Source organism: Phasianus colchicus, chromosome Z (assembly GCF_987193195.1).
Source record: "Phasianus colchicus chromosome Z, bPhaCol1.hap1.1, whole genome shotgun sequence".
In the NCBI taxonomy this organism is placed as follows: domain Eukaryota; kingdom Metazoa; phylum Chordata; class Aves; order Galliformes; family Phasianidae; genus Phasianus; species Phasianus colchicus.
Window position 1 is genome coordinate 11278502 of NC_143476.1, and position 69863 is coordinate 11348364.

General features: G+C 49.1%; 3 protein-coding genes across 3 annotated transcripts in view; all 3 read left to right on the forward strand.

Moving 5' to 3' along the window:
- Nucleotides 1-13691: 13691 nt before the first annotated feature.
- Nucleotides 13692-21923, forward strand: LOC149912505 (rho GTPase-activating protein 32-like). The gene is made up of 9 exons (XM_090131124.1): nucleotides 13692-13742; nucleotides 14061-14142; nucleotides 14622-14765; nucleotides 15043-15145; nucleotides 15241-15373; nucleotides 15539-15621; nucleotides 15982-16089; nucleotides 16440-16585; nucleotides 21910-21923. Exons 1-9 carry the CDS (start codon nucleotides 13692-13694, stop codon nucleotides 21921-21923), a joined length of 864 nt encoding a protein of 287 aa, XP_089987250.1.
- Nucleotides 21924-41189: 19266 nt separating this feature from the next.
- Nucleotides 41190-49405, forward strand: LOC149912506 (rho GTPase-activating protein 32-like). Its single transcript, XM_090131127.1, has 9 exons — nucleotides 41190-41240; nucleotides 41554-41635; nucleotides 42114-42257; nucleotides 42535-42637; nucleotides 42733-42865; nucleotides 43031-43113; nucleotides 43474-43581; nucleotides 43932-44077; nucleotides 49392-49405. Exons 1-9 carry the CDS (start codon nucleotides 41190-41192, stop codon nucleotides 49403-49405), a joined length of 864 nt encoding a protein of 287 aa, XP_089987253.1.
- Nucleotides 49406-68632: 19227 nt separating this feature from the next.
- The window catches only part of LOC149912507 (rho GTPase-activating protein 32-like), a 7233-nt gene continuing 6002 nt past the window's right edge, over nucleotides 68633-69863 (forward strand). Inside the window, exons 1-3 of the mRNA XM_090131129.1 lie at nucleotides 68633-68711; nucleotides 69025-69106; nucleotides 69586-69729. Coding sequence (XP_089987255.1) covers nucleotides 68661-68711; nucleotides 69025-69106; nucleotides 69586-69729 — 277 coding nt within the window. The 5' untranslated portion in view covers nucleotides 68633-68660. The remainder of the gene's footprint in view (nucleotides 68712-69024; nucleotides 69107-69585; nucleotides 69730-69863) is intronic.

Below are 69863 nucleotides of genomic sequence, written 5' to 3' on the forward strand. Positions count from 1 at the left end.
AAGATTGCGTTTCCTTGTGTGACACAGGAGCTCTTGACTTGAAAGCTAGAGGGATGCAATAGAAAGAGCTGCAACCTCTGGCAGACATGGCAAAGGTGAGTGGGATGTTGTTTCAATTATTGCTGAAGTCAGGAAGACTGTAAGGATGGAAAGGCTGGTGTTTGCCATGGGCTGGGAAACACATCTTTTTTTCATCTTCTCTTTCTCTTTGAGTGCCATATTAACAGGGGAGAGTGTGCCCACACCTTGGAACTCTCCTGCCCTCTTCTGCTGAGATGGAGAAATGTTCCAGCTTGTAGAAGGACATCAGGACAATGATATGTAATGAAAATAAGTCCAGGCTGGCTGTGCTTGTGGGCATCAGCTGCTGGCATCTGCATTGCTGCTGCCATGAGCATGGCAAAGCAGGTAAAAGATGGCTTTTCCTTGTGTGACACAGGAGCTCTTGACTTGAAAGCTAGTGGGATGCAATAGAAAGAGCTGCAACCTCTGACAGACATGGCAAAGGTGAGTGGGATGTTGTTTCAGTTGCTGATGATTTCAGGAAGGACTGTAAGGATGGAAAGTCTGGTGTTTGCCATGGGCAGGGAAACACATCTGGTTTTCATCTTCTCTTTGTCTTTGTGTGCCAGATACAGAGGAGAGTGTGCCTGCTACTTGGACCCCTCCTGCCCTCTTCTGCTGAGATGGAGAAATGTTCCAGCTTGTAGAAGGACATCAGGACAAAGATATGTAATGAAAATAAGTCCAGGCTGGCTGTCCTTGTGGGAATCAGCTGCTGGCATCTGCATTGCTGCTGCCATGAGCATGGCAAAGCAGGTAAAAGATTGCTTTTTCTTGTGCGACACAGGAGCTCTTGACTTTAAAGCTGAGGTATGCAATAGAAAGAGCTGCAACCTCTGCCAGACATGGCATACTTCAGTGGGACGTTGTTTCAGTTGCTGCTGATGTCAGGAAGGACTGTAAGGATGGAAAGGCTGGTGTTTGCCATGGGCAGGGAAACACATCTGGTTTTCATCTTCTCTTTGTGTGCCAGAAAAAGAGGAGAGTGTGCCCTAACCTTGGACCCCTCCTGCCCTCTGCTGCTGAGATGGAGAAATGTCCCAGCTTATAGAAGGACATCAGGACAAAGATATGTAATGAAAATAAGTCCAGGCTGGCTGTCCTTGTGGGCATCAGCTGCTGGCATCTGCATTGCTGCTGCCATGAGCATGGCACAGCAGGTAAGAGATTGCTTTTCCTTGTGTGACACAAGAGCTCTTGACTTTAAAGCTAGAGGGATGCAATAGAAAGATGTGCAACCTCTGCCAGACATGGCAAACTTCAGTGGGATGTTGTATCAGTTGCTGCTGATGTCAGGAAGGACTGTAAGGATGGAAAGGCTGGTGTTTGCCATGGGCAGGGAAACACATCTGGTTTTCATCTTCTCTTTGTGTGCCAGAAAAAGAGGAGAGTGTGCCCTAACCTTGGACTTCTCCTGCCCTCTGCTGCTGAGATGGAGAAATGTTCCAGCTTATAGAAGGACATCAGGACAAGGATATGTAATGAAAATAAGTCCAGGCTGGCTGTCCTTGTGGGCATCAGCTGCTGGCATCTGCATTGCTGCTGCCATGAGCATGGCACAGCAGGTAAAAGGTTGCTTTTCCTTGTGTGACACAGGAGATCTTGACTTGACAGCTAGAGGGATGCAATAGAAAGAGCTGCAACCTCTGCCAGACATGGCAAAGGTGAGTGGGATGTTGTTTCAATTAGTGCAGATGTCAGGAAGGACTGTAAGGATGGAAAGGCTGGTGTTTGCCATGGGCAGGGAAACACATCTGGTTTTCATTTTCTCTTTCTCTTTGAGTGCCAGATAAACAGGGGAGAGTGTGCCCTAACCTTGGACCCCTCCTGCCCTCTGCTGCTGAGATGGAGAAATGTTCCAGCTTGTAGAAGGACATCAAGACAAAGATATGTAATGAAAATAAGTCCAGGCTGGCTGTCCTTGTGGGCATCAGCTGCTGGCATCTGCATTGCTGCTGCCATGAGCATGGCACAGCAGGTAAAAGATTGCTTTTCCTTGTGTGATACAGGAGCTCTTGAGTTGAAAGCTAGAGGGATGCAATAGAAAGAGCTGCAACCTCTGCCAGAAATGGCAAAGGTGAGTGGGATGTTGTTTCAGTTGCTGCTGATGTCAAGATGGACTGTGAGGATGGAAAGGCTGGTGTTTGCCATGGGCAGGGAAACACATCTGGTTTTCATCTTCTCTTTGTGTGCCAGAAAAAGAGGAGAGTGTGCCTGCTACTTGGACCCCTCCTGCCCTCTTCTGCTCAGAGGGAGAAATGTTCCAGCTTGTAGAAGGACATCAGGACAAAGATATGTAATGAAAATAAGTCCAGGCTGGCTGTCCTTGTGGGCATCAGCTGCTGGCATCTGCATTGCTGCTGCCATGAGCATGGCACAGCAGGTAAGAGATTGCTTTTTCTTGTGTGACACAGGAGCTCTTGACTTTGAAGCTGAGTTATGCAATAGAAAGAGCTGCAACCTCTGCCAGACATGGCAAAGGTGAGTGGGATGTTGTTTCAATTAGTGCTGATGTCAGGAAGGACTGTGAGGATGGAAAGGCTGGTGTTTGCCATGGGCAGGGAAACACATCTGGTTTTCATCTTCTCTTTGTGTGCCAGAAAAAGAGGAGAGTGTGCCCTAACCTTGGACTTCTCGTGCCCTCTGCTGCTGAGATGGAGAAATGTCCCAGCTTATAGAAGGACATCAGGACAAAGATATGTAATGAAAATAAGTCCAGGCTGGCTGTCCTTGTGGGCATCAGCTGCTGGCAGCTGGACTGCTGCTGCCATGAGCATGGCAAAGCAGGTAAAAGATTGCTTTTCCTTGTGTGACACAGGAGCTCTTGACTTGAAAGCTAGAGCGATGCAATAGAAAGAGCTGCAACCTCTGCCAGACATGGCAAAGGTGAGTGGGATGTTGTTTCACTTGCTGATGATGTCAAGATGGACTGTGAGGATGGAAAGGCTGGTGTTTGCCATGGGCAGGGAAACACATCTGGTTTTCATCTTCTCTTTGTGTGCCAGAAAAAGAGGAGAGTGTACCTGCTACTTGGACCCCTCCTGCCCTCTTCTGCTCAGAGGGAGAAATGTTCCAGCTTGTAGAAGGACATCAGGACAAAGATATGTAATGAAAATAAGTCCAGGCTGGCTGTCCTTGTGGGCATCAGCTGCTGGCATCTGCATTGCTGCTGCCATGAGCATGGCACAGCAGGTAAAAGATTGCTTTTCCCTGTGTGACACAGGAGCTCTTGACTTGAAAGCTAGAGGGATGCAATAGAAAGAGCTGCAACCTCTGCCAGACATGGCAAAGGTGAGTGGGATGTTGTTTCAGTTGCTGCTGATGTCAAGATGGACTGTGAGGATGGAAAGGCTGGTGTTTGCCATGGGCAGGGAAACACATCTGGTTTTCATCTTCTCTTTGTGTGCCAGAAAAAGAGGAGAGTGTGCCTGCTACTTGGACCCCTCCTGCCCTCTTCTGCTCAGAGGGAGAAATGTTCCAGCTTCTAGAAGGACATCAGGACAAAGATATGTAATGAAAATAAGTCCAGGCTGGCTGTCCTTGTGGGCATCAGCTGCTGGCATCTGCATGGCTGCTGCCATGAGCATGGCACAGCAGGTAAGAGATTGCTTTTTCTTGTGTGACACAGGAGCTCTTGACTTTAAAGCTGAGGTATGCAATAGAAAGAGCTGCAACCTCTGCCAGACATGGCAAAGGTGAGTGGGATGTTGTTTCAGTTGCTGCTGATGTCAGGAAGGACTGTAAGGATGGAAAGGCTGGTGTTTGCCATGGGCAGGGAAACACATCTGGTTTTCATCTTCTCTTTGTGTGCCAGAAAAAGAGGAGAGTGTGCCCTAACCTTGGACCCCTCCTGCCCTCTGCTGCTGAGATGGAGAAATGTTCCAGCTTGTAGAAGGACATCAGGACAAAGATATGTAATGAAAATAAGTCCAGGCTGGCTGTCCTTGTGGGCATCAGCTGCTGGCATCTGCATTGCTGCTGCCATGAGCATGGCACAGCAGGTAAAAGATTGCTTTTCCCTGTGTGACACAGGAGCTCTTGACTTGAAAGCTAGAGGGATGCAATAGAAAGAGCTGCAACCTCTGCCAGACATGGCAAAGGTGAGTGGGATGTTGTTTCAGTTGCTGCTGATGTCAGGAAGGACTGTGAGGATGGAAAGGCTGGTGTTTGCCATGGGCAGGGAAACACATCTGGTTTTCATCTTCTCTTTGTGTGCCAGAAAAAGAGGAGAGTGTGCCTGCTACTTGGACCCCTCCTGCCCTCTTCTGCTGAGATGGAGAAATGTTCCAGCTTGTAGAAGGACATCAGGACAAAGATATGTAATGAAAATAAGTCCAGGCTGGCTGTCCTTGTGGGCATCAGCTGCTGGCATCTGCATGGCTGCTGCCATGAGCATGGCACAGCAGGTAAGGGATTGCTTTTCCTTGTGTGACACAGGAGCTCTTGACTTGAAAGCTAGAGCGATGCAATAGAAAGAGCTGCAACCTCTGCCAGACATGGCAAAGGTGAGTGGGATGTTGTTTCAGTTGGTGCTGATGTCAGGAAGGACTGTAAGGATGGAAAGGCTGGTGTTTGCCATGGGCAGGGAAACACATCTGGTTTTCATTTTCTCTTTCTCTTTGAGTGCCAGATAAACAGGGGAGAGTGTGCCCTCACCTTGGAACTCTCCTGCCCTCTTCTGCTGAGAGGGAGAAATGTTCCAGCTTGTAGAAGGACATCAGGACAAAGATATGTAATGAAAATAAGTCCAGGCTGGCTGTCCTTGTGGGCATCAGCTGCTGGCATCTGCATTGCTGCTGCCATGAGCATGGCACAGCAGGTAAGAGATTGCTTTTTCTTGTGTGACACAGGAGCTCTTGACTTTAAAGCTGAGGTATGCAATAGAAAGATGTGCAACCTCTGCCAGACATGGCATACTTCAGTGGGATGTTGTTTCAGTTGCTGCTGATGTCAGGAAGGACTGTAAGGATGGAAAGGCTGGTGTTTGCCATGGGCAGGGAAACACATCTGGTTTTCATCTTCTCTTTGTGTGCCAGAAAAAGAGGAGAGTGTGCCCTAACCTTGGACCCCTCCTGCCCTCTGCTGCTGAGATGGAGAAATGTCCCAGCTTATAGAAGGACATCAGGACAAAGATATGTAATGAAAATAAGTCCAGGCTGGCTGTCCTTGTGGGCATCAGCTGCTGGCATCTGCATGGCTGCTGCCATGAGCATGGCACAGCAGGTAAGAGATTGCTTTTCCTTGTGTGACACAGGAGCTCTTGACTTGAAAGCTAGAGCGATGCAATAGAAAGAGCTGCAACCTCTGCCAGACATGGCAAAGGTGAGTGGGATGTTGTTTCAGTTGCTGCTGATGTCAGGAAGGACTGTGAGGATGGAAAGTCTGGTGTTTGCCATGGGCAGGGAAACACATCTGGTTTTCATCTTCTCTTTGTGTGCCAGAAAAAGAGGAGAGTGTGCCTGCTACTTGGACCCCTCCTGCCCTCTTCTGCTGAGATGGAGAAATGTTCCAGCTTGTAGAAGGACATCAGGACAAAGATATGTAATGAAAATAAGTCCAGGCTGGCTGTCCTTGTGGGCATCAGCTGCTGGCATCTGCATGGCTGCTGCCATGAGCATGGCACAGCAGGTAAAAGATTGCTTTTCCTTGTGTGACACAGGAGCTCTTGACTTGAAAGCTAGAGGGATGCAATAGAAAGAGCTGCAACCTCTGCCAGACATGGCAAAGGTGAGTGGGATGTTGTTTCAATTAGTGCTGATGTCAGGAAGGACTGTAAGGATGGAAAGGCTGGTGTTTGCCATGGGCAGGGAAACACATCTGGTTTTAATTTTCTCTTTCTCTTTGAGTAACAGGTAAACAGGGGAGAGTGTGCCCTCACCTTGGAAATCTCCTGCCCTCTGCTGCTCAGAGGGAGAAATGTCCAAGCTTCTAGAAGGACATCAGGACAAATATATGTAATGAAAATAAGTCCAGGCTGGCTGTCCTTGTGGGCATCAGCTGCTGGCATCTGCACTGCTGCTGCCATGAGCATGGCAAAGCAGGTAAAAGATTGCTTTTCCTTGTGTGACACAGGAGCTCTTGACTTGAAAGCTAGAGGGATGCAATAGAAAGAGCTGCAACCTCTGCCAGACATGGCAAAGGTGAGTGGGATGTTGTTTCAGTTGCTGCTGATGTCAGGAAGGACTGTGAGGATGGAAAGTCTGGTGTTTGCCATGGGCAGGGAAACACATCTGGTTTTCATCTTCTCTTTGTGTGCCAGAAAAAGAGGAGAGTGTGCCTGCTACTTGGACCCCTCCTGCCCTCTTCTGCTGAGATGGAGAAATGTTCCAGCTTGTAGAAGGACATCAGGACAAAGATATGTAATGAAAATAAGTCCAGGCTGGCTGTCCTTGTGGGCATCAGCTGCTGGCATCTGCATTGCTGCTGCCATGAGCATGGCACAGCAGGTAAAAGATTGCTTTTCCTTGTGTGATACAGGAGCTCTTGAGTTGAAAGCTAGAGGGATGCAATAGAAAGAGCTGCAACCTCTGGCAGAAATGGCAAAGGTGAGTGGGATGTTGTTTCACTTGCTGATGATGTCAGGAAGGACTGTAAGGATGGAAAGGCTGGTGTTTGCCATGGGCAGGGAAACACATCTGGTTTTCATCTTCTCTTTCTCTTTGAGTGCCACATAAACAGGGGAGAGTGTGCCCACACCTTGGAACTCTCCTGCCCTCTTTTGCTGAGAGGGAGAAATGTTCCAGCTTGTAGAAGGACATCAGGACAAAGATATGTAATGAAAATAAGTCCAGGCTGGCTGTCCTTGTGGGCATCAGCTGCTGGCATCTGCATTGCTGCTGCCATGAGCATGGCACAGCAGGTAAAAGATGGTTTTCCTTGTGTGACACAGGAGCTCTTGACTTGAAAGCTAGAGCGATGCAATAGAAAGAGCTGCAACCTCTGCCAGACATGGCAAAGGTGAGTGGGATGTTGTTTCAGTTGCTGCTGATGTCAGGAAGGACTGTAAGGATGGAAAGGCTGGTGTTTGCCATGGGCAGGGAAACACATCTGGTTTTCATCTTCTCTTTGTGTGCCAGAAAAAGAGGAGAGTGTGCCTGCTACTTGCACCCCTCCTGCCCTCTTCTGCTGAGATGGAGAAATGTTCCAGCTTCTAGAAGGACATCAGGACAAAGATATGTAATGAAAATAAGTCCAGGCTGGCTGTCCTTGTGGGCATCAGCTGCTGGCATCTGCATTGCTGCTGCCATGAGCATGGCACAGCAGGTAAGAGATTGCTTTTTCTTGTGTGACACAGGAGCTCTTGACTTTAAAGCTGAGGGATGCAATAGAAAGAGCTGCAACGTCTGCCAGACATGGCATACTTCAGTGAGATGTTGTTTCAGTTGCTGCTGATGTCAGGAAGGACTGTAAGGATGGAAAGGCTGGTGTTTGCCATGGGCAGGGAAACACATCTGGTTTTCATCTTCTCTTTGTGTGCCAGAAAAAGAGGAGAGTGTGCCCTAACCTTGGACTTCTCCTGCCCTCTGCTGCTGAGATGGAGAAATGTCCCAGCTTATAGAAGGACATCAGGACAAAGATATGTAATGAAAATAAGTCCAGGCTGGCTGTCCTTGTGGGCATCAGCTGCTGGCATCTCCACTGCTGCTGCCATGAGCATGGCACAGCAGGTAAGAGATTACTTTTCCTTGTGTGACACAGGAGCTCTTGACTTGAAAGCTAGAGCGATGCAATAGAAAGAGCTGCAACCTCTGCCAGACATGGCAAAGGTGAGTGGGATGTTGTTTCACTTGCTGATGATGTCAGGAAGGACTGTAAGGATGGAAAGGCTGGTGTTTGCCATGGGCAGGGAAACACATCTGGTTTTCATCTTCTCTTTCTCTTTGAGTGCCAGAGAAACAGGGGAGAGTGTGCCCTAACATTGGACTTCTCCTGCCCTCTGCTGCTGAGATGGAGAAATGTTCCAGCTTGTAGAAGGACATCAGGACAAAGATATGTAATGAAAATAAGTCCAGGCTGGCTGTCCTTGTGGGCATCAGCTGCTGGCATCTGCATTGCTGCTGCCATGAGCATGGCACAGCAGGTAAAAGATTGCTTTTCCTTGTGTGACACAGGAGCTCTTGACTTGAAAGCTAGAGGGATGCAATAGAAAGAGCTGCAACCTCTGGCAGAAATGGCAAAGGTGAGTGGGATGTTGTTTCACTTGCTGATGATGTCAGGAAGGACTGTAAGGATGGAAAGGCTGGTGTTTGCCATGGGCAGGGAAACACATCTGGTTTTCATCTTCTCTTTGTGTGCCAGAAAAAGAGGAGAGTGTGCCTGCTACTTGGACCCCTCCTGCCCTCTTCTGCTGAGATGGAGAAATGTTCCAGCTTGTAGAAGGACATCAGGACAAAGATATGTAATGAAAATAAGTCCAGGCTGGCTGTCCTTGTGGGCATCAGCTGCTGGCATCTGCATTGCTGCTGCCATGAGCATGGCACAGCAGGTAAAAGATTGCTTTTCCTTGTGTGACACAGGAGCTCTTGACTTGAAAGCTAGAGGGATGCAATAGAAAGAGCTGCAACCTCTGCCAGACATGGCAAAGGTGAGTGGGATGTTGTTTCAGTTGCTGCTGATGTCAGGAAGGACTGTAAGGATGGAAAGGCTGGTGTTTGCCATGGGAAGGGAAACACATCTGGTTTTCATCTTCTCTTTGTCTTTGTGTGCCAGATACAGAGGACAGTGTGCCTGCTACTTGGACCCCTCCTGCCCTCTTCTGCTGAGATGGAAAAATGTTCCAGCTTGTAAAAGGACATCAGGACAAAGATATATAATGACAATAAGTCCAGGCTGGCTGTCTTTGTGGGCATCAGCTGCTGGCATCTGCACTGCTGCTGCCATGAGCATGGCAAAGCAGGTAAAAGATTGCTTTTCCTTGTGTGACACACGAGCTCTTGACTTGACAGCTAGAGGTATGTAATAGAAAGAGCTGCAACCTCTGCCAGACATGGCAAAGGTGAGTGGGATGCTGTTTCAATTAGTGCTGATGTCAGGAAGGACTGTAAGGATGGTAAGGCTGGTGAGAAAGGGGTGTTTATGTTAGGTTGGATGTGAGGAGGAAGTTTTTCAGCCAGAGGGTGGTGAGGCACTGGAACAAGTTGCCCAGGGAGGCTGTGGATGCCCCATCCCTGCAGGCATCCAAGGCCAGGCTGGATGTGGCTCTGGGCAGCCTGGGCTGCTGGTTGGCAGGTCAGAAAGCCCACAGGACTTTATTGCAGCCCTGGGTGCAGGGGGATCACTGCTCCTAGCATGCACACAGAAGAGCTGGAGCACACAGGTGATGTACATTCCACTTGTGAACATTCCTGCAATTCCAGAGAGCGTGCGCCTGTTCCAATCACTGCTGCACAGATTAAAAACTGATTGCAGATGAGCTGTTTTGGTATGGGGTTCTTGCCAACGGTCTGCAGTGGCTGTGTGATTCCTCGGGGAGTTGCTCTCCAGCCCAAAGGTCATGTCCTAAGTCGACCAGATCCCGTTTGTGTCCAGAAATGGCTGACAGCAGATCAGCTGCTGGTCAAGTTTCTAACAGCACACTGGCCTTGCTCCAGTGTCTGTGTCATCAGCCCCAGCACATACGGTGCACCTCTTCAAGGCTTTGCAACACTGAGACTCTGCACTTGGGCTCCAGACATCCTGCTGCACCAAGAGGTTATTCTAGCTTTGGTATCTTGCAACTTTGTATATAACTACATCACTGTAATCATAAATGTCTAGGAGCATGGAGATGGAGAAATTCATCTTCCTGTAATTCTCTGTACTGCAGCCCCGTGGTTGTCAACAACTAATGCAATATTGAAATTTCAGTTGAGAAATTGAAAGCTGTCCCTAACAAAAAAAATCTGCATTTGTTATTGAAATCACCGTAAGGATCAATAAATCCAAATGCTTCCAGCATAACCACGATTATAGGCAGTGTTTAGACAAGCTCTTACAGGAAAACCATGAACACAAGGCTTAGGAGAGACTAAGTGATGCACTCTGCAGGAATACTCATGGAAGTCTTCACAGTGCAGGAGTCTGATCTGATTACAGATGCTGTGCTTTAAGTACCCCTTATCATATCTTTTTTTTCACTGTTGTGCAGGGGTTGGACTCAGTGATCTCTGCAGGCTGGAGATGCTGTTTGCTAATGGCAGATGGAGAGAGGAAAAGCAAGTCCAAGGCATGCTGTGCATAGCCACCACATGGCATCTGCACCATTTCCCCCTGCACCAAGGAGGAGCAGCTCACAAGCTTGGCCTGGGCCAGGGAAGGGAGCAGACAAACATCTGGACCGACCCCAAACGAGCTGGTTCTGCAGGTTGGGTGTCTTCTGCTGCTTGTCTCACATCCTGCTGCTCAGCGGTAGATTTGTTGCTGCTCAGTGCTAACAGGAAACTCACACAGCATTTCTGTTTCAGCTGTGCCAACACTTTGATCCCTTGCTGCTTGGATGGGGCGTTTGAAGAATGATGCCTGTGCTGATGTCCAGCCAGGCTTTGGGGATGAGTCTCCACACCAGGGTCCGTCTGACAGGACTGAGGGTTGGGGATCCAGCCAGGTCGAGTCCAGCGTGCTTTGCTCTTGTTCTTAGTGCTTGTTTTTGCTCAGGAGGGCAGGAGGTGAACCTCGTGAACCAATGCCTGCAGACGGGGTTTGCAGAGAAAGAGGTCCTGCAGGCCTTGTGTGACAGCCACGGAGCTGCAGCGAGGCTGCATCAGTGTAAAACACCAGAGATCCACGGAGGTGTGAAGGGGAGCTGTGGGCTGCAGTCACGCAGGAAGGGATGTGCATGCTCGGGGTTTGGTTGTTGTGTGTGTGTTAAGTGACTGTGATACCACTGCTGGGTCAGTGTGAGTGTACGGAACAAGTGTGACAGCCTTTTTGATGGAGCCCTGTGAAAGGAGTCCTATGGACTTGAGATCCAACTATCAGCCCGTGGGCATCATCCAGGAGTTGGGGTAGGGGATGAGGCAAGGGAAGTTGGGCTGAGAAAGGGATAAAGCAGTCTGGCAGTAGTTCTGTGTTTCTCCCATCTCCTGCTTTATTTCCTTCCAGGTGAAATAGATGGGTGCTGCAACATGCCCTTGAATGTAACAAAACCCACTCTAGTGTGGATTTGACATGGGCCCAGCACTGCAAGGTACGCTGCTGGGAGGAAGCGTCCATCTGGCTGAGGGCAGGAAGGCCCTCCAGAGGGATGCACTGAGGCCAGTTGTGCGAGGCTCAACAAGAGCAAGCGCCAGGTCCTGCGCTTTGGTCATGACGACCCCGTGCCAGCTTCTCCAGGATTTGGCTGGGCTAGAATTCCAAGCAGCCCCTGATTCCAGAACGTTGGGCTGGGCTGTTGGAATCTTCTGCCCTTGTGACTGGTCTTGCCTCCCCACCCTGTCCGTCGTGGTGGAGCAGCCTGGTGGCCCTCAGTGATGTCATAAGGGCTAGAATGAGGGGAGGAGCAGTGCGTGCTGCGTCCCTTCATTGGAGCGCTGGAGCTCTGACTGAGCAGCTCGCTTGTTGCACTTGTGCACCGACTGCGTCCCTTTGTCTTCACACCGTCCTGTGCAGCACCTTGTAGGTAAGCTGAGACAGTGTGGGAGAGACGGGGGGACAGTGAGTGCTGAGAACTGCTGGCTGGCGGAGCTCATAGGATCACATTATCTCCATCAGCAGAGGGGTGGCCATGAGGGACAGGGAGGTGATCGTCCCCCCCTGCTCTGCTCTTGTGAGGCCCCAGCTGCACTACAGTGTCCAGAAAGACAGGGAGCTGTTGGAGAGGGTCCAGAGGCGAGCCACAGAGATGATCAGGGGACAGGAGCACCTCCCCTGCAAAGACAGGCTGAGGGAGCTGGGCTTGTTCAGCCTGGAGAAATGAAGGCTGTGGGGTGACCTCATGGCAGCCTTCAGTACCTCAAGGGAGCCTAAAAAGAGGAGGGGAATCAACTCTTTGAAAGGGTAGATAACAGCAGAACAAGGGGAAATGGTTTTAAGTTGAAAACTTAAGTTTTTAAGTTGAGGGAGGGCAGATTTTGGATTTTCCCTCATAATCTTTGCTAAACCGTGGAAGCAAACTGACCTGCTCTTTCTCTCTCCTCTCTCCACCCTCTGCCTGCTTCCCTGCTGCAGCTTTTGCTCGTGGAAGATCAGAGCAAAGTGACAAGGAACGGCTGCGGATTCGTGAGATTTCTCTTCCTTGTTCTGATCTCTTGCCAGGTACCTGCCATGCTTTGTCCCCCCACATGCTTTAGCAGCCCGTGACGCCCCGTGTTTAGTAACACAGCCTCATCCAGCTTTGATGGGACGCTGGTCACGTGTGGGTTTTCTCCACGTGCTCTGCAGCTCAGCCCTCAGAAGGATGCTGTCTGTGGTGCTGTGACCAGCTGGTTTTATGGAAAGCAATCCCTTAGGCAAAGAGTCCCAGCCCCAGCTTGTGCAGAGCTGCACAGCATCACCAGGGACACCAGCAGGCGTGCTTGGGCTGTGTGAGTGTGCCCGACAGGTGTAGGGAGCACAGCAGAGATGTGAACAGAGAACATAAAAGTGTGTTTCTTTTCAGTTCCAGCTTGTCACACCTACGCTGATGGCCGTGGCGTGCAGCGAGATCAGCTGTGGGCCTGACCTGGCATGGACAGAGGTAGAGTATGAAGCTCTGATTGGTCTTTGTTCCCTGACTGCAGCCAGCAGACTGAGCCGCAGCTGTGCTCTCCTGCTTTCCAAGAGAGCTCCTCTGTGGCAAGACAGTAGTGCAAGCGTGGCAAGTTTATCAAAGTACCAGAGCCATCTCGGCTGTTGTGTTTGTCCTCTACTGACTTTTCCCTTGAAATGGCTGCAGAAACAACAATCATTCTCTGCTCTGTTTGGCCTCGCTGTTGGTTGGACTGCTCAAGAGAGCTGCTTGGTGCTTGCAATGGCACTGTTTGCACCTTGTAACTGCAGCCATAGCTTTGGTTTCCCTCTTCACGGTCTCCTAGCATCTGAAACAGTCAGCCTTCCTGCACAAAGAGCGCAGGAAAGGAGGGGGCAAAATGGACAAGGCCACCTGTCTGCGTCAGTGCCATTGCTGATTAGTCTGGGTGGGGAGAGATGCATCTTTGCTGGCGTGTGCCTGCTGCACACCAGGGAGAGAAACAGCCGTTATTAGACTTGCAGTTCCTTCTGAAGTGCCCATGATAAGGACCGAGTGCATTTCCTGCAGCTTTCTCTGCAGATGTGCTCCTCACCTTGAAGTCCTCCTTGTTGGTTCCCAGCTCCTCACCGTGGCCTGTGCTCTCTGTTTCAGACTGAGAACAAGGGGAAGCCCCTGCTGGACCATGAGGTGGCACCTGTGAATGTTCCAGCTATTGCTGCTGCCCATGCTATTAAGAGATACGTTGCCCAGGCAGCGGATGAACTCTCCTTTGAGGTAAGCAGTTCAAGGCGTTCCTTGTTGCTCAATTTTACAAGGGCAAATGCCTTCAGAGCTGCACTGGTGCAAGTGCTCTCAAGCTCGGCGATGTTTGGCAGTGCAGAAGAATGCAGACATTTGAGCTGTGCTTTCCTCCCAGCCGTGCTGAAGCTGGGATTGACGTTGCAATCTCTTGCAGGTGGGAGACATCGTGTGTGTCATCGACATGCCACCAAAGGAGCTGACCCCCTGGTGGAGAGGCAAGCTCGGCTTCCAGGTAGGCACAAGCTTCAGACTGGAGAGTGCAACTTCAGTAGAGGCAGGAATCTCAGCTTAGAGCTGCTCTGCCTGCATAGGATGCCTAGTGGACATAAACAGTTTCCCTGTGTCGGTGTCAGAGGACCTTGTCTTTGGCTGCAAATGTTGAAAAATTATTACCTTTATGCTGTGAACTATGGCCATTTTCTGCTGGATAGTCTTATGGAACGTCAGGCAAGCACGTTCCGAGGGAAATGTTATGTGGCTTTAGGTTTAACAGTTCAGATCTGAGAAGTGCTGCATGCAATAGTTGGCCTCTCTTTTCTTCTTGTTACAGGTGGGATTTTTCCCAGGGGAGTGTGTGGAACTCATTAATAAGAACATTCCTGAGGCACTCATCAACTCTGTGCCAAAGCCAGGTACGGATGTTACATTTCATGGTGTGGGGAAGCAAAATGAAGTCTTTTTTGGGGTGTGTTCCATGTTTAGTACCTCCTTTATCCATGCCACATTGTCCTCTGGGTTGATGATTCTTCATGCACACCATGGGGCAGGGATTTGGCCCAATCCTCCTGTGTTTATGATTGGACTTGGGGAAACTATAGAATCTTCACAGAATGGCTTGGGATGGAAGGGATTTCGGAGATCATCATGCTCCAACCCTCCCGCCTCAGGATGGTCTCCCAGCCCCCACATTTAATGTGAGACTAGATCAGGCTGCCCAGGGCCCCATCCAACCTGGCCTTGGGCTCCTCCAGAGATGGGGAAAATCCCTTTTTGTATGTACTGGTTGGTAATGTTCTTCCCGTTCTGACGTGCTCTGTAGAATGTGCTGTGCTTGGCCTCGTCCAACGGAGCCAAACCTGAAATGACCTGGTTTCTTCCTTTTGTTGTGCAGTGCCCAAGAAACGCAGCAAGATCCTCACCTTCCTTCGTTCCTTGGTGAAGGCCCGCCCAAAGAAACCGACCGAGCGGGAGGTGGAGAAGGAAAGGGTGTTTGGCGGTGACCTGGGAGAGCATCTTCTCCACTCCGGTCGTGATGGTAAGGAGCTGCCCATTCCTGAGATCTTCCTCTGCTGGGCATCTAAAGAAGATGAAAGGGAGCTCATATCTAGCAGGGGGCAGGCTGATAGCCGTGGAGACACGTGTAATGGGAGTTGATGGCTGAAGGATAAAGTGAGGCGGATGCTCCTAAGAGACAAGCACATCTGTATTTGCTTCAGCCAAGCCTGGCTGGGCTTAGTGGATGGGATGTGAAGCACAGCCTGCAGCAGGACTTGAATCAGGAGCTCCACTGACGGCTGGCACGTGTTCTTCAGTCCCCCAGGTCCTCCAGAGCTGCGCTGAGTTCATTGAGCAGCACGGCGTGGTGCAGGGGATATACCGCCTGTCCGGCGTCGCGTCCAACATCCAGAGACTGCGGTAAGAGTGCTGCGACTGACACAGCCTGAGTGCATCTGGTGTGGCTTTGGGCTTGCCTTCCTCTCGCTCAACCGGGTTTGCGTCCCTCTCTCCAGGCAGGAATTTGAGTCGGAGCAGATTCCTGAGCTCACCGTCCGTGACATTCACAGCGTGAGCTCCCTCTGCAAGATGTACTTCAGGGAGCTCCCGAACCCTCTGCTCACCCACCAGCTGTACGGCAAGTTCTCGGTAAGCACAAGGCCACGTCTTTCATTTCCCTCTTCCTGGGCCTCTTGGCAGATGGCTGCAGCAGTGCCCCAGCTCGGAGGCCCTTTTGCTGTCAGCCCCACGAGGTTTACTCGCAGTGGTGTACTAGCCTGATTGGTGTCTCGCTCCCTTTCTGCACTACTCCAGGATGCTGTTGGTGCCACTACAGAGGAGGAGCGGCTGCTCAGAATGCAGGACGTCATCCAGCAGCTGCCCGCTCCTCACTACAGGTCAGTGCTGCCCTCAGCCTGCTGAGCTCAGCCCTGCTGCATCGCAGAGGGCAACGATGCAGTTCCAGGCTCTGTCTCACGCCGGCAACACGATGCCTGTGTTTGCTGAAGGGTTGAAGGCTCCATGGGGTTACTTTATGGGGTCAGTTCCTGGGCACGGGGGCACGCTTGGTGCAGCTGATGGCTGCGGCTGTGCTGTGCTGGGGCTTGGTGCTGCAGCGTGGCACTCAGTCAAGTTGGATCTACTTTACCTTCGGTGACAGTAGCTATCACAAGAAGTAGCATGAATGGAGGTTTGCTTTCTGAATTGCAGCACGGCATGCTCGTTGGTGCTGAATGTTTGCTTCTCTTGTTTTCCAGGACACTGGAGTACCTGATGAGACACTTGGCGTGTCTGGCTGGGAGCTCCACGGTAACAAACATGCATGCCAAGAACCTAGCCATTGTGTGGGCTCCAAACCTCTTAAGGTAAACTTCTGGTTCTGTTTCAACACTTCCTCTGTTCTCCAGTTAAGAAAAGCAGTCTTCCCTTTTTCTCCATCAAATGTGCTCTTCTGTAAAATCTGTGGCTGACAGAAGTGCAGGAGCCTGGGCTGTTCTCCATCCCCATGGGCACAATGTCTAGGTGACAATTTCTGCAGTCTTGTTGAGATGGGACTGACGTGTCCTTGATCATCCAGGGGAATTTCTGCAGTGGCATCACTGATTGCCCACTGCGGAAGTCTCCAGAGCCTCAGCTGACAGCTTTTGGCTGCAACAATTCAGACTCGGGGAAACGGTCTTGGAGAAATGACTTCTAAAATCTGCCTTTTCTACAGATCACAGCAGAACGAGTCTGCCTGCGCCAGCGGAAGAGCTGCCTGCATGGAGCTGCAGATGCAGTCGGATGTGGTGGAATTCATCATCAACCACACAGACGTCCTCTTCTGCTCCAAATCCGGAGCAGACATTGCAGATGCAGCAGGTGAGTGTCTTCCTCCATTAGCTTGATCTTGACCTGACACCTTGATCAAATGCAGGCCTTCTCCAGGACCTCTGAGATACTCTTTTACCATCAAGGGGACTACAGACCTCTGGGCTTCCATTAGGGTATGGCATCCTGTTGCTGGATGCTGAGAATGTCCAAGCCCAAACTTCACAAGGAGGAAACTGTCATTATTATGTTTGCACGCAGGAGAAGCTTGATGCAAGCGTTGCAGCGAAGCTTTCTCAGTTCCCTGCCCCTTTTATCTAGGGGTGAGCTCTCTTAATGATGACCATGTCCTTTGCCATAAACAGACCTCTGCCCACATGGTTAGTTTGAGCTCCTCTTCTTCCAGTGGCTCGGATAAGCAAGCCTGAGAAAAATACAGCACCTCCCCCAGAACTGTGGTGGCTGTGCTGCTGCTTTCTGATCCTCACTCTTACCTGTGCTTTTCCCTGACAGGGCACAATTCTCTCCCAGGGCCCAAGTCTGTGGGGGTCTCTTCTGCTGCCACAAAGCTGCTCAGCCTGGAGGAGGCACAGGCACAGAGGCGAGGCCACAGCACCTCTTCTGTGGTAACAGAGAGCAGCAGGGACATTGAAGTGGAAGAAAGCCCTGCAGCTGGGCAGGGCAAATTCCACACTGTCATCGACTTTCCATCTGACAGGTAAAGAGGACTTTCTTTTCCAGCACCTAGCATCATTGTTTGGGTGGGTTTTTGTGTTTTCCTGCAGAAACCAGGCAGTGCTAGGAACAAGCAACTGCTGCCAAGAGCTCAGTGCAGCTCTTCCCTCACCCTTCACCACGCACGACTCACAGCGTTGGCTGTTTTCTCTCTCCAGACAAAATCCACACAGCAAGAAGGAGGAATCACCAGCTAGCAGTTGGTGTTGCTGCTTCAGCCTCAGGAAGCCATCCTCTGGCAGCAAACGCCAACTGCAGCGCAATGCCAGGCAGCCCTCAGAAACAGCAGTGGTAGTCCTGGCAGGTAAGGGTGCAAATGCAGCTTCCAAATCCCTGCTTTTCAGGAACATAGAATTCAAGCTTGCTCTGCACTTGTATCTCTTTCTGGCGTTCCAGCCCCTGCCCAACATCTTCAGTTCACCCCTGATCAAGAACCACTGTCGTAATTCAGCTTGTGAAAGTTTGACACTAACCCCTGTGTATCCTTTCTAGGTGAATCGAGCCCTTGCCAACCCACAAGATCCAGGGCAAGTAGCGAGGATGCTCTGTGTGCTTCCATCAGTGGAGAGCTCTTAGGAAGCACAAATTGCTGCAGTTCCAACAGCAGCCTTCCGTCTGACAACATTAATGGAGAGAAGGAGCTCATTCAAGTTCATGCCCTCATTACACCTGGCTCTGCTGAAAATGCTGACCTGGGCCTGCCAGAAACCACAGTCACCAGCCTGGATTGTAACCAGGAGTCTCTGCAGTGCAGGCCATCCCAAGAGCAGTGTGAGTGCCCCAACAGCAGCACCTCCATGCAGGAGCAGGTCAGTGTCAGTGAGGAGGAGCAGAGCCTCTTGCAGGAGGACTTTCAATCAGGCCTCCAGTCCCAGGCATCAGAGAGCAGCACTGAGAGCTCTGAGCCACTCTCTCCATGACAAGACAGGATGAGTCCCATCTTCACCGTGGACCTCTCACACCCTCCTGTCCTTTATATAATAATAAAAGCACACTCGTGCTCAATCAACACCTTGACTGCCTCCAGAGTCTTCATTCACACGGACTGGGATGAATGCAGCACACAGCAAGGCACCCCAGCTTGCAATGCTGTGGCTGTGGGGTGCGTGCAGCACAGCTCTGGGTTTGTTCCTGTTTTGTCTGGCTTTGGGATGTCTGCAGGGGGAGCTCTGCAACCATTTGGCATGGTAGCAAATAATCTCTCGCATCCTGGATGCTGCTCATGATACTCCCAAGCTTCCTGGCTGTGGCTTTGTGATGCTTTTCAGGGCTTTCTGATGCATTTTGATGCCTTGGATGTTGCTTAACACCTCCCTCCTCCCATCATGTCCTTTCCTGGCTCCCAGCTACGAACTGGCCCTGCAGATCATCTCCAGACCTGTCATCAGCACACTGCGGAAGGAGAAGCTCCCCCTGGCCAACGTCAGGCAGTACTGCTTGGTCTGCAGCTCAGTGGCCATTTCCCTTTTAGGCGGCTCCTGCAGAAGAATCAAGCAGCAGAACCTTTTGCTCACCCTGCAGCACACAAATGCTACGAAAGCAGAAACAACCTGGGAATCTCTGGGTCTGCAAGACTTCACAGACACTCACCGACTGTGTCTGATGGTTCCCTCCCATCCTTGATTTCCGTCTCCCCTTCTCCACATCGGATCCCACTGCTGAGCCATGATCAAGCTGCCCAGTGTGGCAGAGCATCGTGCAGAGCCGTGCTGGCACCTCCTCCCCTTCCTCTCCTGCAACCTCACCCGCTTCTCTGACAGACCTGCTGATCCCACGCGTCCCATCGGGATGCTCTGGCACAGGATGTGCCCCTAACCGAAAGCTCCTTCCCACCCTCCCAAGAAAAAGTAAACAGGTTTTCTGCCTCCTCTGCTTGATTTCATGTGGCAGGGATGGAGAGCTCTTCAGCTCTGAGCAAGTTTTTTTCTGAGAAAGTGACCAGCTCTTTTCCATCCCTTTGCCCCTACAAAGAGTTGTCCAGAGCATCTCGTCCAAGAATTCCTGGAACAGCCTGCAGCTGGCTCTCCTGAAGTTCAGGCTCCTGCCTTTGCTTCCTGCCAGGCCCGCATTCCTTGAGATCACCAACTCAAGGAGGGCATGGTCACTGCAGCCCTGACCGCCTCCTGTCGTAACCCCTGGTGTGCACCATGTCCAGCAATGCTTCCCTTCTGCTTGCTGTGCCCAATGCCTGCACCACAGAGTGATTCTCACTGCACTCCAGGAGTCTGTCAGATTGCTTGCAGCCAGCCATGCTGATTTCCCAGACTGACTGGAATCCCCCATCAGCATGAGAGTCAGTGAGTGCGATGCTTCTGCTGGCTGCAGTAAGCAGCTCCCACCAACAGGCTCTCTTTCCAGGCGGCTGTAGCAGACCCTCACCTCCAGAAGCCCTGCACTGCTGCACTTCCTAATTTTACCCACAAGTTCACAACCTGCTCATGGCTCTTCTTAGTTCTTTGCACTCAACTTCTCATCATAGAAGGCAAATCCCTTGCCTTCCAGAATTCCATAGTATCAATTGTGTCTGCTTTATGTCAGGATTCTTTTTCTTTCTTTTCTTTTTCCATTTTCTAGGTAGGAAAATGAATTTCTGAGCCAGGAGAAGCAGAAGTGAAACAGTCTTCCTGGCACTGCTCAGGTTGCAGGAGTTGCCAAGTGCTCCTCAGGTAATGTGTGCTGAAGAGCTGACCTTGGTGGCAGGGGCTGTGGCTGCATTTTGTGCCTGTCATGCGGGAATCCAAGAAAGCCTATTCAGAGCAGGAGCTGCAGAGCGAGATAAACATCACGAGAAGGTAAGGCTGAGAAGCAAGGCCACCTCCAGAAAGAAGAGAAAAACTGAGTCAAGTGAGCTGCGTGACGGCCGTGTGATGCTGACCATGATTGGAGGAAGAGCGCATGGCTGGGAATGACTGATGGCTCTGGTTGGATGGGTGCCTGTGTGCACAGAGTTAAGGAGTGTTTGTGGGATGTTTTGCTGGCATCTAACGGCTGTAAGGGGAAGTCAAGAGAGAAAACTTGTGAATGCATAGAAGGGATGTTAAAATCTGGAACAGACTGTTTGGATCATTCACAGCTGAGTCCGTGCCAGATTGCCACACTGTCAGAACCTGGGGCCTAGGATTTTCCTTTAAGAGTGCCAACTGCTCATTTTAAATGATAAAAAGTAACACTGAAAAAAGCTTCCCTCCTTGCATTAGAATAACGCATTGATATTTGATGTTTCTGTCTTTCCATTCCTTTAGCAGCCTGGGTGTTGATGCAGCTGCATGCATCTGCTGTCCTCCCCTTCTGTTTTGTGTAAAAGAACAGTAAAATATGCAATCAGTGTGAGATCTTTCTGAAGTATTTTACTTTATTTGCCCCTAGGCTGCAATGGCTGGGCAATGGCAGTGTCACCCAGGAGCCCACACGGCGACCTGATGTCTCATTGTTGGGGTCTATTGGAAACCACCACGATGACAAAAGAATGCCTGGGATTCCTCCGGCCCAAATGCCAAACCTTGCACTTGGCTGTGCTGAACCTCATGAGGTTCACCCAGGCCCACCTCTCAAGTCTGCTGAGCTCAAACAGATGTCATTTTTCTCGTGTCCTTCCATTCCGAGTCCATCTGTTCCCCAAAGCAAAAGAATTTGGAGGGAACCACCGACAGTTATGTGAGCGATTTCAGCGTCTATTTCTGATCATGGCAACAACTTCAGAGGTCACACTTAATTTACGGTGCCCGTTGTAATTCTGACCAAGGCTGCAGTTGGAGCTGACTTCCCAAGGCTGCAAGACGTGGTGGTGACACAGCCTTGTGCTTCTGCATTGGTGCTCATCCCACGTTTCCTTTCTCTGTCTCGCAGGTCAGCTCCTGCTGGAAGCAGATGGTATCCCAGTGTGAATGAAGGTCAGTGCAGGAGCAGCTGCTGATGGGAGGAAGGAAGTCCATGCTGAAGAGCTCTGAAGCATCTGCAGGTATGGTTCTGGAGGAGGCAGCAGTGATGTCGGAGGGCTCCCCAGCAGGAAGCTGTCTCATCCAAATGCTTGCTGAGTGGTTGGAAGGGAGCTTTCTGCATGACAGCAGCACCAGCTGCTTGCTTCACATGCTGCAAAGACAAGGATTAGCACGAGTTCCAGTATCTACAGTATCATCACGAATCACGATAGGATTACAATGTGTCCTCATACAAACGCAGCCACTTCTCTCTGAGTCCAAAGGCTGTCCAGAAAGCATCTTTGAGGTCTCTCACACCAAACCACTGCTGCCCGTGTGGGATCTGACTCATTAGGGTATAGGGGTTAGGAACCACAGGCTGTCTTTTGAGAACGGGTTCAGTCATTTCCTTACATCTTGCACCAGCTGATACGTGCCGTCTGCCTTCCATGCCGACAGGACTGGGGTGTTATAAGGCAACAGACAAGGTTCCAGAAGACATCCTTAACCAGTGTCTGTGTTACAGCTTTTAGACCCACTCTCCCTTCTAAGGCTATGGGATATTGTTGCTGTTTCACAGCTCCACTCCCTCCTTGGGCAGTTCTTTGTAAAAGAAAATTGTGAGTCCACCCCGATTTCCTTCCCCTGCCCACACCTTTGGATTCATTTCTTCTCATCACCAGCTGTTAACACATTCATTGACCCCTGATATGTGTTTAACAGACTTGCAGCTGTAATCCTCATTTAACTGTTAAATCTCTCCCCCATAAATCGGTCCCTGCTTCAGGCACAGAGAACAATTGCCCTGCAACTATTTTATCTTTCCATTTTAGTTCTGTGGTCTCCAAGAGTGGAGCTGTCATTTCTGATCCCTCAGCCCCAGTTACGCACAACAGCCACATCCAGATACATGTCTGGTACCTCTGAACTAGCTAATGCTGTAGGATGGAATGTTGTTTCTGCACTGGCTATCAAATGTGGGATTGCTCTGAAGCAGTACAGCACCATGTGTTTTGTAATTTGCCCTTAGAAACAGTTTGAAAAAGTAGAAAGACTTTATTAGTATTAGTAAAAAGAAGCTATTTCATAACATGTTTTAGAAATACAGTTGTTCAATCATGTGATCAATTCTCACTTACAGAACTGTAATAGTTACAAATTGCATGGGTATAGTATTAAGGACCAGAAAGCATGTTGTAAGGCCATTCTGTTTGGATAGGAGAAGCTCAGCAAAAGAAAAACAGACTCCAAAGAAGCCAGGGCCTCCACACAAGGCCGAAGTGACTCACTCTGTGGGCAGGTTGGGATGCAACAGGCAGGCATCAAGAGACTCCCCTCTGTCCTCCTTCCAAACTTCTCTCTCTTCAGGGATGAGCAGCTGTCCAGAAATAGTGGCCAAGTGTTGATAAGCAGCTGTCAGACGTTCAATAATTAGCAGTATACCTGCTGAGCTAGCAACAATTGGTGTTTAGCCAGTCACACACACACACACAGAATGGCCCGGGTTGGAAGGGACCTCAAGGATCAGGAATCTCCAACTCCCTGCCACAGGCAGGGCCACCAACCTCTGTACCATTGCACATATGCACATTGCTGGACAGAAACAGCAGTGTGGGAAAAATCTGTATGCTGTGGATGAAAAGGGTGAATCAGAATGGCTTAACAGTTGTCCCACAAGGAAAAGCAATCCCTTACCTGCTGTGCCATGCTCATGGCAGCAGAAATGCAGATGCCAGCAGCTGATGCCCACAAGGACAGCCAGCCTGGACTTATTTTCATTACATATCTTTGACCTGATGTCCTTCTAGAAGCTGGGACATTTCTCCCTCTCAGCAGAAGAGGGCAGGGGAGTTACAAGGTGAGGGCACACTCTCCCCTGTTTATCTGGCACTCAAAGTGAAAGAGAAAATGAAAACCAGATGTGTTTCCCTGCCCATGGCAAACACCAGCCTTTTCATCCTTACAGTCCTTCCTGACATCAGCACTAATTGAAACAACATCCCACTCACCTTTGCAATGTCTGGCAGAGGTTGCAGCTCTATCTATTGCATCCCTCTAGCTTTCAACTCAAAAGCTCCTGTGTCACACAAGGATAAGCAATCTGTTACCTGCTGTGCCATGCTCATGTCAGCAGCAATGCAGATGCCAGCAGCTGATGCCCACAAGGACTGCCAGCCTGGACTTATTTTTATAACATATCTGTCCTGATGTCCTTCCAGAAGCTGGGACATTTCTCCCTCTCAGCAGCAGAGGGCAGGAGAGTTACAAGGTGAGGGCACACTCTCCCCTGTTTATCTGGCACTCAAAGAGAAAGAGAAAATGAAAACCAGATGTGTTTCCCTGCCCATGGCAAACACCAGCCTTTCCATCCTTACAGTCCTTCCTGACATCAGCACTAATTGAAACAACATACCACTCACCTTTCCATGTCTGGCAGAGGTTGCAGCTCTGTCTATTGCATCCCTCTAGCTTTCAAGTCAAGAGCTCCTGTGACACACAAGGAAAAGCAATCTTTTACCTGCTGTGCCATGCTCATGTCAGCAGCAATGCAGATGCCAGCAGCTGATGCCCACAAGGACTGCCAGCCTGGACTTATTTTCATTACATACCTTTGTCCTGATGTCCTTCTAGAAGCTGGGACATTTCTCCCTCTCAGCAGCAGAGGGCAGGAGAGTTGCAAGGTGAGGCCACACTCTCCCCTGTTTATCTGGCACTCAAAGAGAAAGAGAAAATGAAAACCAGATGTGTTTCCCTGCCCATGGCAAACACCAGCCTTTCCATCCTTACAGTCCTTCCTGACATCAGCACTAATTGAAACAACATCCCACTCACCTTTGCCATGTCTGGCAGAGGTTGCAGCTCTATCTATTGCATCCCTCTAGCTGTCAAGTCAAGAGCTCCTGTGTCACACTAGGAGAAGCAATCTGTTACCTGCTGTGCCATGCTCATGTCAGCAGCAATGCAGATGCCAGCAGCTGATGCCCACAAGGACAGCCAGCCTGGACTTATTTTCATTACATACCTTTGTCCTGATGTGCTTCTAGAAGCTGGGACATTTCACCATCTCAGCAGAAGAAGGCAGGGGAGTTACAAGGTGAGTGCACACTCTCCCCTGTTTATCTGGCACTCAAAGAGAAAGAGAAAATGAAAACCAGATGTGTTTCCCTGCCCATGGCAAACACCAGCCTTTCCATCCTTACAGTCCTTCCTGACATCAGCAGCAATGGAAACAACATCCCACTCAAATTTGACATGTCTGGCAGAGGTTGCAGCTCTGTCTATTGCATCCCTCTAACTTTCAAGTCAAGAGCTCCTGTGTCACACCAGGAAAAGCAATCTGTTACCTGCTGTGCCATGCTCATGGCAGCAGCAATGCAGATGCCAGCAGCTGATGCCCACAAGGACTGCCAGCCTGGACTTATTTTCATTACATACCTTTGTCCTGATGTCCTTCTAGAAGCTGGGACATTTCTCCCTCTCAGCAGAAGAGGGCAGGAGAGTTGCAAGGTGAGGGCACACTCTCCCCTGTTTATCTGGCACTCAAAGAGAAAGAGAAAATGAAAACCAGATGTGTTTCCCTGCCCATGGCAAACACCAGCCTTTCCATCCTTACAGTCCTTCCTGACATCAGCACTAATTGAAACAACATCCCACTCACCTTTGCCATGTCTGGCAGAGGTTGCAGCTCTGTCTATTGCATCCCTCTCGCTTTCAACTCAAAAGCTCCTGTGTCACACAAGGAAAAGCAACCTTTTACCTGCTTTGCCATGCTCATGTCAGCAGCAATGCAGATGCCAGCAGCTGATGCCCACAACGACTGCCAGCCTGGACTTATTTTCATTACATATCTTTGACCTGATGTCCTTCTAGAAGCTGGGACATTTGTCCCTCTCAGCAGAAGAGGGCAGGGGAGTTACAAGGTGAGGGCACACTCTCCCCTGTTTATCTGGCACTCAAAGTGAAAGAGAAAATGAAAACCAGATGTGTTTCCCTGCCCATGGAAAACACCAGCCTTTTCATCCTTACAGTCCTTCCTGACATCAGCACTAATTGAAACAACATCCCACTCACCTTTGCAATGTCTGGCAGAGGTTGCAGCTCTATCTATTGCATCCCTCTAGCTTTCAACTCAAAAGCTCCTGTGTCACACAAGGATAAGCAATCTGTTACCTGCTGTGCCATGCTCATGTCAGCAGCAATGCAGATGCCAGCAGCTGATGCCCACAAGGACTGCCAGCCTCGACTTATTTTTATAACATATCTTTGTCCTGATGTCCTTCCAGAAGCTGGGACATTTCTCCCTCTCAGCAGCAGAGGGCAGGAGAGTTGCAAGGTGAGGGTACACTCTCCCCTGTTTATCTGGCACTCAAAGAGAAAGAGAAAATGAAAACCAGATGTGTTTCCCTGCCCATGGCAAACACCAGCCTTTCCATCCTTACAGTCCTTCCTGACATCAGCACTAATTGAAACAACATCCCACTCACCTTTGCCATGTCTGGCAGAGGTTGCAGCTCTTTCTATTGCATCCCTCTAGCTTTCAAGTCAAGAGCTCCTGTGTCACACAAGGAAAAGCAACCTTTTACCTGCTTTGCCATGCTCATGGCAGCAGCAATGCAGATGCCAGCAGCTGATGCCCACAACGACTGCCAGCCTGGACTTATTTTCATTACATATCTTTGTCCTGATGTCCTTCTACAAGCTGGGACATTTCACCATCTCAGCAGAAGACGGCAGGGGAGTTGCAAGGTGAGGGCACACTCTCCCCTGTTTATCTGGCACTCAAAGAGAAAGAGAAAATGAAAACCAGATGTGTTTTTCTGCCCATGGCAAACACCAGCCTTTCCATCCTTACAGTCCTTCCTGACATCAGCACTAATTGAAACAACATCCCACTCACCTTTGCCATGTCTGGCAGAGGTTGCAGCTCTATCTATTGCATCCCTCTAGCTGTCAAGTCAAGAGCTCCTGTGTCACACAAGGAAAAGCAATCTTTTACCTCCTTTGCCATGCTCATGGCAACACCAATGCAGATGCCAGCAGCTGATGCCCACAAGGACAGCCAGCCTGGACTTATTTTCATTACATATCTTTGTCCTGATGTCCTTCTATAAGCTGGGACATTTCACCATCTCAGCAGAAGAAGGCAGGGGAGTTGCAAGGTGAGGGCACACTCTCCCCTGTTTATCTGGCACTCAAAGAGAAAGAGAAAATGAAAACCAGATGTGTTTCCCTGCCCATGGCAAACACCAGCCTTTCCATCCTTACAGTCCTTCCTGACATCAGCACTAATTGAAACAACATCCCACTCACCTTTGCCATTTCTGCCAGAGGTTGCAGCTCTTTCTATTGCATCCCTCTAGCTTTCAAGTCAAGAGCTCCTGTGTCACACAAGGAAAAGCAATCTGTTACCTGCTGTGCCATGCTCATGGCAGCAGCAATGCAGATGCCAGCAGCTGATGCCCACAAGGACTGCCAGCCTGGACTTATTTTCATTACATACCTTTGTCCTGATGTCCTTCCAGAAGCTGGGACATTTCTCCCTCTCAGCAGCAGAGGGCAGGAGAGTTGCAAGGTGAGGGCACACTCTCCCCTGTTTATCTGGCACTCAAAGAGAAAGAGAAAATGAAAACCAGATGTGTTTTTCTGCCCATGGCAAACACCAGCCTTTCCATCCTTACAGTCCTTCCTGACATCAGCACTAATTGAAACAACATCCCACTCACCTTTGCCATGTCTGGCAGAGGTTGCAGCTCTATCTATTGCATCCCTCTAGCTGTCAAGTCAAGAGCTCCTGTGTCACACAAGGAAAAGCAATCTTTTACCTCCTTTGCCATGCTCATGGCAACACCAATGCAGATGCCAGCAGCTGATGCCCACAAGGACAGCCATCCTGGACTTATTTTCATTACATATCTTTGTCCTGATGTCCTTCTAGAAGCTGGGACATTTCACCATCTCAGCAGAAGAAGGCAGGGGAGTTACAAGGTGAGGGCACACTCTCCCCTGTTTATCTGGCACTCAAAGAGAAAGAGAAAATGAAAACCAGATGTGTTTCCCTGCCCATGGCAAACACCAGCCTTTCCATCCTTACAGTCTTCCTGACTTCAGCACTATTGAAACAACATCCCACTCACCTTTGCCTTGTCTGGCAGAGGTTGCAGCTCTTTCTATTGCATCCCTCTAGCTTTCAAGTCAAGAGCTCCTGTGTCACACAAGGAAAAGCAATCTTTTACCTGCTTTGCCAAGCTCATGGCAGCAGCAATGCAGATGCCAGCAGCTGATGCCCACAAGGACAGCCAGCCTGGACTTATTTTCATTACATATCTTTGTCCTGATGTCCTTCTACAAGCTGGAACATTTCTCCCTCTGATCAGCAGAGGGCAGGAGAGTTAGAAGTTGCAGGCACACTCTTCTCTTTTTCTGCCACACAAAGAGAAAATGAAAACAAGATGTGTTTCCCAGCCCATGGCAAACACCAGCCTTTCCAACCTTACAATCTTCCTGACTTCAGCACTAATTGAAACAACATCCCACTCACCTTTGCCATGTCTGGCAGAGGTTGCAGCTCTTTCTATTGCATCCCTCTAGCTTTCAAGTCAAGAGCTCCTGTGTCACACAAGGAAAAGCAATCTTTTACCTGCTTTGCCATGCTCATGGCATAAGCAATGCAGTTTCCAGCAGCTGATGCCCACAAGGACAGCCAGCCTGGACTTATTTTCATTACATATCTTTGTCCTGATGTCCTTCTAGAAGCTGGAACATTTCTCCCTCTGATCAGCAGAGGGCAGGAGAGTTAGAAGTTGCAGGCACACTCTCCTCTTTTTCTGTCACACAAAGAGAAAATGAAAACCAGATGTGTTTCCCAGCCCATGGCAAACACCAGCCATTCCATCCTTACAGTCCTTCCTGACATCAGCAGCAACTGAAACAACATCCAACTCACCTTTGCCATGTCTGGCAGAGGTTGCAGCTCTTTCTATTGCATCCCTCTAGCTTTCAAGTCAAGAGCTCCTGTGTCACACAAGGAAAAGCAATCTTTTACCTGCTGTGCCATGCTCATGGCAGCAGCAATGCAGATGCCAGCAGCTGATGCCCACAAGGACTGCCAGCCTGGACTTATTTTCATTACATACCTTTGTCCTGATGTCCTTCTAGAAGCTGGAACATTTCTCCCTCTGAGCAGCAGAGGGCAGGATGGGTCCAAGTTGAGGGCAAACTCTGCTCTTTTTCTGGAACACAAAGAGAAAATGAAAACAAGATGTGTTTCCCAGCCCATGGCAAACACCAGCCTTTCCATCCTTACAGTCCTTCCTGAAATCAGCAGCAATGGAAACAACATCCCACTCACCTTTGCCATGTCTGGCAGAGGTTGCAGCTCTTTCTATTGCATCCCTCTAGCTTTCAAGTCAAGAGCTCCTGTGTCACACAAGGAAAAGCAATGTTTTACCTGCTTTGCCATGCTCATGGCAGCAGCAATGCAGATGGCAGCAGCTGATGCCCACAAGGACAGCCAGCCTGGACTTATTTACATTACATATCTTTGTCCTGATGTCCTTCTACAAGCTGGAACATTTCTCCCTCTGATCAGCAGAGGGCAGGAGAGTTAGAAGTTGCAGGCACACTCTCCTCTTTTTCTGGCACACAAAGAGAAAATGAAAACCAGATGTGTTTCCCTGCCCATGGCAAACACCAGCCTTTCCATCCTTACAGTCCTCCTGAAATCAGCACTAATTGAAACAACATCCCACTCACCTTTGCCATGTCTGGCAGAGGTTGCAGCTCTTTCTATTGCATCCCTCTAGCTTTCAAGTCAAGAGCTCCTGTGTCACACAAGGAAAAGCAATCTTTTACCTGCTTTGCCATGCCTATGGCAGCAGCAATGCAGATGCCAGCAGCGGATGGCCACAAGGACAGCCAGCCTGGACTTATTTTCATTACATATCTTTGTCCTGAAGTCCTTCTAGAAGCTGGAACATTTCTCCCTCTGAGCAGCAAAGGGCAGGAGGGGTCCAAGGTGAGGGCACGCTCTCCGCTGTTTATCTGGCACAAAAGGAGAAAGAGAAAATGAAAACCAGATGTGTTTCCCAGCCCATGGCAAACACCAGCCTTTCCATCCTTACAGTCCTCCTGACATCAGCACTAATTGAAACAACATCCCACTCACCTTTGCCATGTCTGGCAGAGGTTGCAGCTCTTTCTATTGCATCCCTCTAGCTTTCAAGTCAAGAGCTCCTGTGTCACACAAGGAAAAGCAATCTTTTACCTGCTTTGCCATGCTCATGGCAGCAGCAATGCAGATGCCAGCAGCGGATGGCCACAAGGACAGCCAGCCTGGACTTATTTTCATTACATATCTTTGTCCTAATGTCCTTCTAGTAGCTGGGACATTTCTCCATCTCAGCAGAAGAGGGCAGGATGGGTCCAAGGTGAGGGCACACTCTGCTCTTTTTCTGGCACACAAAGAGAAAATGAAAACCAGATGTGTTTCCCAGCCCATGGCAAACACCAGCCTTTCCATCCTTACAGTCCTTCTTGAAATCAGCAGCAATGGAAACAACATCCCACTCACCTTTGCCATGTCTGGCTGAGGTTGCAGCTCTTTCTATTGCATCCCTCTAGCTTTCAAGTCAAGAGCTCCTGTATCACACAAGGAAAAGCAATCTTTTACCTGCTTTGCCATGCTCATGGCATAAGCAATGCAGTTTCCAGCAGCTGATGCCCACAAGGACAGCCAGTCTGGACTTATTTTCATTACATATCTTTGTCCTGATGTCCTTCTAGAAGCTGGAACATTTCTCCCTCTGATCAGCAGAGGGCAGGAGAGTTAGAACAAGCAGGAACACTCTGCTCTTTTTCTGGCACACAAAGATAAAATGAAAACCAGATGTGTTTCCCTGCCCATGACAAACGCCAGCTTTTCCATCCTTACAGTCCTTCCTGACATCAGCAGCAACTGAAACAACATCCAACTCACCTTTGCCATGTCTGGCAGAGGTTGCAGCTCTTTCTATTGCATCCCTCTAGCTTTCAAGTCAAGAGCTCCTGTGTCACACAAGGAAAAGCAATCTTTTACCTGCTGTGCCATGCTCATGGCAGCAGCAATGCAGATGCCAGCAGCTGATGCCCACAAGGACAGCCAGTCTGGACTTATTTTCATTACATATCTTTGCCCTGATTTCCTTCTAGAAGCTGGAACATTTCTCCCTCTGATCAGCAGAGGGCAGGAGAGTTAGAACAAGCAGGAACACTCTGCTCTTTTTCTGGCACACAAAGATAAAATGAAAACCAGATGTGTTTCCCTGCCCATGGCAAACACCAGCCTTTCCATCCTTACAGTCTTCCTGACTTCAGCACTATTGAAACAACATCCCACTCACCTTTGCCATGTCTGGCTGAGGTTGCAGCTCTTTCTATTGCATCCCTCTAGCTTTCAAGTCAAGAGCTCCTGTGTCACACAAGGAAAAGCAATCTTTTACCTGCTGTGCCAAGCTCATGGCAGCAGCAATGCAGATGCCAGCAGCTGATGCCCACAAGGACTGCCAGCCTGGACTTATTTTCATTACATATCTTTGTCCTGATGTCCTTCTAGAAGGTTGAACACTTCTCCATCTCTGCTGCAATGGTCAAAAAGGGTCCAAGTTTAGGGCACACTCTCTTCATTGCCTCTTGTACTCATAGACAAAGGGAACATGAAAACCAGAAGTTTTTCTTTGCCCATGGCAGACACTAGCCTTTCCATCCTGACAGTCCTTCCTACAATCAGACGGAATTGAAACAACATCCCCCATGTCTCTTTTTTGAACTTATTCATGCATGAATAATAATAAGGAGAATTTTACTGTAAATCTTATTTCTGCATGGAAACGATCAGATAACCGGAGCTTTTTTCTCTAAAACAACCCAGGAAATTTGCATTGCTTATCTATGTACGCAAAATGTTTTTGCCATTCATCTCAAATATCAATACATCTGGCCAAAGAATATAGAAAAAGTATTTACAGACATTTTTGGACATAGATTACTTCTTGTCAAGTGGGAAAGAATCCCTAAGCTGCAATCATGGAATTCTTTTATCAGTTTCTCTGATTTAGCCAGTGTTACTAAAAGGGAAATAAGACACAGGCTTTTGATAGCAGCTGCCAATTTAAGAACGATAATAAGTTTTATTATTCTTGGCTAAGATCAAAGTCCTGCATTTCAGGTTTATCTCCAGCTCATCAATTATAATTAACAGTTTTGGATAGCCACATTATTGTATAGCAATATTGTCTTCCTGCAAGGAATTTCATTGTTTTACACGTGCCACAGGTTGTTAATAGATTGCCTGATTACCATTTATTTTTTTTATTGGCTTATGATGACCACAGAAAACTATACAGCAGCACCATAAAAACTTTAAATCCTATCCCATGTATCTGCATTCATACGAAAATTATATTGGAAAGCATCGGTGAAACTAAGATTACAAAATAAAGCAGGGGACAATTTCAGTGAAAGCCTGCAGGTTTCACAGCTCTGCCCATTTCAACCCCCTGAAGACATCCACGGGTTTCCTGCTGTGGGACACAGGCACTCACCTGCAGCTCAGCACTGCCTGCTCATGCCTGCGCACACCTTCAGGCTGGAACCAAGGAAATCCTCAGCAAAGACATCAGTACACTTTTGTTATGATGACTTTCACAAAGAAGCATCAAATATTTCTTCTCGAGAAATACTGCAAGTCCCTTTGACACTAGCCCTTATTTTAAATGTTTAGATTTGTGCTTCATTCAGGCGTGCTGTCACTCCCAAAAAGATTTTTATTCCTTTTCATTCTGAGGAACACAGTGATTTCTGCCTTGTTTACTAACTGTAGGCACAGCAATACTCCTGCACCTTCAGGGAAACAGCAAATCCATCTCTTTCACACCCTACTTCTATCAAGCTCATTCACCTTACAAGGTATTTATTGCAAGCAGCTCTTCCAAAAATGGAGATTAACAGAACCTGCAACCCAGGACACCTCAGTAAGCCAGTACTTTTCATCTCCTGAAGGTGTAGGTAGACACAGAGCTGGAACATCTTTTCCAGAGCTGTGTGATGCTATCTCATCTGTGTTCCCTTACTGTTGACTCAGTGTCACTTCTTATCTAACCTGGTTGCATCCCAGGATTTCTGGTGCCAAAAATAAACTGACAGCTTTCATCACTAGTTAAAAGGAAACTGCAATAGGAAAAGCAATTTTTCTGATTTCTCTGTTGATCAAAGATGCTTCATGCAAGCCTGATGCGGTAGAAACAATATCAGCTTTAGAATGACAGTCATTAGAGCAGAATCCTTTCACTGATGAAATCCCACAGTCCTGATTCATACAACACTGACACTGGAGGACACAGTAGTTTAGATGAGAGCGCATTAAAAATGACTAAGTTAAGGTCTCAGCAAAGAGTGACAAGTATGAAAAAAAGAAGTTGCAGAAACTGCTTCAGTTTGGCACTCTGGCATAAAGTATGACAACACACAACCTGCCTGTGCAGTTCCAGAAGCAGAGGAAAGCCGTCAACCAAGACTTGTTCTCATCTGCTCTGAAAGTCCACTGGGACAAGGCCACTTTTCTCTGACGTGCTTCCAGAAGTATCACTTCTGAGCACTGTGCCAGGGAGTTACAAGATACTGTTTGTGTGTACAGAGGAGAAAAAGACGTCTGTCTGGAAACAGACTTGGTGAAGGAGAAGCAGCATTTCCAGAGTACTTCAGAAAGAACTGAGCACTGCCCCAAGAGCTTCAGAGCGGCAGGCTGTCACAGTGTGCCAACCAGCTCAGCTGTGAGTTGGCACTGAAGCTGCACCACAGGGAGAACAAAGCCCCCTGTGCACCCTTGGAGAGCCAAGGGTTGGAGATTCATGAACCTTGAGCTCCTTTCCAACCCGGGCCATGCTGTGATTCTGGGATTCTCACCTTTGCCTCATCTGGCAGAGGGAGGCAGCTCTTTCTATTGTCTCCCTATGGCTGTCAGGTCACCAGGGCCAGTGTCACACAGGGAACTGCAAACACTGTGTGTGCTGTGCCCTGCCCATGGCAGCACAGAGGCAGCTGCCAGCAGCTGCTGCCCACAAGGACAGCCAGCCTGGACTTCCTTTGATTCCTTCCCTTTGGATCAGCGTCCTTCAGGAAGGCGGAACATCTCTCCAGCTGAGCAGCAGAGGACAGCAGGGCTTCGTTGTCTGGGCATGTTCTCTTCTGGCCCTCTGGCCCTCACAGACACAGGAGGAGGACACAGAGGCTGCTGTCACACAGCCAGCCCTGCCTCTCAGGTCAGCTCTCAGGCCATCCTCTCTCCCCTCAGCAGCAGCTCACTGTTCTGCACTCCTCTGGCCTGGGCTGGCAGAGGTGTGCAGCAGTTCTGCTGATCTCCCAGTGCTGGCCATGTCTGCAGTGCCTGTGTGAAAGACACAGGAAGCTGCCAGCATTGCACTGCTCTGCTGTGCCCCTGCCATCACCGAGTTTGCTGTCAGCAGCTGCTGCTACACGTCCATTCAGGCACAGGCCTTTCCTTCCTGGCCCTCTTTCCCCCCCTCTCTCCTCTGCTCTCTCTCGTGCTCCCCTTTGGCCTGGGCTGGCTGAGCAGTGCAGGCCTTGTTGTTGCTCCCTGGGCCAACTACGTCACGGTTCCCCGTGACTCTGCCAGCTGCTCTGACACAGCGACTGCGTCCTCAGTGTGGATTCCAGAATGCGACAGACGTCCAGAGAAGACTTCCAGGGCTGATTGGAACATGCTGCCATCAAGAACTGCCATGGCTCAGGCCCCCTGGGAATCTGCTCACAGCGAAAGCTGCTGTCACTCTGTGTGGGCACAGCCTTGTCTGTGTAGGCCTGCTCACACTGCAGCCCCTGTCTGCACCAGAACCGTGCCGATCCACCTTCTCTTGGCCTCCTTGCCTGCATGGAAAAGGGCAGCTTGGGCTGAAGTCCCTCAACCTTCAGATGGCCGAGTGAAGTCTCTGAGCCCTGGTGACCCACGCAGCTCTTCAGCCTGCTGACCTGCTCTGCTGGGGCTGTCTTAACAGGCAGAGGGCACGTTATCCTCATGTCCCCACATCCATCCCTCTTAGCATACTGTAGGCCAGTTCCTAAAAGGACACCTGCACAATCTCTCTGAATGTTAATCAACATGTAGTTAGTTTTCAGTGGTGATTAGCTATGTGTTTAGTCAGAGGTGCAATGGTTCTAATGGTGAGAGAAAGACATTCCCAGTTGTCATCAGGTGGAACACACTTCAGACTGGAATCCTCAAGCAGACTGCAGTCAAGCTTTCTTAATTACTCGTTGTTGTTATCAATTCAGACGCATCTCTTAATTCCTGCTTGAATGAACATTTTGTAATAATCTGCTGAGACAGTGCAAGGCTTGACAATGAGACTATAGTTTATTAAAGTAGCACTTTTTACTTAGGTGCACTTTTCATCTGTTGAACTTCCTGTCGTCTATTGGAAATCTCTGGCACCAGTGCATAAGATTCACCTATTCTATAGAAGTCTGACTGAACCCCATACTGGGATTATTTTTGTTCAATCCAAGCACCTTGGACGTTACTATACATTTATTCAATCATGAGGTAAGTCTGCTTCAGAAGCAATATAGAAAGCATAAAGGGGGAAGAAGATAATGTATTAGTGAAGACTTAACTAGTATTCATAAACTGAAAACTGTGAAACACTATGATGATTACAGAATTTCCCGGAGAAATGTCAAGTTCTTCTCTGAATGCTAAATGCAACATCAGTTCACTTCTCACTGGGTTGAATGTTTTAAATATTTGGTAATAATAATGGTTCCTTAATTCTGACATTTAATATGAAAATATTAAAATTCCTGTGTTAGAGTACTTTTTTGTTAGAATGCCAGATGCTAAAGGGATGAAGTGGCACAAGAAAGCAAAATATCTCTGCTGATGGCAGGAAGGACTGTAAGGATGGAAAGGCTGGTGTTTGCCATGGGCAGGGAAACACATCTGGTTTTCTTGTTCCCTTTGTCTTTGAGTTCCAGAAAAATAGAGGAGAGCGTGCCCTCACCTTGGACCCCTCCTGCCCTCTGCTGCTGAGATGGAGAAATGTCCCACCTCCTACAAGGACATCAGGACAAAGATAAGTAATCAAAATATTTCCAGGCTGGCTGTACTTGTGGGCATCTGTTGCTGGAAAATTTAATGGCATTAAACTGCCTAGATAAGGACAGAATGAGGGTGACAATAGAATGGTACGTAATCACAGTACAATGAAAAAAGTATGCAGGGTGCAGGAAGGGAGGTGTGGACATTCTGAGTTGCAACTCTTTATTTGCTCCAGAAAGCTCTATCAGAATGGAAGACTGAAGGAAATACTTTGAGTGTTTTCTAATGTGACTGGATGAAAGATCCATGTGGCAAATTGAATAACTGAGTGGTAAAGGGACATAGATACCTCACTGTTTCATGGAACCTCTCAGTTAAGCACCTGAGCACTGTGTACAGGACTTGGGAATATAAGTATTAGAGGATCATGGAATATCTGTATTTGGAAGGGACCTCGAGGATCATGTATTCCACCTCCTGGTTCCACACCGGACCTCCTATGGGTCAAGCCCTGTGTCTGAGAGCATTGTGCAAATGCTCTTTGGCCTTTGTCAGCTCAGTGCCAAACCACTGCCCTGGGGAGCCAGTGCCAAATTCCATGTATCTAGTTCATCCTACAGAATGATGCCAAGAACAGTTATAGAGATCGACTTACAAACAAAATTCTTGTCTTGAATTAATGGTACACTCACCATTAAAAAAAAAAAAAAAAAAAAAAAAAAAAAAGAAGAAAAAGAAAAATCAAAGCCACATTCTTAGGCTGGCATTTTACAGTATTGTCAGATTTTTGTAATTCTGTTCTGTCATATAAGATTCTCTCATCATGAAATAATGACCAAATTCTCTTTTCAGATCTAAACATACAAATGTTAAAGGCAACAGTGCTGTTCAAGAGTACATTACCAGCTCAAACACTGCTTTGGCTGTAAAACTGAAGGTAGTAAGGAATGTTATCAAGGAGTTAGAAGAAAACATGTAAGTGTAGATTTAAAAGCAACCTGTATTGTTACTTAGAGTTTGATATAGTGTAATCCAATGCACAGTACTTCTAACGTGTGTTTTACAAAATGCTTTGCAATGTAGGCATCTATTAAGATAAATGCTGCAAGTTCTGATATGTCCATGACCTTTTCAAACTGTTCCTTACTCCTACACATCGCTACGAGTAGTTCTTCTGTCAGGAAGGATCACCTGAGTAATTAACCTGTGACCTTAAGTTTGGAATTAAATGCATACAGTGGAAGTAAGAGCTGTGGGTTATTTTGCTCTTTCAGTGTTGAACAGCCGAGGTGTTTTGTTTTGGATGGTGGACAGTGATGGGACAAGTGGGGAATGGCTTTAAACTGAGACGGGGGGTGTTGAGGTTTAGGTTGGATGTGAGGAGGAAGTTTTTCAGCCAGAGGGTGGTGAGGCACTGGAACAGGTTGCCCAGGGAGGCTGTGGATGCCCCATCCCTGCAGGCATCCAAGGCCAGGCTGGATGTGGCTCTGGGCAGCCTGGGCTGCTGGTTGGCAGGTCAGAAAGCCCACAGGACTTTATTGCAGCCCTGGGTGCAGGGGGATCACTGCTCCTAGCATGCACACAGAAGAGCTGGAGCACACAGGTGATGTCCATTCCACTTGTGAACATTCCTGCAATTGCAGAGAGCGTGCGCCTGTTCCAATCACTGCTGCACAGATTAAAAACTGATTGCAGATGAGCTGTTTTGGTATGGGGTTCTTGCCAACGGTCTGCAGTGGCTGTGTGATTCCTCGGGGAGTTGCTCTCCAGCCCAAAGGTCATGTCCTAAGTCGACCAGATCCCGTTTGTGTCCAGAAATGGCTGACAGCAGATCAGCTGCTGGTCAAGTTTCTAACATCACACTGGCCTTGCTCCAGTGTCTGTGTCATCAGCCCCAGCACATACGGTGCACCTCTTCAAGGCTTTGCAACACTGAGACTCTGCACTTGGGCTCCAGACATCCTGCTGCACCAAGAGGTTATTCTAGCTTTGGTATCTTGCAACTTTGTATATAACTACATCACTGTAACCATAAATGTCTAGGAGCATGGAGATGGAGAAATTAATCTTCCTGTAATTCTCTGTACTGCAGCCCCGTGGTTGTCAACACCTAATGCAATATTGAAATTTCAGTTGAGAAATTGAAAGCTGTCCCTAACAAAAAAACATCTGCATTTGTTATTGGAATCACACTGAGGATCAAGAAATCCAAATGCTTCTAGCATAACCACGATTACAGGCAGTGTTTAGACAAGCTCTTACAGGAAAACCATGAACACAAGGCTAGAGAGAGACTAAGTGATGCACTCTGCAGGAATACTCATGGAAGTCTTCACAGTGCAGGAGTCTGATCTGATTACAGATGCTGTGCTTTAAGTACCCCTTATCATATCTTTTTTTTCACTGTTGTGCAGGGGTTGGACTCAGTGATCTCTGCAGGCTGGAGATGCTGTTTGCTAATGGCAGATGGAGAGAGGAAAAGCAAGTCCAAGGCATGCTGTGCATAGCCACCACATGGCATCTGCCCCATTTCCCCCTGCACAAAGGAGGAGCAGCTCACAAGCTTGGCCTGGGCCAGGGAAGGGAGCAGACAAACATCTGGACCGACCCCAAACGAGCTGGTTCTGCAGGTTGGGTGTCTTCTGCTGCTTGTCTCACATCCTGCTGCTCAGCGGTAGATTTGTTCCTGCTCAGTGCTAACAGGAAACTCACACAGCATTTCTGTTTCAGCTGTGCCAACGCTTTGATCCCTTGCTGCTTGGATGGGGCGTTTGAAGAAGGATGCCTGTGCTGATGTCCAGCCAGGCTTTGGGGATGAGTCTCCACACCAGGGTCCGTCTGACAGGACTGAGGGTTGGGGATCCAGCCAGGTCGAGTCCAGCGTGCTTTGCTCTTGTTCTTAGTGCTTGTTTTTGCTCAGGAGGGCAGGAGGTGAACCTCGTGAACCAATGCCTGCAGACGGGCTTTGCAGAGAAAGAGGTCCTGCAGGCCTTGTGTGACAGCCACGGAGCTGCAGCGAGGCTGCATCCGTGTAAAACACCAGAGATCCACGGAGGTGTGAAGGGGAGCTGTGGGCTGCAGTCACGCAGGAAGGGATGTGCATGCTCGGGGTTTGGTTGTTGTGTGTGTGTTAAGTGACTGTGATACCACTGCTGGGTCAGTGTGAGTGTACGGAACAAGTGTGACAGCCTTTTTGATGGAGCCCTGTGAAAGGAGTCCTATGGACTTGAGATCCAACTGTCAGCCTGTGAGCATCATCCAGGAGTTGGGGTAGGGGATGAGGCAAGGGAAGTTGGGCTGAGAAAGGGATAAAGCAGTCTGGCAGTAGTTCTGTGTTTCTCCCATCTCCTGCTTTATTTCCTTCCAGGTGAAATAGATGGGTGCTGCAACATGCCCTTGAATGTAACAAAAGCCACTCTAGTGTGGATTTGACATGGGCCCAGCACTGCAAGGTACGCTGCTGGGAGGAAGCGTCCATCTGGCTGAGGGCAGGAAGGCCCTCCAGAGGGATGCACTGAGGCCAGTTGTGCGAGGCTCAACAAGAGCAAGCGCCAGGTCCTGCGCTTTGGTCATGACGACCCCGTGCCAGCTTCTCCAGGATTTGGCTGGGGTAGAATTCCAAGCAGCCCCTGATTCCAGAACGTTGGGCTGGGCTGTTGGAATCTTCTGCCCTTGTGACTGGTCTTGCCTCCCCACCCTGTCCGTCGTGGTGGAGCAGCCTGGTGGCCCTCAGTGATGTCATAAGGGCTAGAATGAGGGGAGGAGCAGTGCGTGCTGCGTCCCTTCATTGGAGCGCTGGAGCTCTGACTGAGCAGCTCGCTTGTTGCACTTGTGCACCGACTGCGTCCCTTTGTCTTCACACCGTCCTGTGCAGCACCTTGTAGGTAAGCTGAGACAGTGTGGGAGAGACGGGGGGACAGTGAGTGCTGAGAACTGCTGGCTGGCGGAGCTCATAGGATCACATTATCTCCATCAGCAGAGGGGTGGCCATGAGGGACAGGGAGGTGATCGTCCCCCCCTGCTCTGCTCTTGTGAGGCCCCAGCTGCAGTACAGTGTCCAGAAAGACAGGGAGCTGCTGGAGAGGGTCCAGAGGCGAGCCACAGAGATGATCAGGGGACAGGAGCACCTCCCCTGCAAAGACAGGCTGAGGGAGCTGGGCTTGTTCAGCCTGGAGAAATGAAGGCTGTGGGGTGACCTCATGGCAGCCTTCAGTACCTCAAGGGAGCCTAAAAAGAGGAGGGAACCAACTCTTTGAAAGGGTAGATAACAGCACGACAAGGGAAATGGTTTTAAGTTGAAAACTTAAGTTTTTAAGTTGAGGGAGGGCAGATTTTGGTTTTTCCCTCGTAGTCTTTGCTAAACCGTGGAAGCAAACTGACCTGCTCTTTCTCTCTCCTCTCTCCACCCTCTGCCTGCTTCCCTGCTGCAGCTTTTGCTCGTGGAAGATCAGAGCAAAGAGACAAGGAACGGCTGCGGATTCGTGAGATTTCTCTCCCTCGTTCTGATCTCTTGCCAGGTACCTGCCATGGTTTATCCCCCCACATGCTTTAGCAGCCCATGACGCCCCGTGTTTAGTAACACAGCCTCATCCAGCTTTGATGGGACGCTGGTCACGTGTGGGTTTTCTCCACGTGCTCTGCAGCTCAGCCCTCAGAAGGATGCTGTCTGTGGTGCTGTGACCAGCTGGTTTTATGGAAAGCAATCCCTTAGGCAAAGAGTCCCAGCCCCAGCTTGTGCAGAGCTGCACAGCATCACCAGGGACACCAGCAGGCGTGCTTGGGCTGTGTGAGTGTGCCCGACAGCTGTAGGGAGCACAGCAGAGATGTGAACAGAGAAAATAAAAGTGTGTTTCTTTTCAGTTCCAGCTTGTCACACCTACGCTGATGGCTGTGGCGTGCAGCGAGATCAGCTGTGGGCCTGACCTGGCATGGACAGAGGTAGAGTATGAAGTTCTGATTGGTCTTTGTTCCCTGACTGCAGCCAGCAGAGTGAGCCGCAGATGTGCTCTCCTGCTTTCCAAGAGAGCTCCTCTGTGGCAAGACAGTAGTGCAAGCGTGGCAAGTTTATCAAAGTACCAGAGCCATCTCGGCTGTGGTGTTTGTCCTCTACTGACTTTTCCCTTGAAATGGCTGCAGAAACAACAATCATTCTCTGCTCTGTTTGGCCTCGCTGTTGGTTGGACTGCTCAAGAGAGCTGCTTTGTGCCTGCAGTGGCACTGTTTGCACCTTGTAACTGCAGCCGTAGCTTTGGTTTCCCTCTTCACGGTCTCCTAGCATCTGAAACAGTCAGCCTTCCTGCACAAAGAGCGCAGGAAAGGAGGGGGCAAAATGGACAAGGCCACCTGTCTGCGTCAGTGCCATTGCTGATTAGTCTGGGTGGGGAGAGATGCATCTTTGCTGGCGTGTGCCTGCTGCACACCAGGGAGAGAAACAGCCGTTATTAGACTTGCAGTTCCTTCTGAAGTGCCCATGATAAGGACCGAGTGCATTTCCTGCAGCTTTCTCTGCAGATGTGCTCCTCACCTTGAAATCCTCCTTGTTGGTTCCCAGCTCCTCACCGTGGCCTGTGCTCTCTGTTTCAGGCTGAGAACAAGGGGAAGCCCCTGCTGGACCATGGGGAGTCAGCTGTGAACATTCCAGCTATTGCTGCTGCCCATGCTATTAAGAGATACGTTGCCCAGGCAGCGGATGAACTCTCCTTTGAGGTAAGCAGTTCAAGGCGTTCCTTGTTGTTCAATTTTACAATGGCAAATGCCTTCAGAGCTGCACTGGTGCAAGTGCTCTCATGCTCGGCGATGTTTGGCAGTGCAGAAGAATGCAGTCATTTGAGCCGTGCTTTCCTCCCAGCCGTGCTGAAGCTGGGATTGACACTGAAATCTCTTGCAGGTGGGAGACGTCGTGTGTGTCATCGACATGCCACCAAAGGAGCTGACCCCCTGGTGGAGAGGCAAGCTCGGCTTCCAGGTAGGCACAAGCTTCAGACTGGAGAGTGCAACTTCAGTAAAGGCAGGAATCTCAGCTTAGAGCTGCTCTGCCTGCACAGGATGCCCAGTGGACATAAACAGTTTCCCTGTGTTGGTGTCAGAGGACCTTGCCCTTGGCTGCTAATGTTGAAAAATTGTTACCTTTATGCTGTGAACTATGGCCATTTTCTGCTGGATAGTCTTATGGAATGTCAGGCAAGCACGTTCCGAGGGAAATGTTACGTGGCTTTTGGTTTAACAGTTCAGAACTGAGAAGTGCTGCATGCAATAGTTGGCCTCTCTTCTTGTTACAGGTTGGATTTTTCCCAGGGGAGTGTGTGGAACTCATTAATAAGAACATTCCTGAGGCACTCATCAATTCTGTGCCAAAGCCAGGTACGGATGTTACATTTGATGGTGTGGGGAAGCAAAAGGGAGTCTTTTTTGGGGTGGTTCCGTGTTTAGTACCTCCTTTATCCATCCCACATTGTCATCTGGATGTATGATCTTTCATGCATACCATGGGGCAGAGATTTGGCCCAATCCTCCTGTGTTTATGATTGGACTTGGCAAAACTATAGAATCTTCATAGAATGGCTTGGGATGGAAGGGACCTCATGGAAAATCATGCTCCAACCCTCCCGCCTCAGGCTGTGCTGCCAGCCCCCACATTTAATGTGAGACTAGATCAGGCTGCCCAGGGCCCCATCCCACCTGGCCTTGGGCTCCTCCAGGCATGGGGAAAATCCCTTTTTGTATGTACTGGTTGGTAATGTTCTTCCCGTTCTGACGTGCTCTGTAGAATGTGCTGTGCTCGGCCTCGTCCAACGGAGCCAGACCTGAAATGACCTGGTTTCTTCCTTTTGTTGTGCAGTGCCCAAGAAACGCAGCAAGATCCTCACCTTCCTTCGTTCCTTGGTGAAGGCCCGCCCAAAGAAACCGACCGAGCGGGAGGTGGAGAAGGAAAGGGTGTTTGGCGGTGACCTGGGAGAGCATCTTCTCCACTCCGGTCGTGATGGTAAGGAGCTGCCCATTCCTGAGATCTTCCTCTGCTGGGCATCTAAAGAAGATGAAAGGGAGCTCATATCTAGCAGGGGGCAGGCTGATAGCCGTGGAGACACGTGTAATGGGAGTTGATGGCTGAAGGATCAAGTGAGGCGGATGCTCCTAAGAGACAAGCACATCTGTATTTGCTTCAGCCAAGCCTGGCTGGGCTTAGTGGATGGGATGTGAAGCACAGCCTGCAGCAGGACTTGAATCAGGAGCTCCACTGACGGCTGGCACGTGTTCTTCAGTCCCCCAGGTCCTCCAGAGCTGCGCTGAGTTCATTGAGCAGCACGGCGTGGTGCAGGGGATATACCGCCTGTCCGGCGTCGCGTCCAACATCCAGAGACTGCGGTAAGAGTGCTGCGACTGACACAGCCTGAGTGCATCTGGTGTGGCTTTGGGCTTGCCTTCCTCTCGCTCAACCGGGTTTGCGTCCCTCTCTCCAGGCAGGAATTTGAGTCGGAGCAGATTCCTGAGCTCACCGTCCGTGACATTCACAGCGTGAGCTCCCTCTGCAAGATGTACTTCAGGGAGCTCCCGAACCCTCTGCTCACCCACCAGCTGTACGGCAAGTTCTCGGTAAGCACAAGGCCACGTCTTTCATTTCCCTCTTCCTGGGCCTCTTGGCAGATGGCTGCAGCAGTGCCCCAGCTCGGAGGCCCTTTTGCTGTCAGCCCCACGAGGTTTACTCGCAGTGGTGTACTAGCCTGATTGGTGTCTCGCTCCCTTTCTGCACTACTCCAGGATGCTGTTGGTGCCACTACAGAGGAGGAGCGGCTGCTCAGAATGCAGGACGTCATCCAGCAGCTGCCCGCTCCTCACTACAGGTCAGTGCTGCCCTCAGCCTGCTGAGCTCAGCCCTGCTGCATCGCAGAGGGCAACGATGCAGTTCCAGGCTCTGTCTCACGCCGGCAACACGATGCCTGTGTTTGCTGAAGGGTTGAAGGCTCCATGGGGTTACTTTATGGGGTCAGTTCCTGGGCACGGGGGCACGCTTGGTGCAGCTGATGGCTGCGGCTGTGCTGTGCTGGGGCTTGGTGCTGCAGCGTGGCACTCAGTCAAGTTGGATCTACTTTACCTTCGGTGACAGTAGCTATCACAAGAAGTAGCATGAATGGAGGTTTGCTTTCTGAATTGCAGCACGGCATGCTCGTTGGTGCTGAATGTTTGCTTCTCTTGTTTTCCAGGACACTGGAGTACCTGATGAGACACTTGGCGTGTCTGGCTGGGAGCTCCACGGTAACAAACATGCATGCCAAGAACCTAGCCATTGTGTGGGCTCCAAACCTCTTAAGGTAAACTTCTGGTTCTGTTTCAACACTTCCTCTGTTCTCCAGTTAAGAAAAGCAGTCTTCCCTTTTTCTCCATCAAATGTGCTCTTCTGTAAAATCTGTGGCTGACAGAAGTGCAGGAGCCTGGGCTGTTCTCCATCCCCATGGGCACAATGTCTAGGTGACAATTTCTGCAGTCTTGTTGAGATGGGACTGACGTGTCCTTGATCATCCAGGGGAATTTCTGCAGTGGCATCACTGATTGCCCACTGCGGAAGTCTCCAGAGCCTCAGCTGACAGCTTTTGGCTGCAACAATTCAGACTCGGGGAAACGGTCTTGGAGAAATGACTTCTAAAATCTGCCTTTTCTACAGATCACAGCAGAACGAGTCTGCCTGCGCCAGCGGAAGAGCTGCCTGCATGGAGCTGCAGATGCAGTCGGATGTGGTGGAATTCATCATCAACCACACAGACGTCCTCTTCTGCTCCAAATCCGGAGCAGACATTGCAGATGCAGCAGGTGAGTGTCTTCCTCCATTAGCTTGATCTTGACCTGACACCTTGATCAAATGCAGGCCTTCTCCAGGACCTCTGAGATACTCTTTTACCATCAAGGGGACTACAGACCTCTGGGCTTCCATTAGGGTATGGCATCCTGTTGCTGGATGCTGAGAATGTCCAAGCCCAAACTTCACAAGGAGGAAACTGTCATTATTATGTTTGCACGCAGGAGAAGCTTGATGCAAGCGTTGCAGCGAAGCTTTCTCAGTTCCCTGCCCCTTTTATCTAGGGGTGAGCTCTCTTAATGATGACCATGTCCTTTGCCATAAACAGACCTCTGCCCACATGGTTAGTTTGAGCTCCTCTTCTTCCAGTGGCTCGGATAAGCAAGCCTGAGAAAAATACAGCACCTCCCCCAGAACTGTGGTGGCTGTGCTGCTGCTTTCTGATCCTCACTCTTACCTGTGCTTTTCCCTGACAGGGCACAATTCTCTCCCAGGGCCCAAGTCTGTGGGGGTCTCTTCTGCTGCCACAAAGCTGCTCAGCCTGGAGGAGGCACAGGCACAGAGGCGAGGCCACAGCACCTCTTCTGTGGTAACAGAGAGCAGCAGGGACATTGAAGTGGAAGAAAGCCCTGCAGCTGGGCAGGGCAAATTCCACACTGTCATCGACTTTCCATCTGACAGGTAAAGAGGACTTTCTTTTCCAGCACCTAGCATCATTGTTTGGGTGGGTTTTTGTGTTTTCCTGCAGAAACCAGGCAGTGCTAGGAACAAGCAACTGCTGCCAAGAGCTCAGTGCAGCTCTTCCCTCACCCTTCACCACGCACGACTCACAGCGTTGGCTGTTTTCTCTCTCCAGACAAAATCCACACAGCAAGAAGGAGGAATCACCAGCTAGCAGTTGGTGTTGCTGCTTCAGCCTCAGGAAGCCATCCTCTGGCAGCAAACGCCAACTGCAGCGCAATGCCAGGCAGCCCTCAGAAACAGCAGTGGTAGTCCTGGCAGGTAAGGGTGCAAATGCAGCTTCCAAATCCCTGCTTTTCAGGAGCATAGAATTCAAGCTTGCTCTGCACTTGTATCTCTTTCTGGCGTTCCAGCCCCTGCCCAACATCTTCAGTTCACCCCTGATCAAGAACCACTGTCGTAATTCAGCTTGTGAAAGTTTGACACTAACCCCTGTGTATCCTTTCTAGGTGAATCGAGCCCTTGCCAACCCACAAGATCCAGGGCAAGTAGCGAGGATGCTCTGTGTGCTTCCATCAGTGGAGAGCTCTTAGGAAGCACAAATTGCTGCAGTTCCAACAGCAGCCTTCCGTCTGACAACATTAATGGAGAGAAGGAGCTCATTCAAGTTCATGCCCTCATTACACCTGGCTCTGCTGAAAATGCTGACCTGGGCCTGCCAGAAACCACAGTCACCAGCCTGGATTGTAACCAGGAGTCTCTGCAGTGCAGGCCATCCCAAGAGCAGTGTGAGTGCCCCAACAGCAGCACCTCCATGCAGGAGCAGGTCAGTGTCAGTGAGGAGGAGCAGAGCCTCTTGCAGGAGGACTTTCAATCAGGCCTCCAGTCCCAGGCATCAGAGAGCAGCACTGAGAGCTCTGAGCCACTCTCTCCATGACAAGACAGGATGAGTCCCATCTTCACCGTGGACCTCTCACACCCTCCTGTCCTTTATATAATAATAAAAGCACACTCGTGCTCAATCAACACCTTGACTGCCTCCAGAGTCTTCATTCACACGGACTGGGATGAATGCAGCACACAGCAAGGCACCCCAGCTTGCAATGCTGTGGCTGTGGGGTGCGTGCAGCACAGCTCTGGGTTTGTTCCTGTTTTGTCTGGCTTTGGGATGTCTGCAGGGGGAGCTCTGCAACCATTTGGCATGGTAGCAAATAATCTCTCGCATCCTGGATGCTGCTCATGATACTCCCAAGCTTCCTGGCTGTGGCTTTGTGATGCTTTTCAGGGCTTTCTGATGCATTTTGATGCCTTGGATGTTGCTTAACACCTCCCTCCTCCCATCATGTCCTTTCCTGGCTCCCAGCTACGAACTGGCCCTGCAGATCATCTCCAGACCTGTCATCAGCACACTGCGGAAGGAGAAGCTCCCCCTGGCCAACGTCAGGCAGTACTGCTTGGTCTGCAGCTCAGTGGCCATTTCCCTTTTAGGCGGCTCCTGCAGAAGAATCAAGCAGCAGAACCTTTTGCTCACCCTGCAGCACACAAATGCTACGAAAGCAGAAACAACCTGGGAATCTCTGGGTCTGCAAGACTTCACAGACACTCACCGACTGTGTCTGATGGTTCCCTCCCATCCTTGATTTCCGTCTCCCCTTCTCCACATCGGATCCCACTGCTGAGCCATGATCAAGCTGCCCAGTGTGGCAGAGCATCGTGCAGAACCGTGCTGGCACCTCCTCCCCTTCCTCTCCTGCAACCTCACCCGCTTCTCTGACAGACCTGCTGATCCCACGCGTCCCATCGGGATGCTCTGGCACAGGATGTGCCCCTAACCCAAAGCTCCTTCCCACCCTCCCAAGAAAAAGTAAACAGGTTTTCTGCCTCCTCTGCTTGATTTCATGTGGCAGGGATGGAGAGCTCTTCAGCTCTGAGCAAGTTTTTTTCTGAGAAAGTGACCAGCTCTTTTCCATCCCTTTGCCCCTACAAAGAGTTGTCCAGAGCATCTCGTCCAAGAATTCCTGGAACAGCCTGCAGCTGGCTCTCCTGAAGTTCAGGCTCCTGCCTTTGCTTCCTGCCAGGCCCGCATTCCTTGAGATCACCAACTCAAGGAGGGCATGGTCACTGCAGCCCTGACCGCCTCCTGTCGTAACCCCTGGTGTGCACCATGTCCAGCAATGCTTCCCTTCTGCTTGCTGTGCCCAATGCCTGCACCACAGAGTGATTCTCACTGCACTCCAGGAGTCTGTCAGATTGCTTGCAGCCAGCCATGCTGATTTCCCAGACTGACTGGAATCCCCCATCAGGATGAGAGTCAGTGAGTGCGATGCTTCTGCTGGCTGCAGTAAGCAGCTCCCACCAACAGGCTCTCTTTCCAGGCGGCTGTAGCAGACCCTCACCTCCAGAAGCCCTGCACTGCTGCACTTCCTAATTTTACCCACAAGTTCACAACCTGGTCCTGGCTCTTCTTAGTTCTTTGCACTCAACTTCTCATCATAGAGGGCAAATCCAGAATTCCATAGTATCAATTGTGTCTGCTTTATGTCAGGATTTTTTTTCTTTCTTTTCTTTTCCCATTTTCTAGGTAGGAAAATGAATTTCTGAGCCAGGAGAAGCAGAAGTGAAACAGTCTTCCTGGCACTGCTCAGGTTGCAGGAGTTGCCAAGTGCTCCTCAGGTAATGTGTGCTGAAGAGCTGACCTTGGTGGCAGGGGCTGTGGCTGCATTTTGTGCCTGTCATGCGGGAATCCAAGAAAGCCTATTCAGAGCAGGAGCTGCAGAGCGAGATAAACATCACGAGAAGGTAAGGCTGAGAAGCAAGGACACCTCCAGAAAGAAGAGAAAAACTGAGTCAAGTGAGCTGCGTGACGGCCGTGTGATGCTGACCATGATTGGAGGAAGAGCGCATGGCTGGGAATGACTGATGGCTCTGGTTGGATGGGTGCCTGTGTGCACAGAGGTAAGGAGTGTTTGTGGGATGTTTTGCTGGCATCTAACGGCTGTAAGGGGAAGTCAAGAGAGAAAACTTGTGAATGCATAGAAGGGATGTTAAAATCTGGAACAGACTGTTTGGATCATTCACAGCTGAGTCCGTGCCAGATTGCCACACTGTCAGAACCTGGGGCCTAGGATTTTCCTTTAAGAGTGCCAACTGCTCATTTTAAATGATAAAAAGTAACACTGAAAAAAGCTTCCCTCCTTGCATTAGAATAACGCATTGATATTTGATGTTTCTGTCTTTCCATTCCTTTAGCAGCCTGGGTGTTGATGCAGCTGCATGCATCTGCTGTCCTCCCCTTCTGTTTTGTGTAAAAGAACAGTAAAATATGCAATCAGTGTGAGATCTTTCTGAAGTATTTTACTTTATTTGCCCCTAGGCTGCAATGGCTGGGCAATGGCAGTGTCACCCAGGAGCCCACACGGCGACCTGATGTCTCATTGTTGGGGTCTATTGGAAACCACCACGATGACAAAAGAATGCCTGGGATTCCTCCGGCCCAAATGCCAAACCTTGCACTTGGCTGTGCTGAACCTCATGAGGTTCACCCAGGCCCACCTCTCAAGTCTGCTGAGCTCAAACAGATGTCATTTTTCTCGTGTCCTTCCATTCCGAGTCCATCTGTTCCCCAAAGCAAAAGAATTTGGAGGGAACCACCGACAGTTATGTGAGCGATTTCAGCGTCTATTTCTGATCATGGCAACAACTTCAGAGGTCACACTTAATTTACGGTGCCCGTTGTAATTCTGACCAAGGCTGCAGTTGGAGCTGACTTCCCAAGGCTGCAAGACGTGGTGGTGACACAGCCTTGTGCTTCTGCATTGGTGCTCATCCCACGTTTCCTTTCTCTGTCTCGCAGGTCAGCTCCTGCTGGAAGCAGATGGTATCCCAGTGTGAATGAAGGTCAGTGCAGGAGCAGCTGCTGATGGGAGGAAGGAAGTCCATGCTGAAGAGCTCTGAAGCATCTGCAGGTATGGTTCTGGAGGAGGCAGCAGTGATGTCGGAGGGCTCCCCAGCAGGAAGCTGTCTCATCCAAATGCTTGCTGAGTGGTTGGAAGGGAGCTTTCTGCATGACAGCAGCACCAGCTGCTTGCTTCACATGCTGCAAAGACAAGGATTAGCACGAGTTCCAGTATCTACAGTATCATCACGAATCACGATAGGATTACAATGTGTCCTCATACAAACGCAGCCACTTCTCTCTGAGTCCAAAGGCTGTCCAGAAAGCATCTTTGAGGTCTCTCACACCAAACCACTGCTGCCCGTGTGGGATCTGACTCATTAGGGTATAGGGGTTAGGAACCACAGGCTGTCTTTTGAGAACGGGTTCAGTCATTTCCTTACATCTTGCACCAGCCGATACGTGCCGTCTGCCTTCCATGCCGACAGGACTGGGGTGTTATAAGGCAACAGACAAGGTTCCAGAAGACATCCTTAACCAGTGTCTGTGTTACAGCTTTTAGACCCACTCTCCCTTCTAAGGCTATGGGATATTGTTGCTGTTTCACAGCTCCACTCCCTCCTTGGGCAGTTCTTTGTAAAAGAAAATTGTGAGTCCACCCCGATTTCCTTCCCCTGCCCACACCTTTGGATTCATTTCTTCTCATCACCAGCTGTTAACACATTCATTGACCCCTGATATGTGTTTAACAGACTTGCAGCTGTAATCCTCATTTAACTGTTAAATCTCTCCCCCATAAATCGGTCCCTGCTTCAGGCACAGAGAACAATTGCCCTGCAACTATTTTATCTTTCCATTTTAGTTCTGTGGTCTCCAAGAGTGGAGCTGTCATTTCTGATCCCTCAGCCCCAGTTACGCACAACAGCCACATCCAGATACATGTCTGGTACCTCTGAACTAGCTAATGCTGTAGGATGGAATGTTGTTTCTGCACTGGCTATCAAATGTGGGATTGCTCTGAAGCAGTACAGCACCATGTGTTTTGTAATTTGCCCTTAGAAACAGTTTGAAAAAGTAGAAAGACTTTATTAGTATTAGTAAAAAGAAGCTATTTCATAACATGTTTTAGAAATACAGTTGTTCAATCATGTGATCAATTCTCACTTACAGAACTGTAATAGTTACAAATTGCATGGGTATAGTATTAAGGACCAGAAAGCATGTTGTAAGGCCATTCTGTTTGGATAGGAGAAGCTCAGCAAAAGAAAAACAGACTCCAAAGAAGCCAGGGCCTCCACACAAGGCCGAAGTGACTCACTCTGTGGGCAGGTTGGGATGCAACAGGCAGGCATCAAGAGACTCCCCTCTGTCCTCCTTCCAAACTTCTCTCTCTTCAGGGATGAGCAGCTGTCCAGAAATAGTGGCCAAGTGTTGATAAGCAGCTGTCAGACGTTCAATAATTAGCAGTATACCTGCTGAGCTAGCAACAATTGGTGTTTAGCCAGTCACACACACACACACAGAATGGCCCGGGTTGGAAGGGACCTCAAGGATCAGGAATCTCCAACTCCCTGCCACAGGCAGGGCCACCAACCTCTGTACCATTGCACATATGCACATTGCTGGACAGAAACAGCAGTGTGGGAAAAATCTGTATGCTGTGGATGAAAAGGGTGAATCAGAATGGCTTAACAGTTGTCCCACAAGGAAAAGCAATCCCTTACCTGCTGTGCCATGCTCATGGCAGCAGAAATGCAGATGCCAGCAGCTGATGCCCACAAGGACAGCCAGCCTGGACTTATTTTCATTACATATCTTTGACCTGATGTCCTTCTAGAAGCTGGGACATTTCTCCCTCTCAGCAGAAGAGGGCAGGGGAGTTACAAGGTGAGGGCACACTCTCCCCTGTTTATCTGGCACTCAAAGTGAAAGAGAAAATGAAAACCAGATGTGTTTCCCTGCCCATGGCAAACACCAGCCTTTTCATCCTTACAGTCCTTCCTGACATCAGCACTAATTGAAACAACATCCCACTCACCTTTGCAATGTCTGGCAGAGGTTGCAGCTCTATCTATTGCATCCCTCTAGCTTTCAACTCAAAAGCTCCTGTGTCACACAAGGATAAGCAATCTGTTACCTGCTGTGCCATGCTCATGTCAGCAGCAATGCAGATGCCAGCAGCTGATGCCCACAAGGACTGCCAGCCTGGACTTATTTTTATAACATATCTGTCCTGATGTCCTTCCAGAAGCTGGGACATTTCTCCCTCTCAGCAGCAGAGGGCAGGAGAGTTACAAGGTGAGGGCACACTCTCCCCTGTTTATCTGGCACTCAAAGAGAAAGAGAAAATGAAAACCAGATGTGTTTCCCTGCCCATGGCAAACACCAGCCTTTCCATCCTTACAGTCCTTCCTGACATCAGCACTAATTGAAACAACATACCACTCACCTTTCCATGTCTGGCAGAGGTTGCAGCTCTGTCTATTGCATCCCTCTAGCTTTCAAGTCAAGAGCTCCTGTGACACACAAGGAAAAGCAATCTTTTACCTGCTGTGCCATGCTCATGTCAGCAGCAATGCAGATGCCAGCAGCTGATGCCCACAAGGACTGCCAGCCTGGACTTATTTTCATTACATACCTTTGTCCTGATGTCCTTCTAGAAGCTGGGACATTTCTCCCTCTCAGCAGCAGAGGGCAGGAGAGTTGCAAGGTGAGGCCACACTCTCCCCTGTTTATCTGGCACTCAAAGAGAAAGAGAAAATGAAAACCAGATGTGTTTCCCTGCCCATGGCAAACACCAGCCTTTCCATCCTTACAGTCCTTCCTGACATCAGCACTAATTGAAACAACATCCCACTCACCTTTGCCATGTCTGGCAGAGGTTGCAGCTCTGTCTATTGCATCCCTCTAGCTGTCAAGTCAAGAGCTCCTGTGTCACACTAGGAGAAGCAATCTGTTACCTGCTGTGCCATGCTCATGTCAGCAGCAATGCAGATGCCAGCAGCTGATGCCCACAAGGACAGCCAGCCTGGACTTATTTTCATTACATACCTTTGTCCTGATGTGCTTCTAGAAGCTGGGACATTTCACCATCTCAGCAGAAGAAGGCAGGGGAGTTACAAGGTGAGTGCACACTCTCCCCTGTTTATCTGGCACTCAAAGAGAAAGAGAAAATGAAAACCAGATGTGTTTCCCTGCCCATGGCAAACACCAGCCTTTCCATCCTTACAGTCCTTCCTGACATCAGCAGCAATGGAAACAACATCCCACTCAAATTTGACATGTCTGGCAGAGGTTGCAGCTCTGTCTATTGCATCCCTCTAACTTTCAAGTCAAGAGCTCCTGTGTCACACCAGGAAAAGCAATCTGTTACCTGCTGTGCCATGCTCATGGCAGCAGCAATGCAGATGCCAGCAGCTGATGCCCACAAGGACTGCCAGCCTGGACTTATTTTCATTACATACCTTTGTCCTGATGTCCTTCTAGAAGCTGGGACATTTCTCCCTCTCAGCAGAAGAGGGCAGGAGAGTTGCAAGGTGAGGGCACACTCTCCCCTGTTTATCTGGCACTCAAAGAGAAAGAGAAAATGAAAACCAGATGTGTTTCCCTGCCCATGGCAAACACCAGCCTTTCCATCCTTACAGTCCTTCCTGACATCAGCACTAATTGAAACAACATCCCACTCACCTTTGCCATGTCTGGCAGAGGTTGCAGCTCTGTCTATTGCATCCCTCTCGCTTTCAACTCAAAAGCTCCTGTGTCACACAAGGAAAAGCAACCTTTTACCTGCTTTGCCATGCTCATGTCAGCAGCAATGCAGATGCCAGCAGCTGATGCCCACAACGACTGCCAGCCTGGACTTATTTTCATTACATATCTTTGACCTGATGTCCTTCTAGAAGCTGGGACATTTGTCCCTCTTAGCAGAAGAGGGCAGGGGAGTTACAAGGTGAGGGCACACTCTCCCCTGTTTATCTGGCACTCAAAGTGAAAGAGAAAATGAAAACCAGATGTGTTTCCCTGCCCATGGAAAACACCAGCCTTTTCATCCTTACAGTCCTTCCTGACATCAGCACTAATTGAAACAACATCCCACTCACCTTTGCAATGTCTGGCAGAGGTTGCAGCTCTATCTATTGCATCCCTCTAGCTTTCAACTCAAAAGCTCCTGTGTCACACAAGGATAAGCAATCTGTTACCTGCTGTGCCATGCTCATGTCAGCAGCAATGCAGATGCCAGCAGCTGATGCCCACAAGGACTGCCAGCCTCGACTTATTTTTATAACATATCTTTGTCCTGATGTCCTTCCAGAAGCTGGGACATTTCTCCCTCTCAGCAGCAGAGGGCAGGAGAGTTGCAAGGTGAGGGTACACTCTCCCCTGTTTATCTGGCACTCAAAGAGAAAGAGAAAATGAAAACCAGATGTGTTTCCCTGCCCATGGCAAACACCAGCCTTTCCATCCTTACAGTCCTTCCTGACATCAGCACTAATTGAAACAACATCCCACTCACCTTTGCCATGTCTGGCAGAGGTTGCAGCTCTTTCTATTGCATCCCTCTAGCTTTCAAGTCAAGAGCTCCTGTGTCACACAAGGAAAAGCAACCTTTTACCTGCTTTGCCATGCTCATGGCAGCAGCAATGCAGATGCCAGCAGCTGATGCCCACAACGACTGCCAGCCTGGACTTATTTTCATTACATATCTTTGTCCTGATGTCCTTCTACAAGCTGGGACATTTCACCATCTCAGCAGAAGACGGCAGGGGAGTTGCAAGGTGAGGGCACACTCTCCCCTGTTTATCTGGCACTCAAAGAGAAAGAGAAAATGAAAACCAGATGTGTTTTTCTGCCCATGGCAAACACCAGCCTTTCCATCCTTACAGTCCTTCCTGACATCAGCACTAATTGAAACAACATCCCACTCACCTTTGCCATGTCTGGCAGAGGTTGCAGCTCTATCTATTGCATCCCTCTAGCTGTCAAGTCAAGAGCTCCTGTGTCACACAAGGAAAAGCAATCTTTTACCTCCTTTGCCATGCTCATGGCAACACCAATGCAGATGCCAGCAGCTGATGCCCACAAGGACAGCCAGCCTGGACTTATTTTCATTACATATCTTTGTCCTGATGTCCTTCTATAAGCTGGGACATTTCACCATCTCAGCAGAAGAAGGCAGGGGAGTTGCAAGGTGAGGGCACACTCTCCCCTGTTTATCTGGCACTCAAAGAGAAAGAGAAAATGAAAACCAGATGTGTTTCCCTGCCCATGGCAAACACCAGCCTTTCCATCCTTACAGTCCTTCCTGACATCAGCACTAATTGAAACAACATCCCACTCACCTTTGCCATAACTGGCAGAGGTTGCAGCTCTTTCTATTGCATCCCTCTAGCTTTCAAGTCAAGAGCTCCTGTGTCACACAAGAAAAGCAAACTTTTACCTGCTGTGCCATGCTCATGGCAGCAGCAATGCAGATGCCAGCAGCTGATGCCCACAAGGACAGCCAGCCTGGACTTATTTTCATTACGTATCTTTGTCCTGATGTCCTTCTACAAGCTGGAACATTTGTCCCTCTGATCAGCAGAGGGCAGGAGAGTTAGAAGTTGCAGGCACACTCTTCCCTTTTTCTGGCACACAACGAGAAAATGAAAACCAGATGTGTTTCCCTGCCCATGGCAAACACCAGCCTTTCCATCCTTACAGTCCTCCTGACATCAGCAGCAACTGAAACAACATCCCACTCACCTTTGCCATGTCTGACAGAGGTTGCAGCTCTTTCTATTGCATCCCTCTAGCTTTCAAGTCAAGAGCTCTTGTGTCACACAAGGAAAAGCAATCTTTTACCTGCTTTGCCATGCTCATGGCAGCAGCAATGCAGATGCCAGCAGCGGATGCCCACAAGGACAGCCAGCCTGGACTTATTTACATTACATATCTTTGTCCTGATGTCCTTCTACAAGCTGGAACATTTCTCCCTCTGATCAGCATAGGGCAGGAGAGTTAGAAGTTGCAGGCACACTCTTCCCTTTTTCTGGCACACAACGAGAAAATGAAAACAAGATGTGTTTCCCTGCCCATGGCAAACACCAGCCTTTCCATCCTTACAGTCCTCCTGACATCAGCAGCAACTGAAACAACATCCCACTCACCTTTGCCATGTCTGGCTGAGGTTGCAGCTCTTTCTATTGCATCCGTCTAGCTTTCAAGTCAAGAGCTCCTGTGTCACACAAGGAAAAGCAATCTTTTACCTGCTGTGCCATGCTCATGGCAGCAGCAATGCAGATGCCAGCAGCGGATGGCCACAAGGACAGCCAGCCTGGACTTATTTTCATTACGTATCTTTGTCCTGATGTCCTTCTAGAAGCTGGAACATTTCTCCCTCTGAGCAGCAGAGGGCAAGAGGGGTCCAAGTTGCAGGCATACTCTCCCCTGTTTATCTGGCACTCAAAGAGAAAGAGAAAATGAAAACCAGATGTGTTTTTCTGCCCATGGCAAACACCAGCCTTTCCATCCTTACAGTCTTCCTGACTTCAGCACTATTGAAACAACATCCCACTCACCTTTGCCTTGTCTGGCAGAGGTTGCAGCTCTTTCTATTGCATCCCTCTAGCTTTCAAGTCAAGAGCTCCTGTGTCACACAAGGAAAAGCAATCTTTTACCTGCTTTGCCAAGCTCATGGCAGCAGCAATGCAGATGCCAGCAGCTGATGCCCACAAGGACAGCCAGCCTGGACTTATTTTCATTACATATCTTTGTCCTGATGTCCTTCTACAAGCTGGAACATTTCTCCCTCTGATCAGCAGAGGGCAGGAGAGTTAGAAGTTGCAGGCACACTCTTCTCTTTTTCTGCCACACAAAGAGAAAATGAAAACAAGATGTGTTTCCCAGCCCATGGCAAACACCAGCCTTTCCATCCTTACAGTCTTCCTGACTTCAGCACTAATTGAAACAACATCCCACTCACCTTTGCCATGTCTGGCAGAGGTTGCAGCTCTTTCTATTGCATCCCTCTAGCTTTCAAGTCAAGAGCTCCTGTGTCACACAAGGAAAAGCAATCTTTTACCTGCTGTGCCATGCTCATGGCATAAGCAATGCAGTTTCCAGCAGCTGATGCCCACAAGGACAGCCAGCCTGGACTTATTTTCATTACATATCTTTGTCCTGATGTCCTTCTAGAAGCTGGAACATTTCTCCCTCTGATCAGCAGAGGGCAGGAGAGTTAGAAGTTGCAGGCACACTCTCCTCTTTTTCTGTCACACAAAGAGAAAATGAAAACCAGATGTGTTTCCCAGCCCATGGCAAACACCAGCCATTCCATCCTTACAGTCCTCCCTGACATCAGCAGCAACTGAAACAACATCCCACTCACCTTTGCCATGTCTGGAAGAGGTTGCAGCTTTTTCTATTACATCCTTCTTGCTTTGAAGTCAAGAGCTCCTGTGTCACACAGGGAAAAGCAATCTTTTACCTGCTTTGCCATGCTCATGGCAGCAGCAATGCAGATGCCAGCAGCTGATGCCCACAAGGACAGCCAGCCTGGACTTATTTTCATTACATATCTTTGTCCTGATGTCCTTCTAGAAGCTGGAACATTTCTCCATCTCAGCAGAAGAGGGCAGGATGGGTCCAAGGTGAGGGCAAACTCTGCTCTTTTTCTGGAACACAAAGAGAAAATGAAAACAAGATGTGTTTCCCAGCCCATGGCAAACACCAGCCTTTCCATCCTTACAGTCCTTCCTGAAATCAGCAGCAATGGAAACAACATCCCACTCACCTTTGCCATGTCTGTCAGAGGTTGCAGCTCTTTCTATTGCATCCCTCTAGCTTTCAAGTCAAGAGCTCCTGTGTCACACAAGGAAAAGCAATGTTATACCTGCTTTGCCATGCTCATGGCAGCAGCAATGCAGATGGCAGCAGCTGATGCCCACAAGGACAGCCAGCCTGGACTTATTTACATTACATATCTTTGTCCTGATGTCCTTCTACAAGCTGGAACATTTCTCCATCTCAGCAGCAGAGGGCAGGAGGGGTCCAAGTAGCAGGCACACTCTCCTCTTTTTCTGGCACACAAAGAGAAAATGAAAACCAGATGTGTTTCCCTGCCCATGGCAAACACCAGCCTTTCCATCCTTACAGTCCTCCTGAAATCAGCACTAATTGAAACAACATCCCACTCACCTTTGCCATGTCTGGCAGAGGTTGCAGCTCTTTCTATTGCATCCCTCTAGCTTTCAAGTCAAGAGCTCCTGTGTCACACAAAGAAAAGCAATCTTTTACCTGCTTTGCCATGCCTATGGCAGCAGCAATGCAGATGCCAGCAGCGGATGGCCACAAGGACAGCCAGCCTGGACTTATTTTCATTACATATCTTTGTCCTGAAGTCCTTCTAGAAGCTGGAACATTTCTCCCTCTGAGCAGCAAAGGGCAGGAGGGGTCCAAGGTGAGGGCACGCTCTCCGCTGTTTATCTGGCACAAAAGGAGAAAGAGAAAATGAAAACCAGATGTGTTTTCCAGCCCATGGCAAACACCAGCCTTTCCATCCTTACAGTCCTCCTGACATCAGCACTAATTGAAACAACATCCCACTCACCTTTGCCATGTCTGGCAGAGGTTGCAGCTCTGTCTATTGCATCCCTCTAGCTTTCAAGTCAAGAGCTCCTGTGTCACACAAGGAAAAGCAATCTTTTACCTGCTGTGCCATGCTCATGGCAGCAGCAATGCAGATGCCAGCAGCGGATGGCCACAAGGACAGCCAGCCTGGACTTATTTTCATTACATATCTTTGTCCTGATGTCCTTCTAGAAGCTGGAACATTTCTCCCTCTGATCAGGAGAGGGCAGGAGAGTTAGAACAAGCAGGAACACTCTGCTCTTTTTCTGGCACACAAAGATAAAATGAAAACCAGATGTGTTTACCTGCCCATGACAAACGCCAGCTTTTCCATCCTTACAGTCCTTCCTGACATCAGCAGCAACTGAAACAACATCCAACTCACCTTTGCCATGTCTGACAGAGGTTGCAGCTCTTTCTATTGCATCCCTCTAGCTTTCAAGTCAAGAGCTCCTGTGTCACACAAGGAAAAGCAATCTTTTACCTGCTGTGCCATGCTCATGGCAGCAGCAATGCAGATGCCAGCAGCTGATGCCCACAAGGACAGCCAGTCTGGACTTATTTTCATTACATATCTTTGCCCTGATTTCCTTCTAGAAGATGGAACATTTCTCCCTCTGAGCAGCAGAGGGCAGGAGAGTTAGAAGTTGCAGGCACACTCTCCTCTTTTTCTGCCACCCAAAGGGAAGATGAAAACCAGATGTGTTTCCCTGCCCATGGCAAACACCAGCCTTTCCATCCTTACAGTCTTCCTGACTTCAGCACTATTGAAACAACATCCCACTCACCTTTGCCATGTCTGGCTGAGGTTGCAGCTCTTTCTATTGCATCCCTCTAGCTTTCAAGTCAAGAGCTCCTGTGTCACACAAGGAAAAGCAATCTTTTACCTGCTGTGCCAAGCTCATGGCAGCAGCAATGCAGATGCCAGCAGCTGATGCCCACAAGGACTGCCAGCCTGGACTTATTTTCATTACATATCTTTGTCCTGATGTCCTTCTAGAAGGTTGAACACTTCTCCATCTCTGCTGCAATGGTCAAAAAGGGTCCAAGTTTAGGGCACACTCTCTTCATTGCCTCTTGTACTCATAGACAAAGGGAACATGAAAACCAGAAGTTTTTCTTTGCCCATGGCAGACACTAGCCTTTCCATCCTGACAGTCCTTCCTACAATCAGACGGAATTGAAACAACATCCCCCATGTCTCTTTTTTGAACTTATTCATGCATGAATAATAATAAGGAGAATTTTACTGTAAATCTTATTTCTGCATGGAAACGATCAGATAACCGGAGCTTTTTTCTCTAAAACAACCCAGGAAATTTGCATTGCTTATCTATGTACGCAAAATGTTTTTGCCATTCATCTCAAATATCAATACATCTGGCCAAAGAATATAGAAAAAGTATTTACAGACATTTTTGGACATAGATTACTTCTTGTCAAGTGGGAAAGAATCCCTAAGCTGCAATCATGGAATTCTTTTATCAGTTTCTCTGATTTAGCCAGTGTTACTAAAAGGGAAATAAGACACAGGCTTTTGATAGCAGCTGCCAATTTAAGAACGATAATAAGTTTTATTATTCTTGGCTAAGATCAAAGTCCTGCATTTCAGGTTTATCTCCAGCTCATCAATTATAATTAACAGTTTTGGATAGCCACATTATTATATGGCAATATTGTCTTCCTGCAAGGAATTTCATTGTTTTACACGTGCCACAGGTTGTTAATAGATTGCCTGATTACCATTTATTTTTTTTATTGGCTTATGATGACCACAGAAAACTATACAGCAGCACCATAAAAACTTTAAATCCTATCCCATGTATCTGCATTCATACGAAAATTATATTGGAAAGCATCGGTGAAACTAAGATTACAAAATAAAGCAGGGGACAATTTCAGTGAAAGCCTGCAGGTTTCACAGCTCTGCCCATTTCAACCCCCTGAAGACATCCACGGGTTTCCTGCTGTGGGACACAGGCACTCACCTGCAGCTCAGCACTGCCTGCTCATGCCTGCGCACACCTTCAGGCTGGAACCAAGGAAATCCTCAGCAAAGACATCAGTACACTTTTGTTAGGATGACTTTCCTAAAGAAGCATCAAATATTTCTTCTCGAGAAATACTGCAAGTCCCTTTGACACTAGCCCTTATTTTAAATGTTTAGATTTATGCTTCATTCAGGCGTGCTGTCACTCCCAAAAAGATTTTTATTCCTTTTCATTCTGAGGAACACAGTGATTTCTGCCTTGTTTACTAACTGTAGGCACAGCAATACTCCTGCACCTTCAGGGAAACAGCAAATCCATCTCTTTCACACCCTACTTCTATCAAGCTCATTCACCTTACAAGGTATTTATTGCAAGCAGCTCTTCCAAAAATGGAGATTAACAGAACCTGCAACCCAGGACACCTCAGTAAGCCAGTACTTTTCATCTCCTGAAGGTGTAGGTAGACACAGAGCTGGAACATCTTTTCCAGAGCTGTGTGATGCTATCTCATCTGTGTTCCCTTACTGTTGACTCAGTGTCACTTCTTATCTAACCTGGTTGCATCCCAGGATTTCTGGTGCCAAAAATAAACTGACAGCTTTCATCACTAGTTAAAAGGAAACTGCAATAGGAAAAGCAATTTTTCTGATTTCTCTGTTGATCAAAGATGCTTCATGCAAGCCTGATGCGGTAGAAACAATATCAGCTTTAGAATGACAGTCATTAGAGCAGAATCCTTTCACTGATGAAATCCCACAGTCCTGATTCATACAACACTGACACTGGAGGACACAGTAGTTTAGATGAGAGCGCATTAAAAATGACTAAGTTAAGGTCTCAGCAAAGAGTGACAAGTATGAAAAAAAGAAGTTGCAGAAACTGCTTCAGTTTGGCACTCTGGCATAAAGTATGACAACACACAACCTGCCTGTGCAGTTCCAGAAGCAGAGGAAAGCCGTCAACCAAGACTTGTTCTCATCTGCTCTGAAAGTCCACTGGGACAAGGCCACTTTTCTCTGACGTGCTTCCAGAAGTATCACTTCTGAGCACTGTGCCAGGGAGTTACAAGATACTGTTTGTGTGTACAGAGGAGAAAAAGACGTCTGTCTGGAAACAGACTTGGTGAAGGAGAAGCAGCATTTCCAGAGTACTTCAGAAAGAACTGAGCACTGCCCCAAGAGCTTCAGAGCGGCAGGCTGTCACAGTGTGCCAACCAGCTCAGCTGTGAGTTGGCACTGAAGCTGCACCACAGGGAGAACAAAGCCCCCTGTGCACCCTTGGAGAGCCAAGGGTTGGAGATTCATGAACCTTGAGCTCCTTTCCAACCCGGGCCATGCTGTGATTCTGGGATTCTCACCTTTGCCTCATCTGGCAGAGGGAGGCAGCTCTTTCTATTGTCTCCCTATGGCTGTCAGGTCACCAGGGCCAGTGTCACACAGGGAACTGCAAACACTGTGTGTGCTGTGCCCTGCCCATGGCAGCACAGAGGCAGCTGCCAGCAGCTGCTGCCCACAAGGACAGCCAGCCTGGACTTCCTTTGATTCCTTCCCTTTGGATCAGCGTCCTTCAGGAAGGCGGAACATCTCTCCAGCTGAGCAGCAGAGGACAGCAGGGCTTCGTTGTCTGGGCATGTTCTCTTCTGGCCCTCTGGCCCTCACAGACACAGGAGGAGGACACAGAGGCTGCTGTAACACAGCCAGCCCTGCCTCTCAGGTCAGCTCTCAGGCCATCCTCTCTCCCCTCAGCAGCAGCTCACTGTTCTGCACTCCTCTGGCCTGGGCTGGCAGAGGTGTGCAGCAGTTCTGCTGATCTCCCAGTGCTGGCCATGTCTGCAGTGCCTGTGTGAAAGACACAGGAAGCTGCCAGCATTGCACTGCTCTGCTGTGCCCCTGCCATCACCGAGTTTGCTGTCAGCAGCTGCTGCTACACGTCCATTCAGGCACAGGCCTTTCCTTCCTGGCCCTCTTTCCCCCCCTCTCTCCTCTGCTCTCTCTCGTGCTCCCCTTTGGCCTGGGCTGGCTGAGCAGTGCAGGCCTTGTTGTTGCTCCCTGGGCCAACTACGTCACGGTTCCCCGTGACTCTGCCAGCTGCTCTGACACAGCGACTGCGTCCTCAGTGTGGATTCCAGAATGCGACAGACGTCCAGAGAAGACTTCCAGGGCTGATTGGAACATGCTGCCATCAAGAACTGCCATGGCTCAGGCCCCCTGGGAATCTGCTCACAGCGAAAGCTGCTGTCACTCTGTGTGGGCACAGCCTTGTCTGTGTAGGCCTGCTCACACTGCAGCCCCTGTCTGCACCAGAACCGTGCCGATCCACCTTCTCTTGGCCTCCTTGCCTGCATGGAAAAGGGCAGCTTGGGCTGAAGTCCCTCAACCTTCAGATGGCCGAGTGAAGTCTCTGAGCCCTGGTGACCCACGCAGCTCTTCAGCCTGCTGACCTGCTCTGCTGGGGCTGTCTTAACAGGCAGAGGGCACGTTATCCTCATGTCCCCACATCCATCCCTCTTAGCATACTGTAGGCCAGTTCCTAAAAGGACACCTGCACAATCTCTCTGAATGTTAATCAACATGTAGTTAGTTTTCAGTGGTGATTAGCTATGTGTTTAGTCAGAGGTGCAATGGTTCTAATGGTGAGAGAAAGACATTCCCAGTTGTCATCAGGTGGAACACACTTCAGACTGGAATCCTCAAGCAGACTGCAGTCAAGCTTTCTTAATTACTCGTTGTTGTTATCAATTCAGACGCATCTCTGAATTCCTGCTTGAATGAACATTTTGTAATAATCTGCTGAGACAGTGCAAGGCTTGACAATGAGACTATAGTTTATTAAAGTAGCACTTTTTACTTAGGTGCACTTTTCATCTGTTGAACTTCCTGTCGTCTATTGGAAATCTCTGGCACCAGTGCATAAGATTCACCTATTCTATAGAAGTCTGACTGAACCCCATACTGGGATTATTTTTGTTCAATCCAAGCACCTTGGACGTTACTATACATTTATTCAATCATGAGGTAAGTCTGCTTCAGAAGCAATATAGAAAGCATAAAGGGGGAAGAAGATAATGTATTAGTGAAGACTTAACTAGTATTCATAAACTGAAAACTGTGAAACACTATGATGATTACAGAATTTCCCGGAGAAATGTCAAGTTCTTCTCTGAATGCTAAATGCAACATCAGTTCACTTCTCACTGGGTTGAATGTTTTAAATATTTGGTAATAATAATGGTTCCTTAATTCTGACATTTAATATGAAAATATTAAAATTCCTGTGTTAGAGTACTTTTTTGTTAGAATGCCAGATGCTAAAGGGATGAAGTGGCACAAGAAAGCAAAATATCTCTGCTGATGGCAGGAAGGACTGTAAGGATGGAAAGGCTGGTGTTTGCCATGGGCAGGGAAACACATCTGGTTTTCTTGTTCCCTTTGTCTTTGAGTTCCAGAAAAATAGAGGAGAGCGTGCCCTCACCTTGGACCCCTCCTGCCCTCTGCTGCTGAGATGGAGAAATGTCCCACCTCCTACAAGGACATCAGGACAAAGATAAGTAATCAAAATATTTCCAGGCTGGCTGTACTTGTGGGCATCTGTTGCTGGAAAATTTAATGGCATTAAACTGCCTAGATAAGGACAGAATGAGGGTGACAATAGAATGGTACGTAATCACAGTACAATGAAAAAAGTATGCAGGGTGCAGGAAGGGAGGTGTGGACATTCTGAGTTGCAACTCTTTATTTGCTCCAGAAAGCTCTATCAGAATGGAAGACTGAAGGAAATACTTTGAGTGTTTTCTAATGTGACTGGATGAAAGATCCATGTGGCAAATTGAATAACTGAGTGGTAAAGGGACATAGATACCTCACTGTTTCATGGAACCTCTCAGTTAAGCACCTGAGCACTGTGTACAGGACTTGGGAATATAAGTATTAGAGGATCATGGAATATCTGTATTTGGAAGGGACCTCGAGGATCATGTATTCCACCTCCTGGTTCCACACCGGACCTCCTATGGGTCAAGCCCTGTGTCTGAGAGCATTGTGCAAATGCTCTTTGGCCTTTGTCAGCTCAGTGCCAAACCACTGCCCTGGGGAGCCAGTGCCAAATTCCATGTATCTAGTTCATCCTACAGAATGATGCCAAGAACAGTTATAGAGATCGACTTACAAACAAAATTCTTGTCTTGAATTAATGGTACACTCACCATTAAAAAAAAAAAAAAAAAAAAAAAAAAAAAAGAAGAAAAAGAAAAATCAAAGCCACATTCTTAGGCTGGCATTTTACAGTATTGTCAGATTTTTGTAATTCTGTTCTGTCATATAAGATTCTCTCATCATGAAATAATGACCAAATTCTCTTTTCAGATCTAAACATACAAATGTTAAAGGCAACAGTGCTGTTCAAGAGTACATTACCAGCTCAAACACTGCTTTGGCTGTAAAACTGAAGGTAGTAAGGAATGTTATCAAGGAGTTAGAAGAAAACATGTAAGTGTAGATTTAAAAGCAACCTGTATTGTTACTTAGAGTTTGATATAGTGTAATCCAATGCACAGTACTTCTAACGTGTGTTTTACAAAATGCTTTGCAATGTAGGCATCTATTAAGATAAATGCTGCAAGTTCTGATATGTCCATGACCTTTTCAAACTGTTCCTTACTCCTACACATCGCTACGAGTAGTTCTTCTGTCAGGAAGGATCACCTGAGTAATTAACCTGTGACCTTAAGTTTGGAATTAAATGCATACAGTGGAAGTAAGAGCTGTGGGTTATTTTGCTCTTTCAGTGTTGAACAGCCGAGGTGTTTTGTTTTGGATGGTGGACAGTGATGGGACAAGTGGGGAATGGCTTTAAACTGAGACGGGGGGTGTTGAGGTTTAGGTTGGATGTGAGGAGGAAGTTTTTCAGCCAGAGGGTGGTGAGGCACTGGAACAGGTTGCCCAGGGAGGCTGTGGATGCCCCATCCCTGCAGGCATCCAAGGCCAGGCTGGATGTGGCTCTGGGCAGCCTGGGCTGCTGGTTGGCAGGTCAGAAAGCCCACAGGACTTTATTGCAGCCCTGGGTGCAGGGGGATCACTGCTCCTAGCATGCACACAGAAGAGCTGGAGCACACAGGTGATGTCCATTCCACTTGTGAACATTCCTGCAATTGCAGAGAGCGTGCGCCTGTTCCAATCACTGCTGCACAGATTAAAAACTGATTGCAGATGAGCTGTTTTGGTATGGGGTTCTTGCCAACGGTCTGCAGTGGCTGTGTGATTCCTCGGGGAGTTGCTCTCCAGCCCAAAGGTCATGTCCTAAGTCGACCAGATCCCGTTTGTGTCCAGAAATGGCTGACAGCAGATCAGCTGCTGGTCAAGTTTCTAACATCACACTGGCCTTGCTCCAGTGTCTGTGTCATCAGCCCCAGCACATACGGTGCACCTCTTCAAGGCTTTGCAACACTGAGACTCTGCACTTGGGCTCCAGACATCCTGCTGCACCAAGAGGTTATTCTAGCTTTGGTATCTTGCAACTTTGTATATAACTACATCACTGTAACCATAAATGTCTAGGAGCATGGAGATGGAGAAATTAATCTTCCTGTAATTCTCTGTACTGCAGCCCCGTGGTTGTCAACACCTAATGCAATATTGAAATTTCAGTTGAGAAATTGAAAGCTGTCCCTAACAAAAAAACATCTGCATTTGTTATTGGAATCACACTGAGGATCAAGAAATCCAAATGCTTCTAGCATAACCACGATTACAGGCAGTGTTTAGACAAGCTCTTACAGGAAAACCATGAACACAAGGCTAAAGAGAGACTAAGTGATGCACTCTGCAGGAATACTCATGGAAGTCTTCACAGTGCAGGAGTCTGATCTGATTACAGATGCTGTGCTTTAAGTACCCCTTATCATATCTTTTTTTTCACTGTTGTGCAGGGGTTGGACTCAGTGATCTCTGCAGGCTGGAGATGCTGTTTGCTAATGGCAGATGGAGAGAGGAAAAGCAAGTCCAAGGCATGCTGTGCATAGCCACCACATGGCATCTGCCCCATTTCCCCCTGCACAAAGGAGGAGCAGCTCACAAGCTTGGCCTGGGCCAGGGAAGGGAGCAGACAAACATCTGGACCGACCCCAAACGAGCTGGTTCTGCAGGTTGGGTGTCTTCTGCTGCTTGTCTCACATCCTGCTGCTCAGCGGTAGATTTGTTCCTGCTCAGTGCTAACAGGAAACTCACACAGCATTTCTGTTTCAGCTGTGCCAACGCTTTGATCCCTTGCTGCTTGGATGGGGCGTTTGAAGAAGGATGCCTGTGCTGATGTCCAGCCAGGCTTTGGGGATGAGTCTCCACACCAGGGTCCGTCTGACAGGACTGAGGGTTGGGGATCCAGCCAGGTCGAGTCCAGCGTGCTTTGCTCTTGTTCTTAGTGCTTGTTTTTGCTCAGGAGGGCAGGAGGTGAACCTCGTGAACCAATGCCTGCAGACGGGCTTTGCAGAGAAAGAGGTCCTGCAGGCCTTGTGTGACAGCCACGGAGCTGCAGCGAGGCTGCATCCGTGTAAAACACCAGAGATCCACGGAGGTGTGAAGGGGAGCTGTGGGCTGCAGTCACGCAGGAAGGGATGTGCATGCTCGGGGTTTGGTTGTTGTGTGTGTGTTAAGTGACTGTGATACCACTGCTGGGTCAGTGTGAGTGTACGGAACAAGTGTGACAGCCTTTTTGATGGAGCCCTGTGAAAGGAGTCCTATGGACTTGAGATCCAACTGTCAGCCTGTGGGCATCATTTAGGAGTTGGGGTAGGGGATGAGGCAAGGGAAGTTGGGCTGAGAAAGGGATAAAGCAGTCTGGCAGTAGTTCTGTGTTTCTCCCATCTCCTGCTTTATTTCCTTCCAGGTGAAATAGATGGGTGCTGCAACATGCCCTTGAATGTAACAAAACCCACTCTAGTGTGGATTTGACATGGGCCCAGCACTGCAAGGTACGCTGCTGGGAGGAAGCGTCCATCTGGCTGAGGGCAGGAAGGCCCTCCAGAGGGATGCACTGAGGCCAGTTGTGCGAGGCTCAACAAGAGCAAGCGCCAGGTCCTGCGCTTTGGTCATGACGACCCCGTGCCAGCTTCTCCAGGATTTGGCTGGGGTAGAATTCCAAGCAGCCCCTGATTCCAGAACGTTGGGCTGGGCTGTTGGAATCTTCTGCCCTTGTGACTGGTCTTGCCTCCCCACCCTGTCCGTCGTGGTGGAGCAGCCTGGTGGCCCTCAGTGATGTCATAAGGGCTAGAATGAGGGGAGGAGCAGTGCGTGCTGCGTCCCTTCATTGGAGCGCTGGAGCTCTGACTGAGCAGCTCGCTTGTTGCACTTGTGCACCGACTGCGTCCCTTTGTCTTCACACCGTCCTGTGCAGCACCTTGTAGGTAAGCTGAGACAGTGTGGGAGAGACGGGGGGACAGTGAGTGCTGAGAACTGCTGGCTGGCGGAGCTCATAGGATCACATTATCTCCATCAGCAGAGGGGTGGCCATGAGGGACAGGGAGGTGATCGTCCCCCCCTGCTCTGCTCTTGTGAGGCCCCAGCTGCACTACAGTGTCCAGAAAGACAGGGAGCTGCTGGAGAGGGTCCAGAGGCGAGCCACAGAGATGATCAGGGGACAGGAGCACCTCCCCTGCAAAGACAGGCTGAGGGAGCTGGGCTTGTTCAGCCTGGAGAAATGAAGGCTGTGGGGTGACCTCATGGCAGCCTTCAGTACCTCAAGGGAGCCTAAAAAGAGGAGGGAACCAACTCTTTGAAAGGGTAGATAACAGCACGACAAGGGAAATGGTTTTAAGTTGAAAACTTAAGTTTTTAAGTTGAGGGAGGGCAGATTTTGGTTTTTCCCTCGTAGTCTTTGCTAAACCGTGGAAGCAAACTGACCTGCTCTTTCTCTCTCCTCTCTCCACCCTCTGCCTGCTTCCCTGCTGCAGCTTTTGCTTGTGGAAGATCAGAGCAAAGAGACAAGGAACGGCTGCGGATTCGTGAGATTTCTCTCCCTCGTTCTGATCTCTTGCCAGGTACCTGCCATGGTTTATCCCCCCACATGCTTTAGCAGCCCATGACGCCCCGTGTTTAGTAACACAGCCTCATCCAGCTTTGATGGGACGCTGGTCACGTGTGGGTTTTCTCCACGTGCTCTGCAGCTCAGCCCTCAGAAGGATGCTGTCTGTGGTGCTGTGACCAGCTGGTTTTATGGAAAGCAATCCCTTAGGCAAAGAGTCCCAGCCCCAGCTTGTGCAGAGCTGCACAGCATCACCAGGGACACCAGCAGGCGTGCTTGGGCTGTGTGAGTGTGCCCGACAGCTGTAGGGAGCACAGCAGAGATGTGAACAGAGAAAATAAAAGTGTGTTTCTTTTCAGTTCCAGCTTGTCACACCTACGCTGATGGCTGTGGCGTGCAGCGAGATCAGCTGTGGGCCTGACCTGGCATGGACAGAGGTAGAGTATGAAGTTCTGATTGGTCTTTGTTCCCTGACTGCAGCCAGCAGAGTGAGCCGCAGATGTGCTCTCCTGCTTTCCAAGAGAGCTCCTCTGTGGCAAGACAGTAGTGCAAGCGTGGCAAGTTTATAAAAGTACCAGAGCCATCTCGGCTGTGGTGTTTGTCCTCTACTGACTTTTCCCTTGAAATGGCTGCAGAAACAACAATCATTCTCTGCTCTGTTTGGCCTCGCTGTTGGTTGGACTGCTCAAGAGAGCTGCTTTGTGCCTGCAGTGGCACTGTTTGCACCTTGTAACTGCAGCCGTAGCTTTGGTTTCCCTCTTCACGGTCTCCTAGCATCTGAAACAGTCAGCCTTCCTGCACAAAGAGCGCAGGAAAGGAGGGGGCAAAATGGACAAGGCCACCTGTCTGCGTCAGTGCCATTGCTGATTAGTCTGGGTGGGGAGAGATGCATCTTTGCTGGCGTGTGCCTGCTGCACACCAGGGAGAGAAACAGTCGTTATTAGACTTGCAGTTCCTTCTGAAGTGCCCATGATAAGGACCGAGTGCATTTCCTGCAGCTTTCTCTGCAGATGTGCTCCTCACCTTGAAATCCTCCTTGTTGGTTCCCAGCTCCTCACCGTGGCCTGTACTCTCTGTTTCAGGCTGAGAACAAGGGGAAGCCCCTGCTGGACCATGAGGTGGCACCTGTGAATGTTCCAGCTATTGCTGCTGCCCATGCTATTAAGAGATACGTTGCCCAGGCAGCGGATGAACTCTCCTTTGAGGTAAGCAGTTCAAGGCGTTCCTTGTTGCTCAATTTTACAATGGCAAATGCCTTCAGAGCTGCACTGGTGCAAGTGCTCTCATGCTCGGCGATGTTTGGCAGTGCAGAAGAATGCAGTCATTTGAGCTGTGCTTTCCTCCCAGCCGTGCTGAAGCTGGGATTGACGTTGCAATCTCTTGCAGGTGGGAGACATCGTGTGTGTCATCGACATGCCACCAAAGGAGCTGACCCCCTGGTGGAGAGGCAAGCTCGGCTTCCAGGTAGGCACAAGCTTCAGACTGGAGAGTGCAACTTCAGTAAAGGCAGGAATCTCAGCTTAGAGCTGCTCTGCCTGCACAGGATGCCCAGTGGACATAAACAGTTTCACTGTGTCGGTGTCAGAGGACCTTGCCTTTGGCTGCAAATGTTGAAAAATTATTACCTTTATGCTGTGAACTATGGCCATTTTCTGCTGGATAGTCTTATGGAACGTCAGGCAAGCACGTTCTGAGGGAAATGTTACGTGCCTTTTGGTTTAACAGTTCAGATCTGAGAAGTGCTGCATGCAATAGTTGGCTTCTCTTCTTGTTACAGGTTGGATTTTTCCCAGGGGAGTGTGTGGAACTCATTAATAAGAACATTCCTGAGGCACTCATCAATTCTGTGCCAAAGCCAGGTATGGATGTTACATTTGATGGTGTGGGAAAGCAAAATGAAGTCTTTTTGGGGGTATGTTCCATGTTTAGTACCTCCTTTATCCATCCCACATTGTCCTCTGGGTTGATGATTCTTCATGCACACCATGGGGCAGAGATTTGGCCCAATCCTCCTGAGTTTATGATTGGACTTGGCAAAACTATAGAATCTTCATAGAATGGCTTGGGATGGAAGGGACCTCAGGGATCATCATGCTCCAACCCTCCTGCCTCAGGATGGTCTCCCAGCCCCCACATTTAATGTCAGATTAGACCAGGCTGCCCAGGGCCCCATCCAGCCTGGCCTTGGGCTCCTCCAGAGATGGGGAAAATCCCTTTTTGTATGTACTGGTTGGTAATGTTCTTCCCGTTCTGACGTGCTCTGTAGAATGTGCTGTGCTCGGCCTCGTCCAACGGAGCCAAACCTGAAATGACCTGGTTTCTTCCTTTTGTTGTGCAGAGCCCAAGAAACGCAGCAAGATCCTCACCTTCCTTCGTTCCTTGGTGAAGGCCCGCCCAAAGAAACCGACCGAGCGGGAGGTGGAGAAGGAAAGGGTGTTTGGCGGTGACCTGGGAGAGCATCTTCTCCACTCCGGTCGTGATGGTAAGGAGCTGCCCATTCCTGAGATCTTCCTCTGCTGGCATCTAAATAAGATGAAAGGGAGCTCATATCTAGCAGGGGGTAGGCTGATAGCAGTGGAGGCACGTGTAATGGGAGTTGATGGCTGAAGGATAAAG

Coding starts and splice junctions, on each gene's coding strand:
- LOC149912506 (XM_090131127.1), top strand. CDS start 41,190: ATGCCACCAAAGGAGCTGACCCCCTGGTGGAGAGGCAAGCTCGGCTTC. Junction 42,258..42,534: donor TCTCCACTCCGGTCGTGATG/GTAAGGAGCTGC, acceptor CGTGTTCTTCAG/TCCCCCAGGTCCTCCAGAGC. Junction 43,114..43,473: donor CTGCCCGCTCCTCACTACAG/GTCAGTGCTGCC, acceptor CTTGTTTTCCAG/GACACTGGAGTACCTGATGA.
- LOC149912505 (XM_090131124.1), top strand. CDS start 13,692: ATGCCACCAAAGGAGCTGACCCCCTGGTGGAGAGGCAAGCTCGGCTTC. Junction 15,622..15,981: donor CTGCCCGCTCCTCACTACAG/GTCAGTGCTGCC, acceptor CTTGTTTTCCAG/GACACTGGAGTACCTGATGA. Junction 16,090..16,439: donor TGGGCTCCAAACCTCTTAAG/GTAAACTTCTGG, acceptor CCTTTTCTACAG/ATCACAGCAGAACGAGTCTG.